The following is a 61,220-nucleotide window of genomic DNA, read 5'->3' on the forward strand; positions in this document are numbered from 1 at the left end:
TCCCATCAAAGAATCCTGCATGACTCTTACTGGTCTAAGCGAATGCGTACGTGTTGGAGTATGATTTTTACATTGTTTCTGATTCTTCCCATATGTAAGGCTTTGTTTGGTAAACATGCTGACATAAACTTTACCCTTTTCCTAGTGCCTTCTACACTAGCTATGAAGCTAAGTTTTCTATTATTTTCTCCATAAAAGAAACAGTTTTTTCAGGTTTACCAAATGAAATATTGGTGTGTAAATGTTTGGCGTGTAAATGACTCCACTTCTCTTTTCGTTTAGACCAAATTTCTAAAGACAGAACAGAGGACTTGAAAAGTCTGGCTTCGAGCAGTCTTCATCAGGAAGTGACTGTCGATAAAATTAGTGGTGGGATGCAGAGAGTAAAGATAAGGTGAGAAATTTTAGAACCACTACTTCCACATATTGAGGCTTGATAGATGACTTGGACAATTTATTATCATTTGGAAAAAAAATGTAGTTTCTTAGAAACTTTGCAAATATACAAGTCCTGAAGTGACTTGAGAAGAGAAATTAGTGGTGGGATGCAGAGAGTAAAGATAAGGTGAGAAATTTTAGAACCACTTCTTCCACATATTGAGGCTTGATGGATGACTTGGACAATTTATTATCATTTGGAAAAAAAATGTAGTTTCTTAGAAACTTTGCAAATATAGAAGTCCTGAAGTTACATCAGAAGAGAATAAAAACCAGATAATGAAATATAATATTGAGTTCATTGTCCCATAATTAATTATGTGTGACAGTTGATTACATTTAGTTATATTTGACCAAACTACTACATAGTGGATATCAAGTATTGTTAGCTATATATGCGTTCTGGGAAATACTTACTGACTCATTATATATGTACTCATTCATATATTAAATCAATCAAGACATGCTTTTTAGTTTAAATGAGTGTATTTTCTGATATTCAAAAAAAAAAGGATAAAATAGTAATAATATTTTAAAAAACTTTTTATGGACAAACTTGGTATATGGATGGGCTCATATATTAAGTGCAGCAAGTCTTATTCATGCTTTTTAGTCAGAAGAATTGCAAGGACCTCAAAATTTGAAGACCAATATGTCCTGCATTATGATTTTATAGAACATAAAGCCATGAATATCAAGGAAGAGGTATATAATAAGAAAGGTGAACTAACTGCTTAGATCATTTTATTTTAAAAGTATACCTTATTTATTACAAAGTCTAATTATTTAATAAATTCTTTATGAATTTACTAGAAGGAATCGCATAGTTTATGATTGTCACATACCAACCTCAATTTACACCAATGTCTTTACATTTAATGTTATGCTATGGAAGTTATGCCAACCTCAATTTATACCATCCTCAACCTCAATGTTTTGTGAATGTTATGCTATGGAAGTTAAATTTAATGGGTTTTTAATTTATAGGGTAATAGGTTTCGATCACCGAAAATCAGTACTTTCAAATATTCCATCTAGCGAAGACTGTGAACAGAAAATTGCATTTTATGTTGATATTGAGAAGAGTAGTTCTACAGCTGTATATGAATATTTTTCTAACAAACTTGTGGATATGAAATCTTCACATGTAAGTTGCAGAGAGACTATTTCTTTTGTGCTTTAGTTTTTTGGCATTTTATGTGGGGAAAATACGTGTGTATATTAAAGTGAGAGTTCATTTCTCTTGATCAATACAAGGGGGAAGTTGCCAGATTATTAAACCCAGAAGAACAAGTGCAGATTGAAGATGTTCTTGAGCACATTGAAGATGTAGATCTTCGGCGATGGAGTCCGCCAGACATTGGAGCATTTAATATGGGACTAAGTGAATGGCACTCAAAGATAAATTGTGTTACTAACCCACATATGTTTGAAAAGGTTTGAAATATCCCCTACATTTCCTTTCTAATTTTTGTGTGTGTGGTTATATATTTAAATGGGAACCTTAAATGTTTGTATAAGTGTGCTTGTATGATACTGCAATCCTTTGTTGCATGGTTAGGTTAAAGTTTTTGTTGGCTTGGCTAATGGAAAGTAGAGGTAATAAAGAAAATAAAATTTGGAGATAATCAGCACGCAAGTCATCAGCTGTTAATGAAGTTAGATTTTTGAATCTAGAACTTAGCATTGAGGCTCAGTAACACTGAGTGATTATAAAATCAAAGGTAGGAAGTGATTGACTGAATGCATTAGTTTTCGGGAAATTTTCTGTGGGAAATTAGTTGTTGCTTGATTCATGAAGGTATGTTCTATAATTTGTTCCTAGGGTATCTAGTTATTGGCGAGGGTAGACTGTTGTACTATCTATAATACTGCCCAATGAATGTCATAAAGAGAATTCGATGTGGAGTATAGTTTATAAGGAATTGCATCATTGGATAACTAGTTGGATAACTTTTATTTGTGAGATCTATTTCTTGATCAAATTTTATTCACAATCTTTTAGGAGGTTCCTTTAACATTTTTCTTTAAGCTGGATGAATCAGAAGCCCTAAAGTGAACAACAGTTAGTTTAGTCATTTAATTCTGACTGAGCAGAAGAATGGAAGTATGCTTTAAATTAGACATGGCCATATTACGGTTCCGGGAACCGGAACCGTCGGTTCGAACCGGTTCCAAATTTTCTGGAATTGAATTCCGGTTCGGTTCCGGTTCCAAATTTTCTGGAACCGGAATCGGCGGTTCCAGAGAACCGGTCGGAACTGGACTGGAATCGTCGGTTCCCCGGCCGGTTAGAACTGGCGGTTCTAGCCGTTGTAAACTGTCAGACCTGTTTTTTTTTTTTTTTTTTTTTTTTTTTTTTTGTGAAATCTCTTAATTACCCCTCCCAACAGCCATAAACGGCTAGTTTCAAGAGTATTTTTGGAAAAATGAATTTTTGGATTTATTATAAATAGCTCATTTTATTTACAAATTCATTACAAAAAAATCTCAACTCTCTCTACTTACTCTCTCTACAATATACTACACTCTCTACTTACTCTCTCTACAAAAAAATCTCAAGCCTTTTTTTTTTTTAAAAATTATGTTCAAACTTTTTTAAACAAAAAATAAATTCAATTGAAATTTTTAAAAAAAAAAATAATTATGTTCAAGTCTTTAAAAAAATAAATTTAATTGAAGTATTTTTTAATTTTTTAGGTGTATTTTTTAATTTTTTATGTTCAAATATATATATATTTTTTAAACCGGTCTTCAAAATTTAAAATTTAAAATTATGCGATTCGCCGGAAAACCGATCGGAACCGTCGGTTTTGTCACCGGACCGGAACTGGAACCGGAACCGGACCTTTTCGGTTCGGTTCCGGTTCCAGAAAATCTGGAACCGGAACCCATGGCTACTTTAAATGTTAAAATTTGAGTTACAAACAGTGTATTATTTACTGCAATTGCTTGAAAGCTTGAATATTTCTAGAAGATGTTTAAAATATATATATATATATATATATATATATATATATATAAAAACTGAAACATCCTCTCTTCATATTTCTTCATCATTTCGAATATATTTATCATAACTGAAGTTTCTTTAAATTTCCATTTAGTAGTTACTGGAGATAAGTTCCACCGATTTAATCGCCAAGGGAAATTCTTATTTTTCCTCTCGTCAGAGTACTGCAAGCAAGTTGCTGGATAAAGCTTTTAAAGTTCGACTGGGTAGAGGATTTTATGGGGAGTGCCTGGTATTATAGATCTCTATTCTCAAATCATCTTTTGCAGTAATCTTTCCTGATTATCATTGAACCATGCTCCAACATTTCTTCTTCTTCTTATTCTCTTTTTAACCTAACATTTCATGTATTCCATCACTTTTCTCTCTTTCTGTCCTCGAGTTTCTAAACCTGACCTACAGTTTCTTCCTGGTGTTAACTTCTATGTGATCTTATTAGTCCTGTTCCTTGATTACAGGGAGTTAGAGCAGATGGCTATTCCAACTTAGCTGATGAAATTGGCAGGCAGCTTAGCGTAAAAAGTGCTGCAGCTGGTCTAAGGTAATGTGTTTTTGTTATCTAGACCAAAATTCTCTCTTAGTTGTCAGTCATAGTATTGTTTCGAAATTCCCATTGATTGTAGTTGTAGGGATATTGGGGCAGTTTTTCATTTAACATAGAGCTGACTTAAATTCTAATATGTTATTGGTCGACAGACTTGATTTTGTATGTGTGAATTTTTCATGTTTAAATTCTCATAATCTTGCTGCTTTATCACACAGTGTCTCGCTAACTGTTGCATTACGTATGCTATCAAAGTCTATCATTTTCCCATTATAATTTTCATTATAGTATATTGAGCTTATTGCTAACTTAGTTACAACTGCCCAACACTATAAGTGTATACGTCAATTTTATCAGGCCCATAGGAGCTGTTATCTACATGCAACGAAATAATCTTAAAATGTGCTTGAGGAGTGCAGATACTGCTACTGATACCTCAGAAATTGCAAAGGTATGCACCTTGAAAAACGATGAAATTTTAACTGCTTATTCTGATTATTTGGCTGAATCCTCAAGTGAATTCCATTTAACTTTGTGAACGTGAAGGCATATGGTGGAGGTGGCTCACTGAGTTCCAGCTCCTTCATCATACGGATGGATGAGTACAATCAGTGGCTCTCAAATAAACTATCATGATTAGATCAAGGTATGAAGCATTATTGTTAAAATGCTCTAATCATTATGTCAGTGGATTCTTGTGCGAGCAAGTTATTCACTGCATCAAAGCATGGTGTAATGGGTTTGCATGTCGGTTGATGAGTCAAGAAACTCAATCTGAATTAAGACCTTTCTATCCTTAGGAGTTCAAACTTGAATCATGTTCCCTGGATTACAATCTATTTTGTAATAGACTTGTGCTTTATATAGGAAGCTAAATTTTTACAGTAGAAATTATAATTCATATAAAGCCTTGAGTTGTCACAATTGCTCCATTCCTGTAGTTTGATATTTGATTATACTTTTTTCTCATATTCTAATTCTATACTATGCAACACTTTAACTTTAAACAGAAACGTGCAATAGAAGAAGAATACAATTAGTTCACTGGACAACCATCAACCACTATTCCCTTGGCTGTTGGACAGGTTGCTAAATCACAGTGTTCGCCTTCTGTGCCCCACCAATTTAAACTTCTATTTTCCATACCCACTGAAAAGTATAATAAAACTGCCATGAAGGCCACCCCTGCATCCAGTGCTGCTGAAAGAATGTAATTATACCTCTGCCACCAATGCTTCCGGTAGCGGAAGACGAAGAAATTGAAAATTGTTCCTACTATGATCCAGGAATTGTAGTTTACTGCTGTTGCTGGAGGCATATTTCCAGTTGATCCAAGAAGAACTGGAAGGTTAATCAGGGGAATCCAAGATTGCTTGGGGAATGATTTGTGCAACACCCAAACTATAAATGGTCCCACTGCACCTCCAAGGAAGAACCAATTCATGGCTTGATAGTTTCCAAGACTTCCAAAGATCCGTTTAGGTCCCACCAAACCCCATATGACAGATGCATCAAAGAAGACTCGATCACCTGGACATGTCCAAGGACTGTTGGGCGGAAGCAGATCATCCTGACATATGTTATGAATGGAGTTCAGCAGCCACCATGCCACTGCAAGATTGATTGTTCCAGCGAGTATTGTTCCAATGAACTACACATTTCCATGGGAAAAGAAACATAGAAATAGAATGTTAGTGATTGTAACTCGAAGCGGTAGATTCAGTGTAAAACCAAACAATAAAAAGTATTTGCTGCTGTTGATTGTTTGCGTTGTAAGTTAGAAGTCTCATCACCAAATGATTCAGGATGCCCAAAAACCATGATTAGACGATTTCCTTGCAAAATATTTTGGTGAAACTCATTCTGAGACGTGGGATGCTCTGGCTATATATGAATTTTAACATAATCTTGTTATAAAATGCAGCATTTTACATTCTACTGTAAGATTTGAATTTCCATCATCAGCATGGGGGGAAAATTATGGATATCAAGTGCAGGGTTTAAAATGTGGAAGAAAGCATGACATTTGTACAGTCAAAATTGTTAGAGATGATTCCGATTGACGTAGGAAGAGTTACCATATCTGCTATTCTCCTGAAGAAGAAGCAGAAGAAGTAGATGAGATCAAGGGTTTGTCTTTTCAATACTGTAAATATCACACTTTAAATTGTGCAAGGTCATTCGGGTAGAAGAGTTTCTAACAAATGTTTATTCAATTATAACATTTGAACTGGATTCCACAGATTTTGCCCTTTTATTTTTTGCGTGCTTTTGATACAAGATTGGCAAGAAGAAAAATGTACCTGAACCAAGAACATTGATCTTGGAGGGATCTTCATGTAGTGTCCTAGCTTGAAATCGTTGAGGAAGGAGACAGCCTGCGCCATGCTCATATAACCATAGGTTTTGAAGCATACATTGGCTATTGGTCTTCCTGGATATATGATACCCATAACATACTCCGTGATTATGTTTAACCCTGGTGTCTATACATGAATTATCAGATTGTTAGTGATGAAACAAAAGTTTGTGTAGAGAATGAAATTGGGAAAAGAATGGCCACTATATCCATTGAACTGAGGCCAAAGTTCTCAAACAAGAGGTTCTTCACTGCTGGTACCAACATTGCATGCCAAAACCCATTACATAGCAGCACCTTATCCTTTGGGAGAATGCATGAGAACTTCTGGGAGACCGTGCAGTATAGGAATTTTTTTTTTTTAATCTTTTAACTTTTTTCAGATTTAGATTTCCAAGTTAGGGTAAAAGTTCAATAAATTACCTGGTTTGTTGTTGCAGTTATAATGCTGATTGGGAGTGTGAAGAAGAAAGCCATAGCACTGGCAAAGACGAGTCCCCACCATGGCATTTGAACCTGATCATTCAAGACTAAGCAGAGAACAAGAGCAACTGCGAGTGTCACAGCCAATAACAAGTGAAACCACCAGGAAGGAATGTCCTTGTATCTTTTCATCAATCTGGTGTGGATATCCTCCTTTTCTTTGTAAGAAGCACGATATGTTGCATAGATCTCCCTGTGGATACATCAGAACATGATACTATGTAGATACAAATTCCCAGTTGATAACATATCAATGAAAAACATATTGAAGAAAGCTGAAAAGGCTTCTAAGAGCTCTCTTGTGGGGAAATTGAAATGAAGAAAATCAACTAATGATTTAATGAGTAAAAGATTACCTTCCATTGAAGAAAGCCACATGGGTGAGAGTCGATGCAATGGTCGCAAAACCAAAGCCATAAGTCAGAGCAAAAAACATGCTTAAATGAATTTTTCCTTGCTCCTCATACTTTGGTAGGTCTAGCTCGAATTTGTCATTAACTATAGCTGGTATATCATACTTATTTCCTTGAGCTGTAAACAAATCTGAAGAGAATATTGGAAATCTGTGTGCATTGTACAAGTCTAGGCCCCAGTAAGCAATGGGAATGGCAATGTACATTATCAACACATATCCCACAAAAACATTGACAATGGCAAAGAAAGGGCTAATGAGGGGGCTGAACAAGAAGGAAGCGACTGCAGTCCAGTCAAGCGTCACTGCTCCAAGTCCAAGACCTCTCATGCCTGAGCCTAGTTGCTGTGCTGTTACTGACTTTGAAAACACCCAGCAGAGCCACGAAATGCTTGTAAGTGTTGTGAATAGGTACCCAGGAACTAAATACCAGGAAAAGCTGCATACAAGTGCAATTAGGAAGAACTTGGCTCGTGTCATGCGTTGATCTCTATCATCTTTCTCATGTAAAGCCCTGCAAAATTATACCAGACTTTATGTAAAACATTGGCTCATGTGCATTGTCTAATTACATTATCTGTTATAGGTGCTAGCCAAGTGCTGGAAACATACCTGCAAATTGAATATATCAAAGTGAATTCAGTTTTGTTAAGTTTGAATAGAAATAGCAGCAAGAAAGGTACACAGAAGTAAATGATTAGGTAGTTTGAAACATCCCTCTGTTTGTCCAAGGTGAGTGATGGTTGTCATTTTTATAATATATGGAATGCACTAGCCTGATTACATTGAGAGGGGAAAAAAGAAAAGAAAAGAAAAGCTTTCTTTTTGGTAAATCCATAACTGTTGAAGGGGAAGGCTAGGTTGAAACTAGACTTAGAAAAAATGGGAGGCCAAGAATAAGGACAAAAAAGTAGAACTAAAAAAAGAGGGGGAAATATGAACAAATTTCCAAAATTGGTGTATTATAATTATAATTTTAAAAATATACATGAAATATATGAATAACAAATAAAATTCTAGAGAATTTAGTGGTCAAACTTATATTTCCTTTAAGAGAATTTATAAAATATATGTGAGAAAACAAAATTTTGCATTTTTTTTTTTTTGTTGGGGCGGGGAGATAATATTTTAAAAAAAATATACAAAAATTATGGTGATAATCATATTTTTCATATTTTGAGGGCTTTATTAAATCAGGATTATCTCAAATCTAAAATTAATTAATTAATAAATAAGGTACTCATTTTATGCAATCTTGTGGGATGAGGCTTATCACAATCAACTGGGTCCCACTCCCACACGATGGAAATTTTATGTCCCACCCACTTTGTTTTTACTTGTTTATTTATTTATTTATTTTTATAACAGGTAGCTTAAGCAACTCAATTATATTGACAAGCGGGCCCCCACCAAATTTGATCTTCCTTTCACCATCAAACCTAATACCCAGCTAAAGACAATTTTACCCATCAAGAAAAAATCTGATTTAACTTTGAAAAGTTCCTGATGCAATCATTCACATGATATGAGCCTCGACTTTTATTGCTGGTTTCGGTGCTTCAGTTCATAGACTGTGACTTGTCTCAATTCTACCCCTCTCTTTTATTTATTTTTAATTAAACAATTGGAAAATAAAAAAACAATTCTTAATTAGAAAAGTATTTCTCAATCTGCCACTATAGGCTTTTATTGCATCTGGTTTCAATTTACAGTTATTTTTAAACTGAACCGAACCGAATTGTTGATACATACAACCCTAATTTTTATTTTTATTTATTTTTTACAAATTTTAGTGAGGGAGAATGCATTTATCATCCTTTTATTTTTGTTCTTCAGTAAGTGCCAAACGAGACTGTGAGTAATTTTGGAATGACTTGTTTGTTCTTATTTCTAGAATCGCGCTTCAATGAACAGATAATCAGCTATTGCTGACCACTGGCCTGTCGGAAGATTCTAGCTGACTGACTTTATCCAAATGCCTTCAAAGATAAATAAGCAAAACAAAATTGACAACTCTTTTGTCTCTAGCCACTAGTTTATGGTCACACAATGATTCTCTCTGTCATTTTCTAAAATTGATCTTTTATTATTATTTTTTTTATTACATCATCATGACATTGTCCCCTACACCACAAAAAAAATTTTAATTTACTCTACAAAAAATTTATGATTTGTCCCTTTTAATTTGGAATATTGAATCTTGGTTCCGTAGGGTAGGGATGCAGGCTGTGCCGCTATTTAGGGTATCCGGCTTCAATCCATTTATAAAGAATTTGGATAGTTATATGTAAATTTAGTATGGATTGATAGTAAAATTGCTATCAGTAATTAATATGGGTATATATTTTTGGCTAACCATCACCCGATACCCGCTAATGGGTATTTATGAATATTTTATTTATTATTAATAAAAATTATATTTTAAATAAATTTAGATTTAAATAGTTAAAATTTACGGATACTCTATTCATATAATAATACTTTAAATGAGTTTTAGGCGAATATAAATAGTAAAAATTCTAATCAATTTAAATATAGATATTTAAATGAATATTTAAACAAATAAAAATAGTAAATTTTAAATAAATATGGATATAAATAGATAATAAGCGTCATTTTTTCTTTTTAATAATGTTATCAAATTATTTTCCATTACTTTTAAATGATTTTATTTTCACATTTTAGATTTGAATTATGTTGTTAGGATTAATTTTGGATTTTAAAAGAGTCATATCTTGGTCTTTAAAAATTGTTTTAATTTATTTTATCTTTTAAAAATAATTTTTTTGAAGGAAAAAAATACTAAAAAATTATTTTAAATTTATTGTGGTCTTGAATAATCTTAATTATATTCCAAAATCAATTAAAAATATATATATTTTTTTATTGTTCAATGTCATGTTAGTGCAAGTCAATGGCAAGATGCCAAAGTTAGAAAATTTCTTTTATCAGCAAAATAGTTAAATCAATAAAAACTTCAGCAATCCACAAAGTTAGAAATTGATACTAAATAATCATTAACAGAAGATTTCATTATGAAAAAAGCATGAAATTAATTTAATTTTCAAATTTTATATATAAATTCATAATTCAATTGGTAAATAAATTTATTGTTGGTTTTAGTATTGATGCGTAAGAAAAAAAAATATCTTTTTTTTAACTTTAGTTAACTTTATAAGTAATTAAATGGTAATAGAACCTTAAACATGATTTTTTTTGTTCAATGATCAAATTACTAAACTTGAGCGAAATTAAAATCAAACCAGCAAGCTTTCCTAATACATCAAAAGAAACCTACACATGATTACATCCGGTAACTTTGAAAAAGAAGCGTTTGATTGATTTCTTTTAAAGGGAAGGGAAATAGTGTTTTGCGTCATTATAAGAGAAAAGTGAGCACGTGATACACCCAAATATTAAATGTTATCTTCACATTCTATTCCTCAATAAATAAAAAAAAAAAATTTAACTTTCCTCCCTATAAAGGTAGTTAGAATATATTCCTAGTGCACCTCATAAATTCAAATATTGAATTATATATAAATCTTAAGGTATGGTCAACATTGCACCGTATCTCTAGATTTAACGTGTTTTTTTAAGTGTTGAAAGGGAATTCGAACTTGAATATATGTCAGACCGTATATGTATTTACCATTAGACTATGTCTTGGTGTGTATCATAGATTGAACATTTTATAATTATATGTGTATGTCTAATCTCCTCCGTATGCATATTAATTGAGAGTTGCCCAAATACCAAAAAAGCAAGAGTTCAAATTCTACTATAGCCCTTATAATTATTTCAATAGCATAAAGTCTATTTATAGCCCCTAAAGATTTACCCTTAATCATGGAAGTCGATCATTTATATATATTTTTCCCTCCTTAATTATTGTCTTGGATATACACCATAGGAATTTCTCTATTGTTTGAAAATAATAGTTTGTATCTTTTTTAATATATTTAATATAATAAGTATTTTTCGGTGAAGTGGTTCACATCATAAGATATATATATATTTGAGTTCGAAAATAAGTTGCTAATTGTGACTTTTTTTTTCAACTTATCAAATGGAAATCGATTGTTTACCAATTATTTAAATCCAAACTTAGTCAATTCTCAAGGCTTGTTTACGTATGTATTTCATAATTTTGTGTAGATTTCCTAAAAACATATGGGCAAAAATATACGACTTCAAAAATCAAAGAAGCAAGTTGTCTGACTTCATTGATCATCTTACTAATTATTTTAGTACATAAGGTTTTTCTATGTTTGACTGGTTTTCGAAACTCAATGGAACGGAAATAGAATTCATAATTGGAATCATATTTCAATTTTATTTTTTCTAAATAATTAAGGTCTATTCATTAAATTTAGCTGTTTGGATAGCTGTTAATTTTTAATAAAGAAAGTTATCATAAACTCTAAAGCTAGTTCAAAATCTAATTTTTTAACTAGCTTTTAGCATTTGACTAAAACCCATTTAAAAAGCTATTACCGAACCTAATTTAACCGATCTTAAAGATATAATTAAAAGCAAATATTATCTTCACTTAATTATTAGATTCAAGTTGTTTGTTTTCGTAAAATTTTGAAATTTTCTTTATATATATATATATTACACTTTATGTCCATTATTTGAGCAAATCTAACATTGTATGTTAATACAAATACATATTTGAAAACAAATCTTATAAAGCATATAGAATGATAACGTTGGCAATGGAAAAAGGTCCGGCAGACTTATAGAAATCAAGCCTAATGTTTTTGACTCGGAAAGTCAAGACCCACATTACCGCTTTAGACTTTAGAGTTGCAAAATGTACAGTTTTTTATACATATACCTATATATGAATCTGGAATGAAATTAATTTCATATTCAAAACGTTATGAAAGTAATCGCAGAAAAATTAATTAATTTTTTAATATTTTTTCTCGACTACAATTATCACGTCGGACTAAATAATAAAAGTTATATGAATCATTTATTTTCGTTACCAATAAAGATAATACATGCCGGGTGGTGAAATATCATTATTAAAAAAAGTTGTTAGATGAGTAAGTCCATTGATAGACAGATACAAAGTTTAAAGAGAAAAGAAAATAATACGAAAATGTTTAGAGATTCTTTATTGGTTTGAGGAAGTATGAGACCAAGAAATGAAGAAGATTCATGGATTCTTGGAGATGCAGAATCTTTTATAGATTCCTTTATAACAGTCATCATCATCATCACATGATTGTCCAGCTGTTTCTCTTTAATTGACTTATCTTGCCATCTTTTTACGCAATTAATAAACTAATAAATCTGAACCAGAAAAACAATATATATATATATATATATATAATATTACATTGGCAAATAAAATTAAATTTTATACCTATAATTCAAAATAATAGAATTTAGCAATATTATAGAACGGAGAGTAGGTATATACATTATTCTGGGCAATATTCCAATTATGATATAATTATTTGTATTAAATTAAAACATGGGTTAGCTAAAAAGTTTTAAACATAAAATAAATAAATAACGTTTTTCTTTTACAACCACAAATTAATAAATATTTTTCCTTTAGAAATAATATAAGATAATTAATACTGTTTGATGATGAAATGATAAGACTTACGAAATCAATAGTGGTGCTCAGACTTAATTATGTTCACACATTGAGGATAACGCACCACTTTGAGGACTCTGTTTTCTCCATTTTGCACTTACTAAGGTCACATCATACACACCTTATTATAACAGTTATTTGATTTATTATCCAAAATATTATATACTGTATAATAAGAAAATATGTAATACTTCTTTTAACTCGCGAAATTAATTTTTTAACCGAAAGAATTCGAATTCAAGATTTCTCATTTTTCACAATAGTAAAAAAACTAACTAAACCACACCTGATTGACACGCCTGATTATGATAATCCCATTTTAATTTCGTCACGCTATTGATATAACGAAACCATGATTCCATGTAGAATGACAAATCAATAGTATATAAACAAAGGTGTGCTTTGAATTTAAAGCTATATATTGCCAAGTCGAATATGCATTTATACCATTAATTATTATTGACGGTGATTTTTCGCAAGCGTACGAAATCATAACAAGTAATACAGAATGAGTACAGTATCGTTCTCACAAGGATTGTATACCAAGTACTAAAATTATGTTAACCTACTATTATTTAAATGGCAATAAGGAGAATTATTTTAAGAAATTAAAATCAACAAATAAAAGAGAATGAAAAGAAATAAAACAAGGCAATTTTTGATAAAAAGAAATCAATGATTAAAATCTACTAGGGATTTTGACTTCACTTAATTCTATCCAATTTATTCTACTAGTTGATAATCAATTTTAATTGTTCAAATAGGGGAAACAACCATAAAATCACTAACAAGCTCTTATGATGTATTGTTAGCTATTTTAACCCGGTCTAATTACTTATCTTCCAATAGCGCAATTAAACATTAATTAAATCATTAAGTTTTATGATTTGTTTTGTGAATTCATAACCTAAGATCATTAACTTATGAAAACCTCCCATGAGTCAAACCATATAGCTTCCGCATCAAGTTATTATTTTCATGTAATTTATTACATTTTTCATATCAAAAACCTTTCTCCCGATAGTGATTAAGGAAATAAATCAATTCAGGGGAGAAATTCTGCCCGGAAGCATTAAATTCAATAATAAATTATACTTTTAGCAAAGAAAAGTAAATCTAATATTATAAATTTGAAAAAAAAAATTAAGCTACATCAAATCCCTAGTATGAGAATTTAGTTCGACATAGTAATTAAATACAACTCAATTAAACTTGAAAATAATTCTATAATCAATGTGAATGATGAAAAGTAAAAACAAATTAAGAATTTAGAGATAAAAACTAGTCAACAAAAAATTCTGGGCGGCTTCCTTGAATCTTGACACAAATCTTGATCAATTGAAGTCTTAGAGAGAGACAAAACAATAAAACAAAAGATGGTATATACAATGAATGGCTCCCCTTCAAATGGATAATCTCTTTCTTTATATAGAATTTCTAGAATATTTTCGTGTTCGTTTAGGAAAATGAATCTTTATTGAGTAAGAAATCTTTTGAAAATAGAAAACTGTATAGGCTTTGTATTTCTTCACAATTAGGACTCTCACAGCGTCTAGATAAAAAATAAACTGGTTTCCTATAAAAATCCTGCAAATTCTTAAATCAAGTGAAATATGATTTAAGGAAACTTTAAAAAAAAAAAAATAAAACTAAATAAAAACTAATTAAAGTAATTAAAAAATACTAAAAATCTTAATAAAAATTATATTAAAAATACTATAAAATAACACCTATCAATTATTATTATTGTTATTATTATTAGTTGCTAAATCAACTCAACACAATTACAAAAGAGAAGTAAAACACATTCAATCAAAATCTTATTAGGAAATGAAAAGAGAAACCAAATACAATGTTATTAACTACGCATGGCCTTGATCAGAATTTTGGGAGAAACAAAACTTGGAACAAAAGTGACAATCCGATATGTATCTTCACAAATCCACAATTCCTTATTTTTTGTAGCAACCAATGGATTTGGAATAGATAATCCATCTCTTATCTGCAATGGAATGCTCCCAACTTTACACCAAGTTTGCTCAAACTTGTAATTCTTCATTACCCATATCTCACAGGAACCATCTGGTACCTCATGAAGTACTGCTAACCAATTATCCAATACCCTCAAGCATAAGCTCTGCTGCTTCTGCTCTATCCATCGGCATTGCTCATTTATTGTTGAGGGTAGCTCTATCAATTGAAGTTGCTCACTGCTTATATTAAAAGCAATAATGCATATTTTCTTCTCTCCATAATAAGAAGTGCTCTTGGCAAAACAATGAAGGTAACCTTCAAAAGGGATCATCATGTCTTGTTCCATCAATTCCATCATAACATGATAAAAAAGAGGAATATATTTTATGTTTCTCCATTCTTCATCACATCCTAAGCTGTAAATCTCAAACTTCCACGTTACGAGCGGGTCATCTGATGTACTAATACCTTGTGTAACTTGTATTACCTTGTACTGATTAGTTTTCTGGACAAAATCCAAATCCGTAAATCTTTTTTTCCCCCATTGTTGTGGACTTCGGAAGAACAACACTTTCTTTTATAATCGGATTCCATATGTATATATAATTGCAATTTTCATGCGAGAAACACACCAACCCATTGCACGAACCTGCAAAATATAATTGATAAATATCAAAGGGTTCCCCCATGTTAAGCATGAGAGATTGACCATTTATACCAGTGTCATCAAGCCATTCAAGCAAGTAGAAATCCCCATGATCATAATTAGTAAAAGGATCATAACCATAATTGTTTTTGCTGCGATTGATAATAAAAAGCATAGGGTTGTCAGAGAACCTTGAAAGAAGCCTATCAGAGAAATTAGGTTGGCCAAGTATTTGATTGCGCCAATTTCTGCAAACCCATATGCAATCCATGATGGCGTCGATGGGTAGCTTTAAAAGTATTAAGTGCACTATCTCCAATGGCAAATCTAACAAATCTCTATTCTCTTGAATTGCTTTCTGTTTCTTGCTGCTTGTAGAGGTTGCCATGCCTGTGACAGTCTGGTGCGCAGAGAGAGATACGTAGATTGCAAATTTGCAATGTGAAAGGGAAAAGCGGGGTTTCTACTGTATATATATATGTTTCTTGCTTCTTAAGGTATAGTTATTCTCCTTATGCGACTGGGAGATTTAAATTAATTTACTAAATTAAAAGGAAATTTTATGTAGTTTTTTTATGTGTAAAGTAAACAGATTAAGTTGTATATTTTTCTAAGGTTTAAATATAGATGCATAATTAAGATTTTTAAGTGAATTATAAAGAATTAATTATTTTCAATTAGTTAGTGGTCTGGTTTGGTGAGCCAATGGGAAGGCTACTCCTGTTGTGTAGCCCGCAGTGTTATAATTCGGCTATAAAAGTCTCTAGTGAATTAAAAAAAAGAATTAATTAGTAAATAAAGTAGTAATAAATTGAAATTTAATGGAGAGATATATTCATTAATTAGTAATTAATTATCTTCTCTAGCCCACTTCAGCTTTACTCACATTAACGGATTCAAAAACTCATTTGCAGATTGTTTGACTAAGAAAAGCGTTGATGAGGAAAATATTTTTTTAGCTTGACTTTAACTCTGTAATAGCTTGGATTGTTCTTGTTTCTTCTGCGCATTTTGTCAATCTCTTTTCATTTATCATGAAAAGGTAGATTGAGGTTGAATCTTTAATCTTAGGCCACATGCTTTTGGCTTTTTACTTTCTGTTCTGTTTTTGTATAGTTCTTGTAAGGTGTAGGTTTTTTTTCTCTGCACTCCAAGTTTAGGTTCAATGGGTGCAAGGAGGAAACCTGATGGCTTGGGTTGTAACTCTTGGTGTTTTGATTGAACTCGCGTTACCACCCTAATAAATAGCCTGTTGATAAAGCAATAATCTTTTTATATAATAATAAATTATTAAATTGCTATAGTTTTGATAACAAAGTGTAATATCCTTATTTCGTGTGTTTTCTTTTAAAAAAAAGTATTAGATCTTATAAATCTAATCCTTTTAAGAATTTTTATCTAAGAATGTTTAAAGTTTAGGCTTTTTTTTTTTATAATTTAAAAAATTTACCTTTTAAAAATAAGATTTACTTAACTTGTTAATTATTTATGCAATATTGACTATTTTTCCGTATGCAGAAAATGATATTTTGTGATTTTAACTCTTTAAGTACATTTTCTCTTTATTTTTAACCTATGCGAAAATTAACTATATTATCTCTCTTCTTTTTTCCTATGTATTCATATTTCAGTGCTTGCATATTTTTCATATAACTTGCAATTATTTTAATACAGAGTTTTAAGTAATTAAAGTAGTTCTAATTATATCATCCAATATTAAAATTAAAATATTCAGTAATTTTTTATTTTTAAATTATATGATACCATCAATTAAATCAAAATCAATCAAACTTTGCATTAAAACAATGGGATAATTATCATCTTATTTTTATATTTTATCATAATTGACTATTTTATTCTTATTTCTTTTTTAAAAAAATATATGATTTTATTTTAATGTTTAATTCCATCAAACTATTTTACCATTTCATTTATTTCTATACTTTTCCGTTATAAATTTTAGAAATAATTATTATTTATCTTTATATGTTATTGATATTAGCTATTTTCTCATTCTCATTTTAAAAATAGAACGTATTGACCCTAAAAAAATACAAGAATAAAATAGTTAATTTTAACAAAATATAAAAATAAAATAGTAATTATATCTATTTTTTTTTTAATTCATTGGAGGTTTTAAGGGCCAAAATAATACTGCGGGCTACACAATAGGGGGTAGCCTTCTCCTTGGCTCATTAAATTGGTGAAAACAACTGATGGTCGAAAAGACTCGAACTCGAGACTGCTCACTCCTCACATAAATGAGAAGACCAATATATCTAAATTGTTTAACTCATAGTAAAAAAAATGGATGGAATGATAATATAATCGGATGCAATTGGATACTATGGATAAAATCATTTGAATAAATATTTTTTAACACACTATATATATATATTTTGAATACTGGGGATGAGATTCGAATCGAGATCTATTATCAGATTGTACATGCACTTAGTATTAGAAACATACTAAATATTGAAATTGAGGATTTAATTAAATTTGATTTTGCATAGTTTTAATTGGAAGGTGATAGTTAATACTTAATAGATTTTCCTTTTACACTTATAAAATCTCCATTTTTTCTGGAATAAAAAATATTGTTTATATATTAATTAAAAATTATTTTCAAAAAAAAAAAAAAACTATAATCTATTTTAATTATAAAGTGTCGCATTTTATATTGTTTTTTTCCCTAACAACTTTAAAGTAATTAGCTCGGCCTCCAATCTTTTGTTCAGAACTCTTAATTGGGCTTGGATTCAGCCCATTTCAACCAAATGCAAGTCTCACTCACAAACCCACTCCAATTCCAATCTCCCATAATAAAAAATGATTTTGTTTTGGGATTTCTTCGATGGCTTTATCGCTCAAATTACGGTTAGCTGCTGCTACTTCTCTTGAAGCAATTTTAAGAACAACTAAATATAAAGAAAAGCCAAGTTTTACACTGTAGAGAAAAGCAATTCTTCAATTTCAGGATCTTTCTTTGATTCATTTGCTTCCATTTTCCATTCTTCCATTGAACTCCTCAGGTTCCAACAAGACATCTTCTCTTCTTGATTTAATTATGTTCCATTTGGTAGAGTTTTCTTTTTCTTTTTCCCGGTATTTGTATTTTTTACTGTGAAAATAGCATAATGCATCCTACCAGGAAATTACTTGTTTATGTTTAGTAACTCTGATAATTGGATTTTTTTTTTCCTGAATTATATATATTTTGAGTATTATGGCTACTACAGAAACAGCATGGACACATTAGTTGGCTCTCTTGGTTTGGAACTTCGGATTATTATTATTTATATATACACTTATTGATGTATTATTATAATGTTTGATAATTGTTAAATTTATTAAAATGCTATTAGTGTTTCTAACAAATTTTTGTTTAAAAAAGAAACAAAATTTTTTGTTTTTTTTGTTTTTTCTGTTGTTATATTGCTCTATCTTTTAGTTTATAAGCATTTGAGGTGTTTTGGCACATATCTTATGGGCTGACCTGACCATAATTCATTGAGTGTTAAAAGTAGGAGTCAATATTGATTCAAGAAAGAAAAATATATGGTCGTTGATAGGTCAAAAATTTGGAATTTTTAGTCATTACACATTACCCATTTGCCCAAACATCAAATAAGGTATTTTATATATTTGAAATTCTTGTATTCACCGGAATAAGAATTTCTCATCATGCATATATGGTTGGAATTTTTATTTAGCTAGCTGATAAAGAATGAGGAATTGAAAAGGAAGACACATTCATAGGTAGACTATTTACTTAAAATCTGTATCATACATAAGTGATGTTTAGCTCAATGGACAGGGCATCGCAGTTGACAATGAGTCTCTCCTCAACGTCCCATGGGAACCATGATCTCAGAAAACTCCACCCCTGGAGTTTTATCTGAATTATAAAAGTGAATGCATTGTTCGTTATTAATACTTATTGTAACGTCACCATTCATCCTCCCATTGGCCACCTTTTGAGCCATGTCCTCTAGTAAATCAGCAGCATCCTGCTGCTGCATTGCAAGCTCCAAATTGCAAAGCACATCTCCCATGGATGGTCTTTCACTTCCTCTATCTGCTAAACACTTCCTAGCTATACTGGTAAAAGTCTTGAAGCATTCTGGGGCAATCTTTCCCTTCAAATATGGATCAATTATTTGATCAAGAGTCCCCATTTGGTAGCAATTTGATGCCCATTCTGCCAAATTTACTTTCTCATATTCTTCCTCTTCAATTTCTCCCATTGGCATCACAGCAGGCCTAGCACATAAAGTCTCAAAAAGTACCACTCCAAATGAGTAAACATCAGACTTTTCTGTAAGTTTTTTTGCGTCGATAATATTCAGGATCTAAGTAACCAAAGGTGCCCTTTACTATGGTTGAAATGTGTGTCTGAGACAGCATCATTGTACTTGGACCTACTTTTGCTAACCCAAAATCTGAAACCTTTGCTACCCATTTGTCATCTAACAGTATGTTGGTACTCTTTATATCGCGGTGGATGATTGTGTTGTTTGCACCCGTGTGCAGGTAGTGCAGTCCTCGTGCTGCTCCAATACAAATCTTAAGCCTCTGCTTCCATGGGAGTGGAGGTTTGTGAGTATTGTAGAGGTGATCACGCAGTGTACCTTGAGCCATATAATCATAAACAAGTATCATTTCATTTTTCTCTGTGGAATATCCAATCAAAGATACTAAGTGGCAGTGTCTGAGCTTTGAAAGCATAGAAATTTCAGTTTGGAACTCTTTTAAACCTTGGTGTGAACTTGGATTGGCACGCTTTATAGCAACAATAATGTTGCCATCATCAATTGGCCCCTTGTAAACTCTTCCGAATCCACCAGTGCCAATGATTAGACTATCTGAAAAATTGTTTGTTGCCAGCTTTATTTCACCAATTGAGAAGACACGGCAATGGTCAGGTGGTTGCCATTGCTTAGAAGTTTTTAAACGTTGACTAAAACAGGTTAAAATTGTTAGAAAAATTTCGCAAAGTAAAATTATTACTTGGCTGCTTCCCGTTAGAACATGAATCAATATCTCTACACGATCACTTGAAAGCTTTGAAAAACTTAGATACGGTGGAGTTCTGACCCCAAATCCAAATGGATGGTGTCCTGCAAGATTGTTTGAAAGGTCAGACAACTTGAAAATTTCCAAACCGTTTAAAAATTGGACCTGCCGATGAGCCATTGTTAGGTCTCACGGAAATTGATATAGTCTTTATGCCTTCACCATGTTTAGAAAAATCAACAATGTAGTCTTTGTAAATGGGAATTCTTGCCCCAAGGCTCCATTTGAAAATATCAGCATGATCTTCAGCACTTTGATTATTGATATAAATATTGAAAACTCTTTGACTTCTTTGCTGAATTACATTTGAAATCTCACAGAAATGGAGTCTAACAAGGTAATAGAAGCCAGAATCGACAGGAAACGACCATCTTGCACTATAGTTACATGTATAAGTATCTCTGATTGACCTAGCAGAGGTGTAAACTTGGAGTGGAGCTGCATATGCTGGTGCCAATGAGCTTGCCTCAATTTCAACGTTTGATTCAATTCTACTTGTCTCACCTTCTCTACTCATCATATAATCAGTGTCCTCAGTCCAGACACGAAGCATGCCGCTATCTTCTGTTGGAGGGATCAAATCCCCTCCTATGTTTAGCCTGTACATTGTCTCAAGGGCTGTATAGTCCTCTAGAGAAAAATGAGAAGGATGTCCTAGCAGGGGAAGTGGAACATCATCTTGAATATAAAGCTTTGAAGGCATGGAGACAATTTCAATCTTATTTATGAAAGCATAAGAACTTGAAATCTTTGAGGATGGGTTGAAAGTCACATTTAATATTGGGCCATCTATGTTGATACAAAATTCTCTCACAACATAATCAGCACCTGAGTTGAGTTTGGAATAGGAGGATTCAGAAGTGCTTAGAAGTGTATATCGGCCAATGTTGACAGAAAACAATGCGTTTGATATGTTTAGACCTGCATATGTGATTGGTTTGAAGTAAAGGCGAACGAACTTGGGGCCAGTAGAAACATAAAATGTGTAAGTGAACTGTTTTGTAAAGATGCAAGCAGAAATTTTTGGTTTCTCATGGCTGGAAGGATCTAAGGCATATACTCTGGACACAGTTGAAAAATTAAGATTTCGTTCATTGGCAGCGATTGATCCGAAATTAGATAATGGATCTAATGGGGGACAATTCTTTTCAATGTAATCCGGAGGCACATAATAAGGTAGCTCATCGGCAGAGAATGGGGTTATGCAATAGTTAAAGAACAAGAAACCAAGAGACATAATTGTAGCAAACAATGAATTTCTATTTGTGTGATTGCTCTTCTTGGATAAAATAGCAGGTTTTGGATGGTGGACACTAATTATTCGTCTGCAGCAAGGGATGTGATTAGAAAGTAGTTTCGAACTTCTGTGATAAGCCATTAATTCAGCTCGTTAAAATCATCCACAAGTTTACCCTCCCTTCCCACAAAGAAGAGAAAGAAAAGAGAGAAAGAAAAGAGGGGAAAATTATGTACCTTTTGGGTGTTGCTTTAAAAGACAAAGTTTGACTTAACAAGCCAGACCATGTGAGATGGTTAATTATGGTTTCCGGAATTCATATCTTATACTGCGAAGCAGTGTCAGCACTTGAAGATCTTGCAATGTAAGTTCTCTAAATTTCACTATCTAATATGTTATGGTTTCATGGGTAAAGACAAATGTCAATGTCGTTTGAGAGACTGAAACAAGATGGAAAAAGCATAGATGTTTCTGCTTATTATCAGTATTTTTGTCCAATCTTTTAGCTTTTGAACTTTGTTATGTAGAATAAAACGAGGCTAATATTTTGCAGACTTTAAGTCAATGAATGAAGGAATCTGGTTCTGATCCCATCAAAGAATCCTGCATGACTCTTACTGGTCTAAGCGAATGCGTACGTGTTGGAGTATGATTTTACATTGTTTCTGATTCTTCCCATATGTAAGGCTTTGTTTGGTAAACATGCTGACATAAACTTTACCCTTTTCCTAGTGCCTTCTACACTAGCTATGAAGCTAAGTTTTCTATTATTTTCTCCATAAAGAAACAGTTTTTTTCAGGTTTACCAAATGAAATATTGGTGTGTAAATGTTTGGCGTGTAAATGACTCCACTTCTCTTTTCGTTTAGACCAAATTTCTAAAGACAGAACAGAGGACTTGAAAAGTCTGGCTTCGAGCAGTCTTCATCAGGAAGTGACTGTCGATAAAATTAGTGGTGGGATGCAGAGAGTAAAGATAAGGTGAGAAATTTTAGAACCACTACTTCCACATATTGAGGCTTGATAGATGACTTGGACAATTTATTATCATTTGGAAAAAAAAATGTAGTTTCTTAGAAACTTTGCAAATATACAAGTCCTGAAGTGACTTGAGAAGAGAAATTAGTGGTGGGATGCAGAGAGTAAAGATAAGGTGAGAAATTTTAGAACCACTTCTTCCACATATTGAGGCTTGATGGATGACTTGGACAATTTATTATCATTTGGAAAAAAAATGTAGTTTCTTAGAAACTTTGCAAATATAGAAGTCCTGAAGTTACATCAGAAGAGAATAAAAACCAGATAATGAAATATAATATTGAGTTCATTGTCCCATAATTAATTATGTGTGACAGTTGATTACATTTAGTTATATTTGACCAAACTACTACATAGTGGATATCAAGTATTGTTAGCTATATATGCGTTCTGGGAAATACTTACTGACTCATTATATATGTACTCATTCATATATTAAATCAATCAAGACATGCTTTTTAGTTTAAATGAGTGTATTTTCTGATATTCAAAAAAAAAAGGATAAAATAGTAATAATATTTTAAAAAACTTTTTATGGACAAACTTGGTATATGGATGGGCTCATATATTAAGTGCAGCAAGTCTTATTCATGCTTTTTAGTCAGAAGAATTGCAAGGACCTCAAAATTTGAAGACCAATATGTCCTGCATTATGATTTATAGAACATAAAGCCATGAATATCAAGGAAGAGGTATATAATAAGAAAGGTGAACTAACTGCTTAGATCATTTTATTTTAAAAGTATACCTTATTTATTACAAAGTCTAATTATTTAATAAATTCTTTATGAATTTACTAGAAGGAATCGCATAGTTTATGATTGTCACATACCAACCTCAATTTACACCAATGTCTTTACATTAATGTTATGCTATGGAAGTTATGCCAACCTCAATTTATACCATCCTCAACCTCAATGTTTTGTGAATGTTATGCTATGGAAGTTAAATTTAATGGGTTTTTAATTTATAGGGTAATAGGTTTCGATCACCGAAAATCAGTACTTTCAAATATTCCATCTAGCGAAGACTGTGAACAGAAAATTGCATTTTATGTTGATATTGAGAAGAGTAGTTCTACAGCTGTATATGAATATTTTTCTAACAAACTTGTGGATATGAAATCTTCACATGTAAGTTGCAGAGAGACTATTTCTTTTGTGCTTTAGTTTTTTGGCATTTTATGTGGGGAAAATACGTGTGTATATTAAAGTGAGAGTTCATTTCTCTTGATCAATACAAGGGGGAAGTTGCCAGATTATTAAACCCAGAAGAACAAGTGCAGATTGAAGATGTTCTTGAGCACATTGAAGATGTAGATCTTCGGCGATGGAGTCCGCCAGACATTGGAGCATTTAATATGGGACTAAGTGAATGGCACTCAAAGATAAATTGTGTTACTAACCCACATATGTTTGAAAAGGTTTGAAATATCCCCTACATTTCCTTTCTAATTTTTGTGTGTGTGGTTATATATTTAAATGGGAACCTTAAATGTTTGTATAAGTGTGCTTGTATGATACTGCAATCCTTTGTTGCATGGTTAGGTTAAAGTTTTTGTTGGCTTGGCTAATGGAAAGTAGAGGTAATAAAGAAAATAAAATTTGGAGATAATCAGCACGCAAGTCATCAGCTGTTAATGAAGTTAGATTTTTGAATCTAGAACTTAGCATTGAGGCTCAGTAACACTGAGTGATTATAAAATCAAAGGTAGGAAGTGATTGACTGAATGCATTAGTTTTCGGGAAATTTTCTGTGGGAAATTAGTTGTTGCTTGATTCATGAAGGTATGTTCTATAATTTGTTCCTAGGGTATCTAGTTATTGGCGAGGGTAGACTGTTGTACTATCTATAATACTGCCCAATGAATGTCATAAAGAGAATTCGATGTGGAGTATAGTTTATAAGGAATTGCATCATTGGATAACTAGTTGGATAACTTTTATTTGTGAGATCTATTTCTTGATCAAATTTTATTCACAATCTTTTAGGAGGTTCCTTTAACATTTTCTTTAAGCTGGATGAATCAGAAGCCCTAAAGTGAACAACAGTTAGTTTAGTCATTTAATTCTGACTGAGCAGAAGAATGGAAGTATGCTTTAAATTAGACATGGCCATATTACGGTTCCGGGAACCGGAACCGTCGGTTCGAACCGGTTCCAAATTTTCTGGAATTGAATTCCGGTTCGGTTCCGGTTCCAAATTTTCTGGAACCGGAATCGGCGGTTCCAGAGAACCGGTCGGAACTGGACTGGAATCGTCGGTTCCCCGGCCGGTAGAACTGGCGGTTCTAGCCGTTGTAAAACTGTCAGACCTGTTTTTTTTTTTTTTTTTTTTTTTTTTTTTTTTTTGTGAAATCTCTTAATTACCCCTCCCAACAGCCATAAACGGCTAGTTTCAAGAGTATTTTTGGAAAAATGAATTTTTGGATTTATTATAAATAGCTCATTTTATTTACAAATTCATTACAAAAAAATCTCAACTCTCTCTACTTACTCTCTCTACAATATACTACACTCTCTACTTACTCTCTCTACAAAAAAATCTCAAGCCTTTTTTTTTTTTAAAAATTATGTTCAAACTTTTTTAAACAAAAAATAAATTCAATTGAAATTTTTTAAAAAAAAAAAATAATTATGTTCAAGTCTTTAAAAAAAATAAATTTAATTGAAGTATTTTTAATTTTTTAGGTGTATTTTTAATTTTTTATGTTCAAATATATATATATTTTTTAAACCGGTCTTCAAAATTTAAAATTTAAAATTATGCGATTCGCCGGAAAACCGATCGGAACCGTCGGTTTGTCACCGGACCGGAACTGGAACCGGAACCGGACCTTTTCGGTTCGGTTCCGGTTCCAGAAAATCTGGAACCGGAACCCATGGCTACTTTAAATGTTAAAATTTGAGTTACAAACAGTGTATTATTTACTGCAATTGCTTGAAAGCTTGAATATTTCTAGAAGATGTTTAAAATATATATATATATATATATATATATATATATATATAAAAACTGAAACATCCTCTCTTCATATTTCTTCATCATTTCGAATATATTTATCATAACTGAAGTTTCTTTAAATTTCCATTTAGTAGTTACTGGAGATAAGTTCCACCGATTTAATCGCCAAGGGAAATTCTTATTTTTCCTCTCGTCAGAGTACTGCAAGCAAGTTGCTGGATAAAGCTTTTAAAGTTCGACTGGGTAGAGGATTTTATGGGGAGTGCCTGGTATTATAGATCTCTATTCTCAAATCATCTTTGCAGTAATCTTTCCTGATTATCATTGAACCATGCTCCAACATTTCTTCTTCTTCTTATTCTCTTTTTAACCTAACATTTCATGTATTCCATCACTTTTCTCTCTTTCTGTCCTCGAGTTTCTAAACCTGACCTACAGTTTCTTCCTGGTGTTAACTTCTATGTGATCTTATTAGTCCTGTTCCTTGATTACAGGGAGTTAGAGCAGATGGCTATTCCAACTTAGCTGATGAAATTGGCAGGCAGCTTAGCGTAAAAGTGCTGCAGCTGGTCTAAGGTAATGTGTTTTGTTATCTAGACCAAAATTCTCTCTTAGTTGTCAGTCATAGTATTGTTTCGAAATTCCCATTGATTGTAGTTGTAGGGATATTGGGGCAGTTTTTCATTTAACATAGAGCTGACTTAAATTCTAATATGTTATTGGTCGACAGACTTGATTTTGTATGTGTGAATTTTTCATGTTTAAATTCTCATAATCTTGCTGCTTTATCACACAGTGTCTCGCTAACTGTTGCATTACGTATGCTATCAAGTCTATCATTTTCCCATTATAATTTCATTATAGTATATTGAGCTTATTGCTAACTTAGTTACAACTGCCCAACACTATAAGTGTATACGTCAATTTTATCAGGCCCATAGGAGCTGTTATCTACATGCAACGAAATAATCTTAAAATGTGCTTGAGGAGTGCAGATACTGCTACTGATACCTCAGAAATTGCAAAGGTATGCACCTTGAAAAAACGATGAAATTTTAACTGCTTATTCTGATTATTTGGCTGAATCCTCAAGTGAATTCCATTTAACTTTGTGAACGTGAAGGCATATGGTGGAGGTGGCTCACTGAGTTCCAGCTCCTTCATCATACGGAGGGATGAGTACAATCAGTGGCTCTCAAATAAACTAATCATGATTAGATCAAGGTATGAAGCATTATTGTTAAAATGCTCTAATCATTATGTCAGTGGATTCTTGTGCGAGCAAGTTATTCACTGCAATCAAAGCATGGTGTAATGGGTTTGCATGTCGGTTGATGAGTCAAGAAACTCAATCTGAATTAAGACCTTTCTATCCTTAGGAGTTCAAACTTGAATCATGTTCCCTGGATTACAATCTATTTTGTAATAGACTTGTGCTTTATATAGGAAGCTAAATTTTTACAGTAGAAATTATAATTCATATAAAGCCTTGAGTGTCACAATTGCTCCATTCCTGTAGTTTGATATTTGATTATACTGTTTTCTCATATTCTAATTCTATACTATGCAACACTTTACTTTAAACAGAAACGTGCAATAGAAGAAGAATACAATTAGTTCACTGGACAACCATCAACCACTATTCCCTTGGCTGTTGGACAGGTTGCTAAATCACAGTGTTCGCCTTCTGTGCCCCACCAATTTAAACTTCTATTTTCCATACCCACCTGAAAAGTATAATAAAACTTGCCATGAAGGCCACCCCTGCATCCAGTGCTGCTGAAAGAATGTATTATACCTCTGCCACCACCAATGCTTCCGGTAGCGAAGACGAAGAAATTGAAAATTGTTCCTACTATGATCCAGGAATTGTAGTTTACTGCTGTTGCTGGAGGCATATTTCCAGTTGATCCAAGAAGAACTGGAAGGTTAATCAGGGGAATCCAAGATTGCTTGGGGAATGATTTGTGCAACACCCAAACTATAAATGGTCCCACTGCACCTCCAAGGAAGAACCAATTCATGGCTTGATAGTTTCCAAGACTTCCAAAGATCCGTTTAGGTCCCACCAAACCCCATATGACAGATGCATCAAAGAAGACTCGATCACCTGGACATGTCCAAGGACTGTTGGGCGGAAGCAGATCATCCTGACATATGTTATGAATGGAGTTCAGCAGCCACCATGCCACTGCAAGATTGATTGTTCCAGCGAGTATTGTTCCAATGAACTACACATTTCCATGGGAAAGAAACATAGAAATAGAATGTTAGTGATTGTAACTCGAAGCGGTAGATTCAGTGTAAAACCAAACATAAAAAGTATTTGCTGCTGTTGATTGTTGCGTTGTAAGTTAGAAGTCTCATCACCAAATGATTCAGGATGCCCAAAAAACCATGATTAGACGATTTCCTTGCAAAATATTTGGTGAAACTCATTCTGAGACGTGGGATGCTCTGGCTATATATGAATTTTAACATAATCTTGTTATAAAATGCAGCATTTTACATTCTACTGTAAGATTTGAATTTCCATCATCAGCATGGGGGAAAATTATGGATATCAATGCAGGGTTTAAAATGTGGAAGAAAGCATGACATTTGTACAGTCAAAATTGTTAGAGATGATTCCGATTGACGTAGGAAGAGTTACCATATCTGCTATTCTCCTGAAGAAGAAGCAGAAGAAGTAGATGAGATCAAGGGTTTGTCTTTTCAATACTGTAAATATCACACTTTAAATTGTGCAAGGTCATTCGGGTAGAAGGTTTCTAACAAATGTTTATTCAATTATAACATTGAACTGGATTCCACAGATTTTGCCCTTTTATTTTTTGCGTGCTTTTGATACAAGATTGGCAAGAAGAAAAATGTACCTGAACCAAGAACATTGATCTTGGAGGGATCTTCATGTAGTGTCCTAGCTTGAAATCGTTGAGGAAGGAGACAGCCTGCGCCATGCTCATATAACCATAGGTTTTGAAGCATACATTGGCTATTGGTCTTCCTGGATATATGATACCCATAACATACTCCGTGATTATGTTTAACCCTGGTGTCTATACATGAATTATCAGATTGTTAGTGATGAAACAAAAGTTTGTGTAGAGAATGAAATTGGGAAGAATGGCCACTATATCCATTGAACTGAGGCCAAAGTTCTCAAACAAGAGGTTCTTCACTGCTGGTACCAACATTGCATGCCAAAACCCATTACATAGCAGCACCTTATCCTTTGGGAGAATGCATGAGAACTTCTGGGAGACCGTGCAGTATAGGAATTTTTTTTTTTAATCTTTTAACTTTTTTCAGATTTAGATTTCCAAGTTAGGGTAAAAGTTCAATAAATTACCTGGTTTGTTGTTGCAGTTATAATGCTGATTGGGAGTGTGAAGAAGAAAGCCATAGCACTGGCAAAGACGAGTCCCCACCATGGCATTTGAACCTGATCATTCAAGACTAAGCAGAGAACAAGAGCAACTGCGAGTGTCACAGCCAATAACAAGTGAAACCACCAGGAAGGAATGTCCTTGTATCTTTTCATCAATCTGGTGTGGATATCCTCCTTTTCTTTGTAAGAAGCACGATATGTTGCATAGATCTCCCTGTGGATACATCAGAACATGATACTATGTAGATACAAATTCCAGTTGATAACATATCAATGAAAAACATATTGAAGAAAGCTGAAAAGCTTCTAAGAGCTCTCTTGTGGGGAAATTGAAATGAAGAAAATCAACTAATGATTTATGAGTAAAAGATTACCTTCCATTGAAGAAAGCCACATGGGTAGAGTCGATGCAATGGTCGCAAAACCAAAGCCATAAGTCAGAGCAAAAAACATGCTTAAATGAATTTTTCCTTGCTCCTCATACTTTGGTTAGCTCGAATTTGTCATTAACTATAGCTGGTATATCATACTTATTTCCTTGAGCTGTAAACAAATCTGAAGAGAATATTGGAAATCTGTGTGCATTGTACAAGTCTAGGCCCCAGTAAGCAATGGGAATGGCAATGTACATTATCAACACATATCCCACAAAAACATTGACAATGGCAAAGAAAGGGCTAATGAGGGGGCTGAACAAGAAGGAAGCGACTGCAGTCCAGTCAAGCGTCACTGCTCCAAGTCCAAGACCTCTCATGCCTGAGCCTAGTTGCTGTGCTGTTACTGACTTTGAAAACACCCAGCAGAGCCACGAAATGCTTGTAAGTGTTGTGAATAGGTACCCAGGAACTAAATACCAGGAAAAGCTGCATACAAGTGCAATTAGGAAGAACTTGGCTCGTGTCATGCGTTGATCTCTATCATCTTTCTATGTAAAGCCCTGCAAAATTATACCAGACTTTATGTAAAACATTGCTCATGTGCATTGTCTAATTACATTATCTGTTATAGGTGCTAGCCAAGTGCTGGAAACATACCTGCAAATTGAATATATCAAAGTGAATTCAGTTTTGTTAAGTTTGAATAGAAATAGCAGCAAGAAATGGTACACAGAAAGTAAATGATTAGGTAGTTTGAAACATCCCTCTGTTTGTCCAAGGTGAGTGATGGTTGTCATTTTTATAATATATGGAAATGCACTAGCCTGATTACATTGAGAGGGGAAAAAAAGAAAAGAAAAGAAAAGCTTTCTTTTTGGTAAATCCATAACTGTTGAAGGGGAAGGCTAGGTTGAAACTAGACTTAGAAAAATGGGAGGCCAAGAATAAGGACAAAAAAGTAGAACTAAAAAAAGAGGGGGGAAATATGAACAAATTTCCAACATTGGTGTATTATCATTATAATTTTAAAAATATACATGAAATATATGAATAACAAATAAAATTCTAGAGAATTTAGTGGTCAAAACTTATATTTCCTTTAAGAGAATTTATAAAATATATGTGAGAAAACAAAATTTTGCATTTTTTTTTTTTTGTTGGGGCGGGGAGATAATATTTAAAAAAAATACTACAAAATTCTTGGTGATAATCATATTTTTCATATTTTGAGGGCTTTATTAAAATCAGGATTATCTCAAATCTAAAATTAATTATTAATAAATAAGGTACTCATTTTATGCAATCTTGTGGGATGAGGCTTATCACAATCAACTGGGTCCCACTCCCACACGATGGAAATTTATGTCCCACCCACTTTGTTTTACTTGTTTATTTATTTATTTATTTTTATAACAGGTAGCTTAAGCAACTCAATTATATTGACAAGCGGGCCCCCACCAAATTTGATCTTCCTTTCACCATCAAACCTAATACCCAGCTAAAGACAATTTTACCCATCAAGAAAAATCTGATTTAACTTTGAAAAGTTCCTGATGCAATCATTCACATGATATGAGCCTCGACTTTTATTGCTGGTTTCGGTGCTTCAGTTCATAGACTGTGACTTGTCTCAATTCTACCCCTCTCTTTTATTTATTTTTAATTAAACAATTGGAAAATAAAAAACAATTCTTAATTAGAAAAGTATTTCTCAATCTGCCACTATAGGCTTTTATTGCATCTGGTTTCAATTTACAGTTATTTTTAAACTGAACCGAACCGAATTGTTGATACATACAACCCTAATTTTTATTTTTATTTATTTTTTACAAATTTTAGTGAGGGAGAATGCATTTATCATCCTTTTATTTTTGTTCTTCAGTAAGTGCCCAAACGAGACTGTGAGTAATTTTGGAATGACTTGTTTGTTCTTATTTCTAGAATCGCGCTTCAATGAACAGATAATCAGCTATTGCTGACCACTGGCCTGTCGGAAGATTCTAGCTGACTGACTTTATCCAAATGCCTTCAAGATAAATAGCAAAACAAAATTGACACTCTTTTGTCTCTAGCCACTAGTTTATGGTCACACAATGATTCTCTCTGTCATTTTCTAAATTGATCTTTTATTATTATTTTTTTATTACATCATCATGACATTGTCCCCTACACCACAAAAAAAATTTTAATTTACTCTACAAAAAAATTTATGATTTGTCCCTTTTAATTTGGAATATTGAATCTTGGTTCCGTAGGGTAGGGATGCAGGCTGTGCCGCTATTTAGGGTATCCGGCTTCAATCCATTTATAAAGAATTTGGATAGTTATATGTAAATTTAGTATGGATTGATAGTAAAATTGCTATCAGTAATTAATATGGGTATATATTTTTGGCTAACCATCACCCGATACCCGCTAATGGGTATTTATGAATATTTTATTTATTATTAATAAAAATTATATTTTAAATAAATTTAGATTTAAATAGTTAAAATTTTACGGATACTCTATTCATATAATAATACTTTAAATGAGTTTTAGGCGAATATAAATAGTAAAAATTCTAATCAATTTAAATATAGATATTTAAATGAATATTTAAACAAATAAACATAGTAAATTTTAAATAAATATGGATATAAATAGATAATAAGCGTCATTTTTTTCTTTTTAATAATGTTATCAAATTATTTTCCATTACTTTTAAATGATTTTATTTTCACATTTTAGATTTGAATTATGTTGTTAGGATTAATTTTGGATTTTTAAAAGAGTCATATCTTGGTCTTTAAAAATTGTTTTAATTTATTTTATCTTTTAAAAATAATTTTTTTGAAGGAAAAAAATACTAAAAAATTATTTTAAATTTATTGTGGTCTTGAATAATCTTAATTATATTCCAAAATCAATTAAAAATATATATATTTTTTTATTGTTCAATGTCATGTTAGTGCAAGTCAATGGCAAGATGCAAAGTTAGAAAATTTCTTTTATCAGCAAAATAGTTAAATCAATAAAAACTTCAGCAATCCACAAAGTTAGAATTGATACTAAATAATCATTAACAGAAGATTTCATTATGAAAAAAGCATGAAATTAATTTAATTTTCAAATTTATATATAAATTCATAATTCAATTGGTAAATAAATTTATTGTTGGTTTTAGTATTGATGCGTAAGAAAAAAAAATATCTTTTTTTTTAACTTTAGTTAACTTTATAAGTAATTAAATGGTAATAGAACCTTAAACATGATTTTTTTTTGTTCAATGATCAAATTACTAAACTTGAGCGAAATTAAATCAAACCAGCAAGCTTTCCTAATACATCAAAAGAAACCTACACATGATTACATCCGGTAACTTTGAAAAAGAAGCGTTTGATTGATTTCTTTTAAAGGGAAGGGAAATAGTGTTTTTGCGTCATTATAAGAGAAAAGTGAGCACGTGATACACCCAAATATTAAATGTTATCTTCACATTCTATTCCTCAATAATAAAAAAAAAAAATTTAACTTTCCTCCCTATAAAGGTAGTTAGAATATATTCCTAGTGCACCTCATAAATTCAAATATTGAATTATATATAAATCTTAAGGTATGGTCACATTGCACCGTATCTCTAGATTTAACGTGTTTTTTTAAGTGTTGAAAGGGAATTCGAACTTGAATATATGTCAGACCGTATATGTATTTACCATTAGACTATGTCTTGGTGTTGTATCATAGATTGAACATTTTATAATTATAGTGTATGTCTAATCTCCTCCGTATGCATATTAATTGAGAGTTGCCCAAATACCAAAAAGCAAGAGTTCAAATTCTACTATAGCCCTTATAATTATTTCAATAGCATAAAGTCTATTTATAGCCCCTAAAGATTTACCCTTAATCATGGAAGTCGATCATTTTATATATATTTTTCCCTCCTTAATTATTGTCTTGGATATACACCATAGGAATTTCTCTATTGTTTGAAAATAATAGTTTGTATCTTTTTTAATATATTTAATATAATAAGTATTTTTCGGTGAAGTGGTTCACATCATAAGATATATATATATTTGAGTTCGAAAATAAGTTGCTAATTGTGACTTTTTTTTTTCAACTTATCAAATGGAAATCGATTGTTTACCAATTATTTAAATCCAAACTTAGTCAATTCTCAAGGCTTGTTTACGTATGTATTTCATAATTTTGTGTAGATTTCCTAAAAACATATGGGCAAAAATATACGACTTCAAAAATCAAAGAAGCAAGTTGTCTGACTTCATTGATCATCTTACTAATTATTTTAGTACATAAGGTTTTTCTATGTTTGACTGGTTTTTCGAAACTCAATGGAACGGAAATAGAATTCATAATTGGAATCATATTCAATTTATTTTTTTCTAAATAATTAAGGTCTATTCATTAAATTTAGCTGTTTGGATAGCTGTTAATTTTTAATAAAGAAAGTTATCATAAACTCTAAAAGCTAGTTCAAAATCTAATTTTTTAACTAGCTTTTAGCATTTTGACTAAAACCCATTTAAAAGCTATTACCGAACCTAATTTAACCGATCTTAAAGATATAATTAAAAGCAAATATTATCTTCACTTAATTATTAGATTCAAGTTGTTTGTTTTCGTAAAATTTTGAAATTTTCTTTATATATATATATATTACACTTTATGTCCATTATTTGAGCAAATCTAACATTGTATGTTAATACAAATACATATTTGAAAACAAATCTTATAAAGCATATAGAATGATAACGTTGGCAATGGAAAAAGGTCCGGCAGACTTATAGAAATCAAGCCTAATGTTTTTGACTCGGAAAGTCAAGACCCACATTACCGCTTTAGACTTTAGAGTTGCAAAATGTACAGTTTTTTATACATATACCTATATATGAATCTGGAATGAAATTAATTTCATATTCAAAACGTTATGAAAGTAATCGCAGAAAAATTAATTAATTTTTTAATATTTTTTTCTCGACTACAATTATCACGTCGGACTAAATATAAAAGTTATATGAATCATTTATTTTCGTTACCAATAAAGATAATACATGCCGGGTGGTGAAATATCATTATTAAAAAAAGTTGTTAGATGAGTAAGTCCATTGATAGACAGATACAAAGTTTAAAGAGAAAAGAAAATAATACGAAAATGTTTAGAGATTCTTTATTGGTTTGAGGAAGTATGAGACCAAGAATGAAGAAGATTCATGGATTCTTGGAGATAGATGCAGAATCTTTTATAGATTCCTTTATAACAGTCATCATCATCATCACATGATTGTCCAGCTGTTTCTCTTTAATTGACTTATCTTGCCATCTTTTACGCAATTAATAAACTAATAAATCTGAACCAGAAAAACAATATATATATATATATATATAATATTACATTGGCAAATAAATTAAATTTTATACCTATAATTCAAAATAATAGAATTTAGCAATATTATAGAACGGAGAGTAGGTATATACATTATTCTGGGCAATATTCCCAATTATGATATAATTATTTGTATTAAATTAAAACATGGGTTAGCTAAAAAGTTTTTAAACATAAAATAAATAAATAACGTTTTTCTTTTACAACCACAAATTAATAAATATTTTTTCCTTTAGAAATAATATAAGATAATTAAATACTGTTTGATGATGAAATGATAAGACTTACGAAATCAATAGTGGTGCTCAGACTTAATTATGTTCACACATTGAGGATAAACGCACCACTTTGAGGACTCTGTTTTCTCCATTTTGCACTTACTAAGGTCACATCATACACACCTTATTATAACAGTTATTTGATTTATTATCCAAAATATTATATACTGTATAATAAGAAAATATGTAATACTTCTTTTAACTCGCGAAATTAATTTTTTAACCGAAAGAATTCGAATTCAAGATTTCTCATTTTTCACAATAGTAAAAAAACTAACTAAACCACACCTGATTGACACGCCTGATTATGATAATCCCATTTTAATTTCGTCACGCTATTGATATAACGAAACCATGATTCCATGTAGAATGACAAATCAATAGTATATAAACAAAGGTGTGCTTTGAATTTAAAGCTATATATTGCCAAGTCGAATATGCATTTATACCATTAATTATTATTGACGGTGATTTTTCGCAAGCGTACGAAATCATAACAAGTAATACAGAATGAGTACAGTATCGTTCTCACAAGGATTGTATACCAAGTACTAAAATTATGTTAACCTACTATTATTTAAATGGCAATAAGGAGAATTATTTTAAGAAATTAAAATCAACAAATAAAAGAGAATGAAAAGAAATAAAAACAAGGCAATTTTTGATAAAAAGAAATCAATGATTAAAATCTACTAGGGATTTTGACTTCACTTAATTCTATCCAATTTATTCTACTAGTTGATAATCAATTTTAATTGTTCAAATAGGGGAAACAACCATAAAATCACTAACAAGCTCTTATGATGTATTGTTAGCTATTTTAACCCGGTCTAATTACTTATCTTCCAATAGCGCAATTAAACATTAATTAAATCATTAAGTTTTATGATTTGTTTTGTGAATTCATAACCTAAGATCATTAACTTATGAAAACCTCCCATGAGTCAAACCATATAGCTTCCGCATCAAGTTATTATTTTCATGTAATTTATTACATTTTTCATATCAAAAACCTTTCTCCCGATAGTGATTAAGGAAATAAATCAATTCAGGGGAGAAATTCTGCCCGGAAGCATTAATTCAATAATAAATTATACTTTTAGCAAAGAAAAGTAAATCTAATATTATAAATTTGAAAAAAAAAATTAAGCTACATCAAATCCCTAGTATGAGAATTTAGTTCGACATAGTAATTAAATACAACTCAATTAAACTTGAAAATAATTCTATAATCAATGTGAATGATGAAAAGTAAAACAAAATTAAGAATTTAGAGATAAAAACTAGTCAACAAAAAATTCTGGGCGGCTTCCTTGAATCTTGACACAAATCTTGATCAATTGAAGTCTTAGAGAGAGACAAAACAATAAAACAAAAGATGGTATATACAATGAATGGCTCCCCTTCAAATGGATAATCTCTTTCTTTATATAGAATTTCTAGAATATTTTCGTGTTCGTTTAGGAAAATGAATCTTTATTGAGTAAGAAATCTTTTGAAAATAGAAAACTGTATAGGCTTTGTATTTCTTCACAATTAGGACTCTCACAGCGTCTAGATAAAAAATAAACTGGTTTCCTATAAAAATCCTGCAAAATTCTTAAATCAAGTGAAATATGATTTAAGGAAACTTTAAAAAAAAAAATAAAACTAAATAAAAACTAATTAAAGTAATTAAAAAATACTAAAAATCTTAATAAAAATTATATTAAAAATACTATAAAAATAACACCTATCAATTATTATTATTGTTATTATTATTAGTTGCTAAATCAACTCAACACAATTACAAAAGAGAAGTAAAACACATTCAATCAAAATCTTATTAGGAAATGAAAAGAGAAACCAAATACAATGTTATTAACTACGCATGGCCTTGATCAGAATTTTGGGAGAAACAAACTTGGAACAAAAGTGACAATCCGATATGTATCTTCACAAATCCACAATTCCTTATTTTTTGTAGCAACCAATGGATTTGGAATAGATAATCCATCTCTTATCTGCAATGGAATGCTCCCAACTTTACACCAAGTTTGCTCAAACTTGTAATTCTTCATTACCCATATCTCACAGGAACCATCTGGTACCTCATGAAGTACTGCTAACCAATTATCCAATACCCTCAAGCATAAGCTCTGCTGCTTCTGCTCTATCCATCGGCATTGCTCATTTATTGTTTGAGGGTAGCTCTATCAATTGAAGTTGCTCACTGCTTATATTAAAAGCAATAATGCATATTTTCTTCTCTCCATAATAAGAAGTGCTCTTGGCAAAACAATGAAGGTAACCTTCAAAAGGGATCATCATGTCTTGTTCCATCAATTCCATCATAACATGATAAAAAGAGGAATATATTTTATGTTTCTCCATTCTTCATCACATCCTAAGCTGTAAATCTCAAACTTCCACGTTACGAGCGGGTCATCTGATGTACTAATACCTTGTGTAACTTGTATTACCTTGTACTGATTAGTTTCTGGACAAAATCCAATCCGTAAATCTTTTTTTCCCCCATTGTTGTGGACTTCGGAAGAACAACACTTTCTTTTATAATCGGATTCCATATGTATATATAATTGCAATTTTCATGCGAGAAACACACCAACCCATTGCACGAACCTGCAAAATATAATTGATAAATATCAAAGGGTTCCCCCATGTTAAGCATGAGAGATTGACCATTTATACCAGTGTCATCAAGCCATTCAAGCAAGTAGAAATCCCCATGATCATAATTAGTAAAAGGATCATAACCATAATTGTTTTTGCTGCGATTGATAATAAAAGCATAGGGTTGTCAGAGAACCTTGAAAGAAGCCTATCAGAGAAATTAGGTTGGCCAAGTATTTGATTGCGCCAATTTCTGCAAACCCATATGCAATCCATGATGGCGTCGATGGGTAGCTTTAAAAGTATTAAGTGCACTATCTCCAATGGCAAATCTAACAAATCTCTATTCTCTTGAATGCTTTCTGTTTCTTGCTGCTTGTAGAGGTTGCCATGCCTGTGACAGTCTGGTGCGCAGAGAGAGATACGTAGATTGCAAATTTGCAATGTGAAAGGGAAAAGCGGGGTTTCTACTGTATATATATATGTTTCTTGCTTCTTAAGGTATAGTTATTCTCCTTATGCGACTGGGAGATTTAAATTAATTTACTAAATTAAAAGGAAATTTTATGTAGTTTTTTTTATGTGTAAAGTAAACAGATTAAGTTGTATATTTTTCTAAGGTTTAAATATAGATGCATAATTAAGATTTTTAAGTGAATTATAAAGAATTAATTATTTTCAATTAGTTAGTGGTCTGGTTTGGTGAGCCAATGGGAAGGCTACTCCTGTTGTGTAGCCCGCAGTGTTATAATTCGGCTATAAAAGTCTCTAGTGAATTAAAAAAAAGAATTAATTAGTAAATAAAGTAGTAATAAATTGAAATTTAATGGAGAGATATATTCATTAATTAGTAATTAATTATCTTCTCTAGCCCACTTCAGCTTTACTCACATTAACGGATTCAAAAACTCATTTGCAGATTGTTTGACTAAGAAAAGCGTTGATGAGGAAAATATTTTTTTAGCTTGACTTTAACTCTGTAATAGCTTGGATTGTTCTTGTTTCTGCGCATTTTGTCAATCTCTTTTCATTTATCATGAAAAGGTAGATTGAGGTTGAATCTTTAATCTTAGGCCACATGCTTTTGGCTTTTTACTTTCTGTTCTGTTTTTGTATAGTTCTTGTAAGGTGTAGGTTTTTTTTTTCTCTGCACTCCAAGTTTAGGTTCAATGGGTGCAAGGAGGGAAACCTGATGGCTTGGGTTGTAACTCTTGGTGTTTTGATTGAACTCGCGTTACCACCCTAATAAATAGCCTGTTGATAAAGCAATAATCTTTTTATATAATAATAAAATTATTAAATTGCTATAGTTTTGATAACAAAGTGTAATATCCTTATTTCGTGTGTTTTCTTTTAAAAAAAGTATTAGATCTTATAAATCTAATCCTTTTAAGAATTTTTATCTAAGAATGTTTAAAGTTTAGGCTTTTTTTTTTTTATAATTTAAAAAATTTACCTTTTAAAAATAAGATTACTTAACTTGTTAATTATTTATGCAATATTGACTATTTTTCCGTATGCAGAAAATGATATTTTGTGATTTTAACTCTTTAAGTACATTTTCTCTTTATTTTTAACCTATGCGAAAATTAACTATATTATCTCTCTTCTTTTTTCCTATGTATTCATATTTCAGTGCTTGCATATTTTTCATATAACTTGCAATTATTTTAATACAGAGTTTTAAGTAATTAAAGTAGTTCTAATTATATCATCCAATATTAAAATTAAAATATTCAGTAATTTTTTATTTTTAAATTATATGATACCATCAATTAAATCAAAATCAATCAAACTTTGCATTAAAACAATGGGATAATTATCATCTTATTTTTATATTTTATCATAATTGACTATTTTATTCTTATTTCTTTTTTTAAAAAAATATATGATTTTATTTTTAATGTTTAATTCCATCAAACTATTTTACCATTTCATTTATTTCTATACTTTTCCGTTATAAATTTTAGAAATAATTATTATTTTATCTTTATATGTTATTGATATTAGCTATTTTCTCATTCTCATTTTAAAAATAGAACGTATTGACCCTAAAAAAATACAAGAATAAAATAGTTAATTTTAACAAAATATAAAATAAAATAGTAATTATATCTATTTTTTTTTAATTCATTGGAGGTTTTAAGGGCCAAAATAATACTGCGGGCTACACAATAGGGGGTAGCCTTCTCCTTGGCTCATTAAATTGGTGAAAACAACTGATGGTCGAAAAGACTCGAACTCGAGACTGCTCACTCCTCACATAAATGAGAAGACCAATATATCTAAATTGTTTAACTCATAGTAAAAAAAATGGATGGAATGATAATATAATCGGATGCAATTGGATACTATGGATAAAATCATTTGAATAAATATTTTTTAACACACTATATATATATATTTTGAATACTGGGGATGAGATTCGAATCGAGATCTATTATCAGATTGTACATGCACTTAGTATTAGAAACATACTAAATATTGAAATTGAGGATTTAATTAAATTTGATTTTGCATAGTTTAATTGGAAGGTGATAGTTAATACTTAATAGATTTTCCTTTTACACTTATAAAATCTCCATTTTTTTCTGGAATAAAAATATTGTTTATATATTAATTAAAAATTATTTTCAAAAAAAAAAAAAAACTATAATCTATTTTAATTATAAAGTGTCGCATTTTATATTGTTTTTTTCCCTAACAACTTTAAAGTAATTAGCTCGGCCTCCAATCTTTTGTTCAGAACTCTTAATTGGGCTTGGATTCAGCCCATTTCAACCAAATGCAAGTCTCACTCACAAACCCACTCCAATTCCAATCTCCCATAATAAAAAATGATTTTGTTTTGGGATTTCTTCGATGGCTTTATCGCTCAAATTACGGTTAGCTGCTGCTACTTCTCTTGAAGCAATTTTAAGAACAACTAAATATAAAGAAAAGCCAAGTTTTACACTGTAGAGAAAAGCAATTCTTCAATTTCAGGATCTTTCTTTGATTCATTTGCTTCCATTTTCCATTCTTCCATTGAACTCCTCAGGTTCCAACAAGACATCTTCTCTTCTTGATTTAATTATGTTCCATTTGGTAGAGTTTTTCTTTTTCTTTTTCCCGGTATTTGTATTTTTTACTGTGAAAATAGCATAATGCATCCTACCAGGAAATTACTTGTTTATGTTTAGTAACTCTGATAATTGGATTTTTTTTTTCCTGAATTATATATATTTTGAGTATTATGGCTACTACAGAAACAGCATGGACACATTAGTTGGCTCTCTTGGTTTGGAACTTCGGATTATTATTATTTATATATACACTTATTGATGTATTATTATAATGTTTGATAATTGTTAAATTTATTAAAATGCTATTAGTGTTTCTAACAAATTTTTGTTTAAAAAAGAAACAAAATTTTTTTGTTTTTTTTGTTTTTTCTGTTGTTATATTGCTCTATCTTTTTAGTTTATAAGCATTTGAGGTGTTTTGGCACATATCTTATGGGCTGACCTGACCATAATTCATTGAGTGTTAAAAGTAGGAGTCAATATTGATTCAAGAAAGAAAAATATATGGTCGTTGATAGGTCAAAAATTTGGAATTTTTAGTCATTACACATTACCCATTTGCCCAAACATCAATAAGGTATTTTATATATTTGAAATTCTTGTATTCACCGGAATAAGAATTTCTCATCATGCATATATGGTGGAATTTTTATTTAGCTAGCTGATAAAGAATGAGGAATTGAAAAGGAAGACACATTCATAGGTAGACTATTTACTTAAAATCTGTATCATACATAAGTGATGTTTAGCTCAATGGACAGGGCATCGCAGTTGACAATGAGTCTCTCCTCAACGTCCCATGGGAACCATGATCTCAGAAAACTCCACCCCTGGAGTTTTATCTGAATTATAAAAGTGAATGCATTGTTCGTTATTAATACTTATTGTAACGTCACCATTCATCCTCCCATTGGCCACCTTTTGAGCCATGTCCTCTAGTAAATCAGCAGCATCCTGCTGCTGCATTGCAAGCTCCAAATTGCAAAGCACATCTCCCATGGATGGTCTTTCACTTCCTCTATCTGCTAAACACTTCCTAGCTATACTGGTAAAAGTCTTGAAGCATTCTGGGGCAATCTTTCCCTTCAAATATGGATCAATTATTTGATCAAGAGTCCCCATTTGGTAGCAATTTGATGCCCATTCTGCCAAATTTACTTTCTCATATTCTTCCTCTTCAATTTCTCCCATTGGCATCACAGCAGGCCTAGCACATAAAGTCTCAAAAGTACCACTCCAAATGAGTAAACATCAGACTTTTCTGTAAGTTTTTTGCGTCGATAATATTCAGGATCTAAGTAACCAAAGGTGCCCTTTACTATGGTTGAAATGTGTGTCTGAGACAGCATCATTGTACTTGGACCTACTTTTGCTAACCCAAAATCTGAAACCTTTGCTACCCATTTGTCATCTAACAGTATGTTGGTACTCTTTATATCGCGGTGGATGATTGTGTTGTTTGCACCCGTGTGCAGGTAGTGCAGTCCTCGTGCTGCTCCAATACAAATCTTAAGCCTCTGCTTCCATGGGAGTGGAGGTTTGTGAGTATTGTAGAGGTGATCACGCAGTGTACCTTGAGCCATATAATCATAAACAAGTATCATTTCATTTTTCTCTGTGGAATATCCAATCAAAGATACTAAGTGGCAGTGTCTGAGCTTTGAAAGCATAGAAATTTCAGTTTGGAACTCTTTTAAACCTTGGTGTGAACTTGGATTGGCACGCTTTATAGCAACAATAATGTTGCCATCATCAATTGGCCCCTTGTAAACTCTTCCGAATCCACCAGTGCCAATGATTAGACTATCTGAAAAATTGTTTGTTGCCAGCTTTATTTCACCAATTGAGAAGACACGGCAATGGTCAGGTGGTTGCCATTGCTTAGAAGTTTTTAAACGTTGACTAAAACAGGTTAAAATTGTTAGAAAAATTTCGCAAAGTAAAATTATTACTTGGCTGCTTCCCGTTAGAACATGAATCAATATCTCTACACGATCACTTGAAAGCTTTGAAAAACTTAGATACGGTGGAGTTCTGACCCCAAATCCAAATGGATGGTGTCCTGCAAGATTGTTTGAAAGGTCAGACAACTTGAAAATTTCCAAACCGTTTAAAATTGGACCTGCCGATGAGCCATTGTTAGGTCTCACGGAAATTGATATAGTCTTTATGCCTTCACCATGTTTAGAAAAATCAACAATGTAGTCTTTGTAAATGGGAATTCTTGCCCCAAGGCTCCATTTGAAAATATCAGCATGATCTTCAGCACTTTGATTATTGATATAAATATTGAAAACTCTTTGACTTCTTTGCTGAATTACATTTGAAATCTCACAGAAATGGAGTCTAACAAGGTAATAGAAGCCAGAATCGACAGGAAACGACCATCTTGCACTATAGTTACATGTATAAGTATCTCTGATTGACCTAGCAGAGGTGTAAACTTGGAGTGGAGCTGCATATGCTGGTGCCAATGAGCTTGCCTCAATTTCAACGTTTGATTCAATTCTACTTGTCTCACCTTCTCTACTCATCATATAATCAGTGTCCTCAGTCCAGACACGAAGCATGCCGCTATCTTCTGTTGGAGGGATCAAATCCCCTCCTATGTTTAGCCTGTACATTGTCTCAAGGGCTGTATAGTCCTCTAGAGAAAAATGAGAAGGATGTCCTAGCAGGGGAAGTGGAACATCATCTTGAATATAAAGCTTTGAAGGCATGGAGACAATTTCAATCTTATTTATGAAAGCATAAGAACTTGAAATCTTTGAGGATGGGTTGAAAGTCACATTTAATATTGGGCCATCTATGTTGATACAAAATTCTCTCACAACATAATCAGCACCTGAGTTGAGTTTGGAATAGGAGGATTCAGAAGTGCTTAGAAGTGTATATCGGCCAATGTTGACAGAAAACAATGCGTTTGATATGTTTAGACCTGCATATGTGATTGGTTTGAAGTAAAGGCGAACGAACTTGGGGCCAGTAGAAACATAAAATGTGTAAGTGAACTGTTTTGTAAAGATGCAAGCAGAAATTTTTGGTTTCTCATGGCTGGAAGGATCTAAGGCATATACTCTGGACACAGTTGAAAAATTAAGATTTCGTTCATTGGCAGCGATTGATCCGAAATTAGATAATGGATCTAATGGGGGACAATTCTTTTCAATGTAATCCGGAGGCACATAATAAGGTAGCTCATCGGCAGAGAATGGGGTTATGCAATAGTTAAAGAACAAGAAACCAAGAGACATAATTGTAGCAAACAATGAATTTCTATTTGTGTGATTGCTCTTCTTGGATAAAATAGCAGGTTTTGGATGGTGGACACTAATTATTCTTCTGCAGCAAGGGATGTGATTAGAAAGTAGTTTCGAACTTCTGTGATAAGCCATTAATTCAGCTCGTTAAAATCATCCACAAGTTTACCCTCCCTTCCCACAAAGAAGAGAAAGAAAAGAGAGAAAGAAAAGAGGGGAAAATTATGTACCTTTTGGGTGTTGCTTTAAAAGACAAAGTTTGACTTAACAAGCCAGACCATGTGAGATGGTTAATTATGGTTTCCGGAATTCATATCTTATACTGCGAAGCAGTGTCAGCACTTGAAGATCTTGCAATGTAAGTTCTCTAAATTTCACTATCTAATATGTTATGGTTTCATGGGTAAAGACAAATGTCAATGTCGTTTGAGAGACTGAAACAAGATGGAAAAAGCATAGATGTTTCTGCTTATTATCAGTATTTTTGTCCAATCTTTTAGCTTTTGAACTTTGTTATGTAGAATAAAACGAGGCTAATATTTTGCAGACTTTAAGTCAATGAATGAAGGAATCTGGTTCTGATCCCATCAAAGAATCCTGCATGACTCTTACTGGTCTAAGCGAATGCGTACGTGTTGGAGTATGATTTTTACATTGTTTCTGATTCTTCCCATATGTAAGGCTTTGTTTGGTAAACATGCTGACATAAACTTTACCCTTTTCCTAGTGCCTTCTACACTAGCTATGAAGCTAAGTTTTCTATTATTTTCTCCATAAAAGAAACAGTTTTTTCAGGTTTACCAAATGAAATATTGGTGTGTAAATGTTTGGCGTGTAAATGACTCCACTTCTCTTTTCGTTTAGACCAAATTTCTAAAGACAGAACAGAGGACTTGAAAAGTCTGGCTTCGAGCAGTCTTCATCAGGAAGTGACTGTCGATAAAATTAGTGGTGGGATGCAGAGAGTAAAGATAAGGTGAGAAATTTTAGAACCACTACTTCCACATATTGAGGCTTGATAGATGACTTGGACAATTTATTATCATTTGGAAAAAAAATGTAGTTTCTTAGAAACTTTGCAAATATACAAGTCCTGAAGTGACTTGAGAAGAGAAATTAGTGGTGGGATGCAGAGAGTAAAGATAAGGTGAGAAATTTTAGAACCACTTCTTCCACATATTGAGGCTTGATGGATGACTTGGACAATTTATTATCATTTGGAAAAAAAATGTAGTTTCTTAGAAACTTTGCAAATATAGAAGTCCTGAAGTTACATCAGAAGAGAATAAAAACCAGATAATGAAATATAATATTGAGTTCATTGTCCCATAATTAATTATGTGTGACAGTTGATTACATTTAGTTATATTTGACCAAACTACTACATAGTGGATATCAAGTATTGTTAGCTATATATGCGTTCTGGGAAATACTTACTGACTCATTATATATGTACTCATTCATATATTAAATCAATCAAGACATGCTTTTTAGTTTAAATGAGTGTATTTTCTGATATTCAAAAAAAAAAGGATAAAATAGTAATAATATTTTAAAAAACTTTTTATGGACAAACTTGGTATATGGATGGGCTCATATATTAAGTGCAGCAAGTCTTATTCATGCTTTTTAGTCAGAAGAATTGCAAGGACCTCAAAATTTGAAGACCAATATGTCCTGCATTATGATTTTATAGAACATAAAGCCATGAATATCAAGGAAGAGGTATATAATAAGAAAGGTGAACTAACTGCTTAGATCATTTTATTTTAAAAGTATACCTTATTTATTACAAAGTCTAATTATTTAATAAATTCTTTATGAATTTACTAGAAGGAATCGCATAGTTTATGATTGTCACATACCAACCTCAATTTACACCAATGTCTTTACATTTAATGTTATGCTATGGAAGTTATGCCAACCTCAATTTATACCATCCTCAACCTCAATGTTTTGTGAATGTTATGCTATGGAAGTTAAATTTAATGGGTTTTTAATTTATAGGGTAATAGGTTTCGATCACCGAAAATCAGTACTTTCAAATATTCCATCTAGCGAAGACTGTGAACAGAAAATTGCATTTTATGTTGATATTGAGAAGAGTAGTTCTACAGCTGTATATGAATATTTTTCTAACAAACTTGTGGATATGAAATCTTCACATGTAAGTTGCAGAGAGACTATTTCTTTTGTGCTTTAGTTTTTTGGCATTTTATGTGGGGAAAATACGTGTGTATATTAAAGTGAGAGTTCATTTCTCTTGATCAATACAAGGGGGAAGTTGCCAGATTATTAAACCCAGAAGAACAAGTGCAGATTGAAGATGTTCTTGAGCACATTGAAGATGTAGATCTTCGGCGATGGAGTCCGCCAGACATTGGAGCATTTAATATGGGACTAAGTGAATGGCACTCAAAGATAAATTGTGTTACTAACCCACATATGTTTGAAAAGGTTTGAAATATCCCCTACATTTCCTTTCTAATTTTTGTGTGTGTGGTTATATATTTAAATGGGAACCTTAAATGTTTGTATAAGTGTGCTTGTATGATACTGCAATCCTTTGTTGCATGGTTAGGTTAAAGTTTTTGTTGGCTTGGCTAATGGAAAGTAGAGGTAATAAAGAAAATAAAATTTGGAGATAATCAGCACGCAAGTCATCAGCTGTTAATGAAGTTAGATTTTTGAATCTAGAACTTAGCATTGAGGCTCAGTAACACTGAGTGATTATAAAATCAAAGGTAGGAAGTGATTGACTGAATGCATTAGTTTTCGGGAAATTTTCTGTGGGAAATTAGTTGTTGCTTGATTCATGAAGGTATGTTCTATAATTTGTTCCTAGGGTATCTAGTTATTGGCGAGGGTAGACTGTTGTACTATCTATAATACTGCCCAATGAATGTCATAAAGAGAATTCGATGTGGAGTATAGTTTATAAGGAATTGCATCATTGGATAACTAGTTGGATAACTTTTATTTGTGAGATCTATTTCTTGATCAAATTTTATTCACAATCTTTTAGGAGGTTCCTTTAACATTTTTCTTTAAGCTGGATGAATCAGAAGCCCTAAAGTGAACAACAGTTAGTTTAGTCATTTAATTCTGACTGAGCAGAAGAATGGAAGTATGCTTTAAATTAGACATGGCCATATTACGGTTCCGGGAACCGGAACCGTCGGTTCGAACCGGTTCCAAATTTTCTGGAATTGAATTCCGGTTCGGTTCCGGTTCCAAATTTTCTGGAACCGGAATCGGCGGTTCCAGAGAACCGGTCGGAACTGGACTGGAATCGCCGGTTCCCCGGCCGGTTAGAACTGGCGGTTCTAGCCGTTGTAAACTGTCAGACCTGTTTTTTTTTTTTTTTTTTTTTTTTTTTTTTTTTGTGAAATCTCTTAATTACCCCTCCCAACAGCCATAAACGGCTAGTTTCAAGAGTATTTTTGGAAAAATGAATTTTTGGATTTATTATAAATAGCTCATTTTATTTACAAATTCATTACAAAAAAATCTCAACTCTCTCTACTTACTCTCTCTACAATATACTACACTCTCTACTTACTCTCTCTACAAAAAAATCTCAAGCCTTTTTTTTTTTTAAAAATTATGTTCAAACTTTTTTAAACAAAAAATAAATTCAATTGAAATTTTTAAAAAAAAAAAATAATTATGTTCAAGTCTTTAAAAAAATAAATTTAATTGAAGTATTTTTTAATTTTTTAGGTGTATTTTTTAATTTTTTATGTTCAAATATATATATATTTTTTAAACCGGTCTTCAAAATTTAAAATTTAAAATTATGCGATTCGCCGGAAAACCGATCGGAACCGTCGGTTTTGTCACCGGACCGGAACTGGAACCGGAACCGGACCTTTTCGGTTCGGTTCCGGTTCCAGAAAATCTGGAACCGGAACCCATGGCTACTTTAAATGTTAAAATTTGAGTTACAAACAGTGTATTATTTACTGCAATTGCTTGAAAGCTTGAATATTTCTAGAAGATGTTTAAAATATATATATATATATATATATATATATATATATAAAAACTGAAACATCCTCTCTTCATATTTCTTCATCATTTCGAATATATTTATCATAACTGAAGTTTCTTTAAATTTCCATTTAGTAGTTACTGGAGATAAGTTCCACCGATTTAATCGCCAAGGGAAATTCTTATTTTTCCTCTCGTCAGAGTACTGCAAGCAAGTTGCTGGATAAAGCTTTTAAAGTTCGACTGGGTAGAGGATTTTATGGGGAGTGCCTGGTATTATAGATCTCTATTCTCAAATCATCTTTTGCAGTAATCTTTCCTGATTATCATTGAACCATGCTCCAACATTTCTTCTTCTTCTTATTCTCTTTTTAACCTAACATTTCATGTATTCCATCACTTTTCTCTCTTTCTGTCCTCGAGTTTCTAAACCTGACCTACAGTTTCTTCCTGGTGTTAACTTCTATGTGATCTTATTAGTCCTGTTCCTTGATTACAGGGAGTTAGAGCAGATGGCTATTCCAACTTAGCTGATGAAATTGGCAGGCAGCTTAGCGTAAAAAGTGCTGCAGCTGGTCTAAGGTAATGTGTTTTTGTTATCTAGACCAAAATTCTCTCTTAGTTGTCAGTCATAGTATTGTTTCGAAATTCCCATTGATTGTAGTTGTAGGGATATTGGGGCAGTTTTTCATTTAACATAGAGCTGACTTAAATTCTAATATGTTATTGGTCAACAGACTTGATTTTGTATGTGTGAATTTTTCATGTTTAAATTCTCATAATCTTGCTGCTTTATCACACAGTGTCTCGCTAACTGTTGCATTACGTATGCTATCAAAGTCTATCATTTTCCCATTATAATTTTCATTATAGTATATTGAGCTTATTGCTAACTTAGTTACAACTGCCCAACACTATAAGTGTATACGTCAATTTTATCAGGCCCATAGGAGCTGTTATCTACATGCAACGAAATAATCTTAAAATGTGCTTGAGGAGTGCAGATACTGCTACTGATACCTCAGAAATTGCAAAGGTATGCACCTTGAAAAACGATGAAATTTTAACTGCTTATTCTGATTATTTGGCTGAATCCTCAAGTGAATTCCATTTAACTTTGTGAACGTGAAGGCATATGGTGGAGGTGGCTCACTGAGTTCCAGCTCCTTCATCATACGGATGGATGAGTACAATCAGTGGCTCTCAAATAAACTATCATGATTAGATCAAGGTATGAAGCATTATTGTTAAAATGCTCTAATCATTATGTCAGTGGATTCTTGTGCGAGCAAGTTATTCACTGCATCAAAGCATGGTGTAATGGGTTTGCATGTCGGTTGATGAGTCAAGAAACTCAATCTGAATTAAGACCTTTCTATCCTTAGGAGTTCAAACTTGAATCATGTTCCCTGGATTACAATCTATTTTGTAATAGACTTGTGCTTTATATAGGAAGCTAAATTTTTACAGTAGAAATTATAATTCATATAAAGCCTTGAGTTGTCACAATTGCTCCATTCCTGTAGTTTGATATTTGATTATACTTTTTTCTCATATTCTAATTCTATACTATGCAACACTTTAACTTTAAACAGAAACGTGCAATAGAAGAAGAATACAATTAGTTCACTGGACAACCATCAACCACTATTCCCTTGGCTGTTGGACAGGTTGCTAAATCACAGTGTTCGCCTTCTGTGCCCCACCAATTTAAACTTCTATTTTCCATACCCACTGAAAAGTATAATAAAACTGCCATGAAGGCCACCCCTGCATCCAGTGCTGCTGAAAGAATGTAATTATACCTCTGCCACCAATGCTTCCGGTAGCGGAAGACGAAGAAATTGAAAATTGTTCCTACTATGATCCAGGAATTGTAGTTTACTGCTGTTGCTGGAGGCATATTTCCAGTTGATCCAAGAAGAACTGGAAGGTTAATCAGGGGAATCCAAGATTGCTTGGGGAATGATTTGTGCAACACCCAAACTATAAATGGTCCCACTGCACCTCCAAGGAAGAACCAATTCATGGCTTGATAGTTTCCAAGACTTCCAAAGATCCGTTTAGGTCCCACCAAACCCCATATGACAGATGCATCAAAGAAGACTCGATCACCTGGACATGTCCAAGGACTGTTGGGCGGAAGCAGATCATCCTGACATATGTTATGAATGGAGTTCAGCAGCCACCATGCCACTGCAAGATTGATTGTTCCAGCGAGTATTGTTCCAATGAACTACACATTTCCATGGGAAAAGAAACATAGAAATAGAATGTTAGTGATTGTAACTCGAAGCGGTAGATTCAGTGTAAAACCAAACAATAAAAAGTATTTGCTGCTGTTGATTGTTTGCGTTGTAAGTTAGAAGTCTCATCACCAAATGATTCAGGATGCCCAAAAACCATGATTAGACGATTTCCTTGCAAAATATTTTGGTGAAACTCATTCTGAGACGTGGGATGCTCTGGCTATATATGAATTTTAACATAATCTTGTTATAAAATGCAGCATTTTACATTCTACTGTAAGATTTGAATTTCCATCATCAGCATGGGGGGAAAATTATGGATATCAAGTGCAGGGTTTAAAATGTGGAAGAAAGCATGACATTTGTACAGTCAAAATTGTTAGAGATGATTCCGATTGACGTAGGAAGAGTTACCATATCTGCTATTCTCCTGAAGAAGAAGCAGAAGAAGTAGATGAGATCAAGGGTTTGTCTTTTCAATACTGTAAATATCACACTTTAAATTGTGCAAGGTCATTCGGGTAGAAGAGTTTCTAACAAATGTTTATTCAATTATAACATTTGAACTGGATTCCACAGATTTTGCCCTTTTATTTTTTGCGTGCTTTTGATACAAGATTGGCAAGAAGAAAAATGTACCTGAACCAAGAACATTGATCTTGGAGGGATCTTCATGTAGTGTCCTAGCTTGAAATCGTTGAGGAAGGAGACAGCCTGCGCCATGCTCATATAACCATAGGTTTTGAAGCATACATTGGCTATTGGTCTTCCTGGATATATGATACCCATAACATACTCCGTGATTATGTTTAACCCTGGTGTCTATACATGAATTATCAGATTGTTAGTGATGAAACAAAAGTTTGTGTAGAGAATGAAATTGGGAAAAGAATGGCCACTATATCCATTGAACTGAGGCCAAAGTTCTCAAACAAGAGGTTCTTCACTGCTGGTACCAACATTGCATGCCAAAACCCATTACATAGCAGCACCTTATCCTTTGGGAGAATGCATGAGAACTTCTGGGAGACCGTGCAGTATAGGAATTTTTTTTTTTTAATCTTTTAACTTTTTTCAGATTTAGATTTCCAAGTTAGGGTAAAAGTTCAATAAATTACCTGGTTTGTTGTTGCAGTTATAATGCTGATTGGGAGTGTGAAGAAGAAAGCCATAGCACTGGCAAAGACGAGTCCCCACCATGGCATTTGAACCTGATCATTCAAGACTAAGCAGAGAACAAGAGCAACTGCGAGTGTCACAGCCAATAACAAGTGAAACCACCAGGAAGGAATGTCCTTGTATCTTTTCATCAATCTGGTGTGGATATCCTCCTTTTCTTTGTAAGAAGCACGATATGTTGCATAGATCTCCCTGTGGATACATCAGAACATGATACTATGTAGATACAAATTCCCAGTTGATAACATATCAATGAAAAACATATTGAAGAAAGCTGAAAAGGCTTCTAAGAGCTCTCTTGTGGGGAAATTGAAATGAAGAAAATCAACTAATGATTTAATGAGTAAAAGATTACCTTCCATTGAAGAAAGCCACATGGGTGAGAGTCGATGCAATGGTCGCAAAACCAAAGCCATAAGTCAGAGCAAAAAACATGCTTAAATGAATTTTTCCTTGCTCCTCATACTTTGGTAGGTCTAGCTCGAATTTGTCATTAACTATAGCTGGTATATCATACTTATTTCCTTGAGCTGTAAACAAATCTGAAGAGAATATTGGAAATCTGTGTGCATTGTACAAGTCTAGGCCCCAGTAAGCAATGGGAATGGCAATGTACATTATCAACACATATCCCACAAAAACATTGACAATGGCAAAGAAAGGGCTAATGAGGGGGCTGAACAAGAAGGAAGCGACTGCAGTCCAGTCAAGCGTCACTGCTCCAAGTCCAAGACCTCTCATGCCTGAGCCTAGTTGCTGTGCTGTTACTGACTTTGAAAACACCCAGCAGAGCCACGAAATGCTTGTAAGTGTTGTGAATAGGTACCCAGGAACTAAATACCAGGAAAAGCTGCATACAAGTGCAATTAGGAAGAACTTGGCTCGTGTCATGCGTTGATCTCTATCATCTTTCTCATGTAAAGCCCTGCAAAATTATACCAGACTTTATGTAAAACATTGGCTCATGTGCATTGTCTAATTACATTATCTGTTATAGGTGCTAGCCAAGTGCTGGAAACATACCTGCAAATTGAATATATCAAAGTGAATTCAGTTTTGTTAAGTTTGAATAGAAATAGCAGCAAGAAAGGTACACAGAAGTAAATGATTAGGTAGTTTGAAACATCCCTCTGTTTGTCCAAGGTGAGTGATGGTTGTCATTCTTTTAATATATGGAATGCACTAGCCTGATTACATTGAGAGGGGAAAAAAGAAAAGAAAAGAAAAGCTTTCTTTTTGGTAAATCCATCACTGTTGAAGGGGAAGGCTAGGTTGAAACTAGACTTGAAAAAATGGGAGGCCAAGAATAAGGACAAAAAAGTAGAACTAAAAAAAGAGGGGGAAATATGAACAAATTTCCAAAATTGGTGTATTATAATTATAATTTTAAAAATATACATGAAATATATGAATAACAAATAAAATTCTAGAGAATTTAGTGGTCAAACTTATATTTCCTTTAAGAGAAATTTATAAAATATATGTGAGAAAACAAAATTTTGAATTTTTTTTTTTTTGTTGGGGCGGGGGGATAATATTTTTTAAAAAATTATACAAAAATTATGGTGATAATCATATTTTTCATATTTTGAGGGCTTTATTAAATCAGGATTATCTCAAATCTAAAATTAATTAATTAATAAATAAGGTCCTCATTTTATGCAATCTTTTGGGATGAGGCTTATCACAATCAACTGGGTCCCACTCCCACACGATGGTTTACGCATTTAAGGAAGGAAATTTTGAGTCCCATCCCACCCACTTTGTTTTTACTTGTTTATTTATTTATTTATTTTTAGAACAAGAAGGAAAGAAATTGGCAACTCAATTATATTGACAAGCGGGCCCCACCAAATTTGATCTTCCTTTCACCATCAAACCTAATACCCAGCTAAAGACAATTTTACCCATCAAGAAAGAATCTGATTTTAAGCAACATTTTTTAAAAAATGTTTATATATTCTCATGCTGAGCTGCAAAGTATTTCTCAATCTGCCACTATAGGCTTTAATTGCTAGAGACTTTGAACTGCTTATTAGGTGATTCTTTAAAAAAAAACCATGAAAAATGGAATTTTACTGCATTTGGTTTCAATTTACAGTTATTTTTAAACTGAACCGAACCGAATTGTTGATACATACAACTCTAATTTTTATTTTTATTTATTTTTTACAAATTTTAGTGAGGGAGAATGCATTTATCATCCTTTTATTTTTTTTCTTCAGTTAGTGCCAAACGAGACTGTTAGTAATTTTGGAATGACTTGTTTGTTCTTATTTCTACAATCGCGTTTCAATGAACAGATAATCAGCTATTGCTGACCAATACCACTGGCCTGTCAGAAGATTCTAGCTGACGGACTTTATCCAAATGCCTTCAAAGATAAATAAGCAAAACAAAATTGACAACTCTTTTGTCTCTAGCCACTAGTTTATGGTCACACAATGATTCTCTTCGTCATTTTCTAAAATTGATTTTTTATTATTTTTATTTTTATTACATCATCATGACATTGTCCCCTACACCACAAAAAAAATTTTCAAATTTACTCTACAAAAAATTTATGATTTGTCCCTTTTAATTTGGAATATTGAATCTTGGTTCCACAGGGATGCAGGCTGTGCGGTTATTTAGGGTACCCCGCTTCAATCCATTTATAAAGTATTTGGATAATTATACGTAAATTTATAAAGTGTCAGTAATTAATATGGGTATATATTTTTTGGGTAACCATCAACCGTTACCTGCTAATGGATATTTATGAATATTTTATCTATTATTCGTAAAAGTTATACTCTAAATAAATTTTGATTTGGATAGTTATTAGTAAATTTCGTGCATACCCACTGCTATTTTTTTTAATTAAAGTAGATTTTAACGTGAGATTGTTTTAGAAAAAAAAATATAATGCCACTATAATTGATGATTGGCGTGCAAGTAGAAAGATAATGATAATTAAAAAAGAGTGAAAAGAAGAAAGAGAGGCATACCTGAAGAGAGAAACTTGAACCAAAGTACTCGGCCACCACATATGTGCAGGCTCCACTACATATTTCCTCAGAAGCCCTGCCCAACCGTATCCAAGTACCTACAGTTCATCCACCCACCTCCAATTATTATTTCTTCACTTAATTATAAATTAGAAACCAAATCATCTCACTAAACAGTCTAAACTGTGTGCTGCAATAATTTAACGTATCAAATTCCACTTTTAAAATACTATTAAAAAAGTAGAAATAATTTATAATTTGCTTCTTTGATATATAATTTATCAAAAATCGATTTTATCTTTAGCCTGTCTTTTAGTTTGTCCCTCTCTATGAGAGACAAATAATAAAAAAAAGCAAGTAATGTTTTTTCTGACTTCAAATAAAAAAACCTGGTTAATATAATTATTTCAAACGAAAAATAGATTATTCTTTTAATTAAAATTCCAATTAAAATCATTTTAAAACTCAATTTTAAATGTATTATACATTAATATTAGATTCAAGGCCACATTAAGCATTATTCCAGAAGGATAAGACTTTCCTATTTTATTTTTTATAGTTTCATTATCAAGAAACAATTATAACTTCATTGAAAAGCAAAAAGTATCTACTTTAATCTCCCTAAGCAAAAGAGCAATGATAAGCTCCAAGAAATAGGCAAAGATAATTGTATAATTTTCTTCTCTTGAAACTAAAAAAAAAAAAAGGAAGAAGAAAAAGAAAGAAATGAGAGATAAGGATTCAATTCCAACCTAATATTGACAAAATAATCTCGTTTCTTTACTTGTTAAAACAAGAAAAGGAAAAGCAAGAAACTTTTTTTGCTTCCAGGAAACAAGAAAATCAAGAAACAAAACTTGTCATTACCTGGGTAGTGATGATGAGAATCCAACTAGCCAAGAAAGAGATTTTCCTTTTATAGAACGCTTTAATAATAGTAACAATACTAACAGCATAAGCAGATCCATATCCAAAAGCACTTCCAGCATTAGCAAAAATGGAAATAAGCACATGCTCCTTCATATTAAACGGACCCGGGTTTAAAGAAAAATTTCTTGACCCGAAACCTGGGATCCGAAACTGAGTCTTAGGAAGTACAGCAGCCAAGAAATGGCCAACAGGAAGTGTGGCCACTTGAACTGTAATTTGTGTAATTATAAGAGGCTCCGTTCTGTAAGAAAAGAACTGATTTAGAAAAGAAAGAAGCCCACATGATAGTAAGCCCAAAAACCACATCCTGAAGGTCCAAACAGGCAAGGTTGGGTCATCGGTGTTAGCAACAGTTAGCCGGACCTCCTCAATGGGTGAAACGTCGTCGTCTTCTTCAACGCCGCTGATGGGTTTTTCTGGGTCGGAGAGTTTCGTGACATTGGTGGCGGCAGCGGCGGAGTAAGGTGTTTCTACTTCCAGAGTTCCCATTGGCAAGATTGGTAGAGGCTTAGGTAGGAGGAAGTGGAGGAGGAAGGTGTAGGTTTTTATTGCATGTTATGTGAATAGGAAGACAAAGAGTATTGAGAGAGCTTTTTAAGTCAAGTAGTTTTGCCAGTTAGAGGAAAGTCACATGACGGAGTGATTAAGATGGTTTGATTTATGGGACTAAATACATCAAAACAAGTGGAAATATCAAACATTGCTTTTTAGGATGGGAAATATTTTATTTAAGATTTGTAGGCTCAAAGTGAGAAGCAAGTGGCTTACCTTACCCTTTATAAAATCTCAACTATAGTTATGATTTTTTTTTTTTTTTTTTTATATATAAGCAAGGTTTAATTCCCATCGGCTTATAGAGCAGTTTATAGAGTGTAAAAATTTTTTGTCCTCCCAGTTTTTGATCTTCACAGCAAAGTAAGTTATGAGGATCGAATTGCTTACCACTTCAACCAAACGCTTTATTGGTTACAGTTATGTATTTTGACTTATATAAAGTTAAATAAGTCGAAATAATATTATAGATTAGATGATAAAAGTAATTTTTTCTTTTTAATAATGTTATCAAATTATTTTCCATTACTTTTAAATGATTTTATTCTTACATTTAGGTTTGAATTATGTTGTTAGGATTAATTTTGGTTTTTAAAAGAGTCATATCTTGGTCTTTAAAAATTGTTTTAATTTATTTTATCTTTTAAAAATAATTTTTTTTGAAGGAAAAAAATTATTTTTTATAAATTATTTTAAATTTATTGTGGTCTTGAATAATCTTAATTATATTCCAAAATCAATTAAAAATATTTTTTTATTATTGTTCAATGTCATGTTAGTGCGAGTCAATGGCAAGATGCCAAAGTTAGAAATTTTCTTTTATCTGCAAAAGAAGTTAAATCAATAAGAACTTCAGCAATCCACAAAGTTAGTAATTAATACTAAATGATCATTAACAGAAGATTTCATTATGAAAAAAGCATGAATTTTATTTAATTTTCAATTTTTATATATAATTCATAATTCAATTGGTAAATAAATTTATTGTTGGTTTAGTATCGATGCATAAGAAAAAAACCATTTAAAAACCATTTAGTATTCAATTGGTAAATAAGTTTAACTTTTTAAGTAACTTTTAGCATTTTGACTAAAAATCATTTAAAAAGCCGTTACCGAACCTAATTTAACCGATCTTTTATATATATATATATATATATATTACACTTTATGTCCATTATTTGAGCAAATCTAAGATTGTATGTTAATACAAATACTTGTTTAAAAAGAAATCTTATAAAGCAAATAGAATGATAACGTCGGCAATGGAAAAACGGTCCGGCGGACTTATAGAAATCAAGCGTAATGTTTTTGACTCGGAAAGTCAAGACCCACATTACCACTTTAGACTTTAGAGTTGCAAACTGTACAGTTTTTTATACATATACCTATATATGAATCTGGAATGAAATTAATTTTATATTTAAAAAGTAATAGCAGAAAAATTAAATAATTTCTTAATATTTTTTCCTTGACTATAATTATCACCTCAGACTAAATAATAAAAATTATATGAATCATTTATTTTTATAAAGAAAAAAAATAAAAATAAAGATAATACATGTCGGGTTGTGAAATAGCCTTATTAAAAAAAGTTGTTAGATAAGTAAGTCCATTGATAGACAGATACAAAGTTAAAAAGAAAAGAAAATAATACGAAAATGTTTAGAGATTCTTTATTGGCTGGAGCCGGAGGAAGTATGAGACCCAGAAATGAGGAAGATTCATTGATTCTTGGAGATGCAGAATCTTTTATAGATTCCTTTATAACAATCATCATCATCATCACATGATTGTCCAGCTGTTTCTCTTTAATTGACTTATCTTGCCATCTTTTTACACAATTAATAAACTAACAAGTCAATAGCGGAGAGTAGGTATATGTATTATTCTGGGCAATATTCCAATCATGATATAATGATTTGTATTAAATTAAAACAAGGGTTAGCTAACAAGTTTTAAACATAAAATAAATAAATAACGTTTTTCTTTTACAACCTCAAATTAATAAATATTTTTCCTTTAGAAATAATATAAGATAATTAAATACTGTTTGATGATGAAATGATAAGACTTAAGAAGTCAATAGTGGTGCTCAAACTTAATTATGTTCACACACTGAGGATAAACATATTCTCTTTCTTTATATAGATTTTTTGGAATATGTTCGTGTTCGACTTTCTGGAATATGTTCGTTTAGGAAAGTTGAGTAAAAAATCTTTTGAAGATAGAAAACTGTTTAGACATTGTATTTCTTTCCAAGTAGGACTCTCACAGTGCCTAGATAGGAAATAAGCTGGTTTTCTATAAAAATCCTACAAAAGTCTTAAGATAAAGTGAAAAATGATTCAAAAAAACTTTTACACAAAAATATAAATAAAACTAATTAAAGTAATTAAAAAATACTAAAAATCCTAATAAAAACTATATTAAAAATACTATAAAATAACACCTATCAAAAATTATTATTGTTATTATTATTAGTTGCTAGATCAACTCAACACGATTACAAAAGAGAAGTAAAACACATTCAATCAAAATCTTATTAGGAAATGAAAAGAGAAACCAAATACAATGTTATTAACTACGCATGGCCTTGATAAGAACTTTGGGAGAAACAAAACTTGGAACAAAAGTGACAATTCGATATGTATCTTCACAAATCCACAATTCCTTATTTTTTGTAACAACCAATGGATTTGGAATAGATAATCCATCTCTTATCTGCAATGGAATGCTCCCAACTTTACACCAAGTTTGCTTAAACTTGTAATTCTTCATTACCCATATCTCACAGGAACCATCTGCTACCTCATGAAGTACTGCTAACCAATTATCCAATACTCTCAAGCATAAGCTCTGCTGCTTCTGCTCTATCCATCGGCATTGCTTATTTATTGTTGAGGGTAGCTCTACCAATTGAAGTTGCTCACAGCTTTTATAATCGGATTCCATATGTATATATTATTGTCATCTTATCTATTATCGAAAACCATTAATAAAGAGAGGATATAGCTTTTTTTTTTTTTTAATGCTAAAGTAGGTACAGTGGTTTAATGCGTTACGTAAAAGAGCATAATCTAATTAATTCTCTTTTATTATTCGCTATTCTCATCACCTGCATCTTGTTATTTTACAATAATTTATTTAAAATTTTCACTATCATATGCTATGCTGAACCTTATATAAAAATAAATATGTCAACTTTATTTTAATATAATTATAATAATAATAATAATAATAATTGCTTTTTTGACTTGGGCCTTTATTATATAGAAAAGATGAAATCACAAGCCACATTCAAAGGCAGCAAATTGAAGAGAATTGATTAGACATCACTAATTCATAATTCTGCAGGCCAAAATACCAACACCTGTATTATCAACACCAACACCTTTCACAGATTTTCAAATATTTAAACGATATGAGCCAAAATACTACACTATCATCACATGTTATTCCCTTCCGCCAAAACCAAAGCTAATCCAAAACGCTTGCTCTCTTTTTGCCTCATGCACACCCTTGCCTTTGTTTCTACGCGGTTCTTGTTCTCAGTGCTTTAGTATTATTTTTAATGGGGAAAATTCTATTCTTTTCTTATAATCAGGAATCCATTTCTGATATTCCACCTGGTAGCAGAGGATTTCCATTCATTGGAGAGACCCTACAGTTCATGGCTGCCGTCAAAAGTGGCAAAGGTTTCTATGAGTTTGTTAGAATTCGCCGTCAAAGGTGTCTTTTTTTTTTTTTTTTTTTAATTTATTGGCAATTATGATCCTCATTTTTAAAATTTTTAGTACAGGTATGGAAATTCCATATGTATACATATCAAAAGAAACATTGGTGTGTAAACGTTTGGCGTGCAAATGACTCTCCACTTCTCTTTTGGTTTAGACCAAATTTCTAAAGACAGAACAGAGGACTTGAAAAGTCTGGCTTCGAGCAGTCTTCATCAGGAAGTGACTGTAGATAAAATTAGTGGTGGGATGCAGAGAGTAAAGATAAGGTGAGAAATTTTAGAACCTCTTCTTCCACATATTGAGGGTTGATAGATGACTTGGACAATTTATTATCATTTGGAAAAAAAATGTAGTTTCTTAGAAACGTTGCAAATATACAAGTCCTGAAGTGACATGAGAAGAGAAAAAAAACCAGATAATGAAATATATATTGAGTTCATTGTCCCATAATTAATTATGTGTGACAGTTGATTATATTTAGTTATATTTGACCAAACTACTGCACAGTGGATATCAAGTATTGTTAGCTATATTTGCTTTCTGGGAAATACTTACCGACTCATTATATATTAAATCAATCAAAACATGCTTTTTAGTTTAAATCAGTGTATTTTCTAATATTCACTAAAAAAAGGATAAAATAGTAATAATATTTTAAAAATCTTTTTATGGACAAACTTGGAATATGGTTGGGCTCATATATCAGGTGCAGCAAGTCTTATTCATGCTTTTTAGTCAGAAGAATTGCAAGGACCACAAAATTTGAAGACCAATATGTCCTGCATTATGATTTTATAGAACATAAAGCCATGAATATCAAGGAAGAGATATATAATAAGAAAGGTGAACTAACTGATTAGATCATTTTATTTTAAAAGTATACCTTATTTATTGCAAAGTCTAATTATTTAATAAATTCTTTATGAATTTAGTAGAAGGAATTGCATAGTTTCTGATTGTCACATACCCACCTCAATTTACACCAATGTCTTTTTTTTTTTTTTTTTTTTTTTTTTTTTTTTTTTTTTGAAGACAAAAGGCAAACAAATAATTTAAGACGTTAATAAATAAAAATAACTGAAATTTATTGAAAGTTACTTAAAATATTTGAAAATTTACATTCCATTATGGAACATCACTATATTGTACATATAATCTACACTGTAGACAACAGCTATTCTTCAATTTCAGGAGCTTTCTTTGATTCATTTGCTTCCATTTTCCATTCTTCCATTGAACTCCTCAGGTTCCAACAAGACATCTTCTCTTCTTGATTTAATTATGTTCCATTTGGTAGAGTTTTTCTTTTTCTTTTTCCTGTTATTTGTATTTTTTACTGTCAAAATAGCATAATGCATCCTACCCGGAAATTACTTGCTTATGTTTAGTAAATCTGATAATTGGATTTTT

At 31.9% G+C, this 61,220-nt stretch overlaps 5 protein-coding genes and 4 pseudogenes across 17 annotated transcripts in view; 3 read left to right on the top strand and 6 right to left on the bottom strand.

The window, feature by feature from the left end:
• Positions 1 to 5,933, top strand: part of LOC149495344 (uncharacterized) — a 6,298-nt gene extending 365 nt beyond the window's left edge. Inside the window, exons 2-10 of one of the 6 annotated variants that reach the window (XM_089722353.1) lie at positions 1 to 94; positions 283 to 394; positions 1,426 to 1,585; positions 1,696 to 1,875; positions 3,549 to 3,683; positions 3,910 to 3,992; positions 4,332 to 4,446; positions 4,542 to 4,641; positions 5,006 to 5,933. The exon at positions 1 to 94 is cut by the window's left edge and continues 35 nt beyond it. In XM_089722353.1, coding sequence (XP_089578479.1) covers positions 43 to 94; positions 283 to 394; positions 1,426 to 1,585; positions 1,696 to 1,875; positions 3,549 to 3,683; positions 3,910 to 3,992; positions 4,332 to 4,446; positions 4,542 to 4,631 — 927 coding nt within the window. In that variant the 5' untranslated portion in view covers positions 1 to 42 and the 3' untranslated portion in view covers positions 4,632 to 4,641; positions 5,006 to 5,933. Of the gene's footprint in view, positions 95 to 282; positions 566 to 1,425; positions 1,586 to 1,695; positions 1,876 to 3,548; positions 3,684 to 3,909; positions 3,993 to 4,331; positions 4,447 to 4,541; positions 4,642 to 5,005 lie in introns of all 6 variants that reach the window. The other 5 variants (XM_089722354.1, XM_089722355.1, XM_089722358.1 and 2 more) reach the window with 5 other exon arrangements.
• On the bottom strand, positions 4,872 to 8,018 carry LOC149495345 (oligopeptide transporter 4-like). Its single transcript, XM_089722321.1, has 5 exons — positions 7,862 to 8,018; positions 7,194 to 7,763; positions 6,778 to 7,030; positions 6,299 to 6,481; positions 4,872 to 5,646 (listed from the first exon to the last, which is right to left on the bottom strand). The coding sequence occupies exons 2-5, from the start codon at positions 7,727 to 7,729 to the stop codon at positions 5,032 to 5,034; spliced, it is 1,587 nt and encodes a 528-aa protein (XP_089578447.1). The 5' UTR covers positions 7,730 to 7,763; positions 7,862 to 8,018; the 3' UTR covers positions 4,872 to 5,031.
• A 6,709-nt stretch (positions 8,019 to 14,727) lies between these two features.
• On the bottom strand, positions 14,728 to 15,877 carry LOC149495346 (putative F-box protein At4g29970). The gene is made up of 2 exons (XM_089723146.1): positions 15,493 to 15,877; positions 14,728 to 15,158 (listed from the first exon to the last, which is right to left on the bottom strand). The coding sequence occupies exons 1-2, from the start codon at positions 15,875 to 15,877 to the stop codon at positions 14,728 to 14,730; spliced, it is 816 nt and encodes a 271-aa protein (XP_089579272.1).
• Positions 15,878 to 19,227: 3,350 nt separating this feature from the next.
• On the bottom strand, positions 19,228 to 21,946 carry LOC119371342 (receptor-like protein kinase FERONIA pseudogene; annotated as a pseudogene).
• An 82-nt stretch (positions 21,947 to 22,028) lies between these two features.
• On the top strand, positions 22,029 to 27,533 carry LOC149495347 (uncharacterized; annotated as a pseudogene). The gene is made up of 10 exons (XR_016321132.1): positions 22,029 to 22,169; positions 22,359 to 22,451; positions 22,675 to 22,786; positions 23,817 to 23,976; positions 24,087 to 24,266; positions 25,942 to 26,076; positions 26,302 to 26,383; positions 26,741 to 26,834; positions 26,931 to 27,031; positions 27,395 to 27,533. The product of XR_016321132.1 is annotated as an uncharacterized LOC149495347 (transcript).
• On the bottom strand, positions 27,139 to 30,119 carry LOC149495348 (oligopeptide transporter 4-like; annotated as a pseudogene). The gene is made up of 4 exons (XR_016321131.1): positions 29,573 to 30,119; positions 29,160 to 29,412; positions 28,684 to 28,866; positions 27,139 to 28,038 (listed from the first exon to the last, which is right to left on the bottom strand). The product of XR_016321131.1 is annotated as an oligopeptide transporter 4-like (transcript).
• Positions 30,120 to 41,599: 11,480 nt separating this feature from the next.
• Positions 41,600 to 44,315, bottom strand: LOC149495349 (receptor-like protein kinase FERONIA pseudogene; annotated as a pseudogene).
• Positions 44,316 to 44,397: 82 nt separating this feature from the next.
• Positions 44,398 to 50,696, top strand: LOC149495350 (uncharacterized). 6 transcript variants are annotated; one of them, XM_089722347.1, is made up of 10 exons: positions 44,398 to 44,538; positions 44,728 to 44,856; positions 45,045 to 45,156; positions 46,188 to 46,347; positions 46,458 to 46,637; positions 48,312 to 48,446; positions 48,673 to 48,755; positions 49,095 to 49,209; positions 49,305 to 49,404; positions 49,769 to 50,696. In XM_089722347.1, exons 2-9 carry the CDS (start codon positions 44,805 to 44,807, stop codon positions 49,392 to 49,394), a joined length of 927 nt encoding a protein of 308 aa, XP_089578473.1. In that variant the 5' UTR covers positions 44,398 to 44,538; positions 44,728 to 44,804; the 3' UTR covers positions 49,395 to 49,404; positions 49,769 to 50,696. The 6 variants fall into 6 exon arrangements, with proteins under 6 accessions (XP_089578473.1, XP_089578474.1, XP_089578475.1 ...); XM_089722348.1 differs by having other exon boundaries at positions 49,116 to 49,209; XM_089722349.1 differs by having other exon boundaries at positions 44,728 to 44,820.
• On the bottom strand, positions 49,635 to 56,211 carry LOC149495351 (oligopeptide transporter 4-like). Its single transcript, XM_089722318.1, has 6 exons — positions 55,459 to 56,211; positions 54,592 to 54,689; positions 51,957 to 52,526; positions 51,541 to 51,793; positions 51,062 to 51,244; positions 49,635 to 50,409 (listed from the first exon to the last, which is right to left on the bottom strand). Exons 1-6 carry the CDS (start codon positions 56,008 to 56,010, stop codon positions 49,795 to 49,797), a joined length of 2,271 nt encoding a protein of 756 aa, XP_089578444.1. The 5' UTR covers positions 56,011 to 56,211; the 3' UTR covers positions 49,635 to 49,794.
• Between the last annotated feature and the right edge of the window lie 5,009 nt (positions 56,212 to 61,220).

Source organism: Jatropha curcas, chromosome 6, assembly GCF_041381405.1.
Source record: "Jatropha curcas cultivar XTBG-Jc1 chromosome 6, XTBG_Jcur_1.0, whole genome shotgun sequence".
Lineage (NCBI taxonomy): Eukaryota > Viridiplantae > Streptophyta > Magnoliopsida > Malpighiales > Euphorbiaceae > Jatropha > Jatropha curcas.

Excerpts from the sequence above, each read along its gene's own strand:
- LOC149495350 (XM_089722347.1), top strand. The coding sequence starts at position 44,805 with ATGCGTACGTGTTGGAGTATGATTTTTACATTGTTTCTGATTCTTCCC. Across the intron at positions 44,857-45,044 it reads GTTTCTGATTCTTCCCATAT|ACCAAATTTCTAAAGACAGA; the intron begins GTAAGGCTTTGT and ends CTTTTCGTTTAG. Across the intron at positions 46,348-46,457 it reads TGGATATGAAATCTTCACAT|GGGGAAGTTGCCAGATTATT; the intron begins GTAAGTTGCAGA and ends GATCAATACAAG.
- LOC149495351 (XM_089722318.1), bottom strand. The coding sequence starts at position 56,010 with ATGGGAACTCTGGAAGTAGAAACACCTTACTCCGCCGCTGCCGCCACC. Across the intron at positions 54,690-55,458 it reads TTCTCATCATCACTACCCAG|GTACTTGGATACGGTTGGGC; the intron begins GTAATGACAAGT and ends GATGAACTGTAG. Across the intron at positions 52,527-54,591 it reads GTTCAAGTTTCTCTCTTCAG|GGCTTTACATGAGAAAGATG; the intron begins GTATGCCTCTCT and ends ATAATTTTGCAG.
- LOC149495346 (XM_089723146.1), bottom strand. The coding sequence starts at position 15,877 with ATGGCAACCTCTACAAGCAGCAAGAAACAGAAAGCAATTCAAGAGAAT. Across the intron at positions 15,159-15,492 it reads TTATCAATTATATTTTGCAG|GTTACCTTCATTGTTTTGCC; the intron begins GTTCGTGCAATG and ends TCCCTTTTGAAG.
- LOC149495345 (XM_089722321.1), bottom strand. The coding sequence starts at position 7,729 with ATGACACGAGCCAAGTTCTTCCTAATTGCACTTGTATGCAGCTTTTCC. Across the intron at positions 6,482-6,777 it reads TAACTGCAACAACAAACCAG|ACACCAGGGTTAAACATAAT; the intron begins GTAATTTATTGA and ends ATTCATGTATAG. Across the intron at positions 5,647-6,298 it reads GATCAATGTTCTTGGTTCAG|TTCATTGGAACAATACTCGC; the intron begins GTACATTTTTCT and ends GGAAATGTGTAG.